Source organism: Loxodonta africana, chromosome X (genome assembly GCF_030014295.1).
Source record: "Loxodonta africana isolate mLoxAfr1 chromosome X, mLoxAfr1.hap2, whole genome shotgun sequence".
Taxonomy (NCBI): domain Eukaryota; kingdom Metazoa; phylum Chordata; class Mammalia; order Proboscidea; family Elephantidae; genus Loxodonta; species Loxodonta africana.
In genome coordinates this window covers 5,290,926-5,363,014 of record NC_087369.1, presented here as the reverse complement: position 1 = coordinate 5,363,014, position 72,089 = coordinate 5,290,926, and the positions used below count along the sequence as shown (strand labels likewise).

Here is a 72,089-nt window from a genome sequence, read left to right as displayed (position 1 = left end):
AGGTGTGGATGGATAAAGGGCATCCCTTCATAGACTGCTCATTCCTGTACATCACTGAATGCTTCTCACGGTTGACTGTCAATGTGCATAACCCCCGGATCTGGTTGAAATGCAAATTTCGATTGAGAAATTCTGGGATGGGACTTGAGTTTTCCACATACTGAACAAGCTCGTGGTTTATGCTGGAAATACTAGTCGAGAAATAATGATGTGAATTAAAATTAGCGAGCTGTATTACAGAAAATAAAAAAAAAGAAGGATAACGTGTAGAGGGGAGACACTGGTGTAAAGATCTTGCAACGGAGAATTCATTGACAGTGAGACCAAGAAATGAAATAGGACTCAAGCTGGAGAGGGAGCAGGGTGAAAAGAAACAGGAAGTGAAGTACGAGACGGGTCCTTCGTGAAAGCATAAAGATTTTCTGATTTATTTGTTGATCTATTTAATACCAGAAAGAGAAAGTGTTCAGGAATCCCCCCAGATTTCTCAAAATCTTAGTGAGTGGTGTTCTCATGGTTTGAAAATGAAGGGGGAAAAAATACGAGACAAGTCAAGGGGCAGAAAGAAATGTTAGTTAATTCCAAAGGAACAGAAAAAATACTGATCAGATATTACAGTGTCATAAGTGAGATGAAAAAGTTTTAGAAAGCCACAGTGGAAGGTTTTTACAGCACATAACTTAAAAATAAATGAACCAGGATGAGTTCATTGTCAATATATGAAAAGTATGTTCTTAAAATTTCATCCATGTTAATGTCAGATAACAGTGACATCTGACACCAGGAACAAAGGTACATAGGTAAGCCCACAACTTGAACATTGAATCCCTAAGTCCCTGGAGGAAATCAGGTTCAAGTTTTGTAGCCTGGCCAGGCCTGGTTGCTTCTCATGCTGTGGGAGAGGTAAATTCCTCCATGTGTGATCTTGTTGCAGAAAGGAGAGGCCTGTGGAGCTTCCTGAAGAATGCGGGTGTGTCCTCTGGGGGCTGGAGCCTGTTCTGCCTTTAGTGTAAAGGCCCTCAGGGTGGAGCATTGCCCTGAGCCTGGGAGGAGGCCAAAGGCCTGTCAGTCCCTGCTTCCTCCACACTGTTTCTTCCCCATCCTTCTTCCATTTCAGACCTCAGGTGTGGTGCAGGGAGGACTAGTCCAGTCCAGGCAGCTGGGGACCTCAGGCGACCATCTGGCACATCCATCAATCACAGGGAAGGATTTCAATTGCTGTCACTGGTGTGTGGACCAAACATTATTCATCTGCCTCCAGACTGCCCAGGCCTCTGCTTCCAGTCCTGTCCCTCTTCCTGGAAGTGGCTTCTTGGGGTCAGAGACGTCATTCCATAGACTCCCAGAAGCTGGAGAAGAAAATGGTGAGTTCTACGCAGAACTGGGTTATCCTTAGCATTATGTGGGTGAGGCTGGATCTGAATTGTTGGGGAAGCAGCCGTGTGCTGCGGGACTGTGGTTTCAGTGAAGAAGACAGTGACAGAGGAGGCTGAGGAACTGAGCCCTAGGAGGCACCCTAATACCTTGCTCCACTGTCTCTGGGCCCTTCATCCTTACATACATGGCATTTGAAGATTTGAATATCTGGTGTCACCTTCCTTATGTGACTCTCAGAGGTAGCATCACACGGTGTTAATATCCCCCCTTCCCCCGTCCCGGTTCTTGGTGTTCTGTGTTGAATGACAGAGTCTTCTGTCCTGAATCTGAAGACAGAGGAGCTCTGGCTGTGGAGGCTGAGCCCCGACCCTCTAGAGCCATCCTTGTCCCATGTCTCTGAACAGTGGTCTTGAGTCCCCCTAGGCACTGGAGCACTTTGAGTCTTTAAAGGATTGAGAGGTATCATACCAGTTTCCTCCACTGCTCAAAAGTGTAAAATTACTCAGCATTTCACTAAGATTAAAAGCCAGATTCTTTTCAGTTGCCAACGAGTTCCCCCGAACATGATAAGCCCACTGACCCCAATCACCCCTCCAGATTCCTAAGACGGTTTTTCCTCTGCATTGCATTCGGCTCCAGCCACGCGGGGCCTTTGGCTCTTCCTAAGACATCCAAGACACCTTCACACCTTCTGACCTGTGCTCTGGCTGTTTCCTCCTTCTAGAACGGTTTCTTCTCAGAGACCTGAATTCTTTTATACAACACATTCCCACATGATAGTTATATATACATGTTTATGTATTTAAATTTACTGTCCCCACTCAAAGAATTTACTATCCATGTTCATCGGGGTGTTCGTTTTGTTCACTGCTGTAGCTGCTTTGCCAATGTGCGGTAGCCTCTGTATCAGTAGGACCTGAATGAATTTTAATGAATAAATGTAGCCACAGTTAAGGGTCTGGAGGGAAGAAGTCTTGTCTGAGACACAGGGCTTTGCCAGGAGAAGTATGTCCTGGTTGTAAGAATTGAATAGAATGTTTACCTTTGTCTCCTCTTCCTATTATCCAAGAGGACTTTAGATCATCTACTGGGTTTGGGTCTTTTTTTTTTTTTTTTTTTTTATGCTGTTATTGGACGGTAACAGCAAAAATAACAACAAAACTGTATGCATATGGACAGAAATGGAGTTGTCAGCAATTTAGACTTTAAAGAGAAATTGACCTGCATTGTGATCCTGGCTCAGCAGAGTTCCATGTGGGAAACACTGAGGATGTGATTAAATGATCGTCTCTAACTTTACTCAGCTATGCCCTGTCTGAAATAATATCTGCTTAGAAGAGTCATGAAAGAAAAATCACAGTTGCTGAGTACATGGGACATTTCATCATTATTCTATAATAAATATCAGGGTTTTTGATGAGTTTAAAATATATAACCTCGCCCACTGCAGTGGAGGAGACCTTTGGCTTTGGGCTCTGGTTCAAAGTTGCTGTCATCCGATCATACCAGGACAGATTAGAGATGTCATAGGCTGCTCACGTCACCATTTCCCTGAGAAGAGGAGTCTTCTTTCTCTAAAATTACTCTGTTTCAGCACTGAAGGCGTCTTTTAGCAGCCTTTTCTCTCCTCTTGACACGAGAAACCCAACGGATTGCTGCTGTTTCAGAAAGGTCACTCTTACAGACCAGGGGCTTCCAGTGGTCAGGGTTCAGGTAGTCATGGTTAGGTGCCTTCCAGGGGCTGCGAATGTGAGAGAATTCTAAAGCACAGCCCCTAGAGGCTGCTGTGTAAGTCTATTTCCTAGGCTCCACGGGCAATTTAACCGGTAAACCATCTGCATTTCAGCTTACTTATAAAATTAATTTTTTTGTAGTAGAAGTTATACCTAACAAAATCTTTGTCAATTCAACAGTGTTTACATGTATAGTTTGGTGACACTGATTACGTTCATCATGTTTTACAGTCATCCCAACCAAAAACCAAACCAAGTGCCATCAAGTTGATTCCGACTCCTAGCGACCATATAGGACAGAGTAGAACTGCCCCATAGATATTCCAAAGAGCGCCTGGCGGATTTGAAGTGCCGAGCCTTTGGTTAGCAGCCGTAGCACTTAACCACTATGCCACCAGGGTTTCCAGATGGAAATGGTAACCTTTTCTCACTGAGCAAACACAAGGGTGTGGTGTTGTTGTTTCTGCAGATGTTTTGCTCCTTGTCATCTTCTAACATTAGACTGTGTTTGTGGACCTATCACATTCCCACCTTGGGCCTTGGTGCTCTCTGTTGAATGAGAGTCTCCTGACCTGAATCAGCCACATGCTTATCTCCAAGAGTTGAAGAAAATATGACCAGCTCAGTGTTTGGGTTGCCAGTGTGTTGATAATTGGTCCCTGGTCCTCCCATGGTTGTGAGAAACAAAAGCAAAACTGCCCTTCTGCAGTGTTTACCAGTTAGTATACATCATCCTGTCTTCACCCTGTCCTTTATGTTTTGTTGAGTGTGTTCTGGTAGGGCTTACGGAAGGAGTGGTAATTGTTTGTTCACAAGGAAGTGAAGATCTGAATGAGAGCATTTCTCTAATGTCTGCTATGTTTTCTAACCATTCCAGACGGTAAAGAGAGAGGAGAATACAAGTGCAATTGGTTGCAGTCGAACTGTAGAGAGATAATTTCAGTGCTGGAAGTCCGTGAGACAGAAAGCAATCAGTGAGGAAGTGAATGTAGTTAGTGAAGGGACGAGGCTGATGGCCATACCCTAGAGTAGACCTTGATAGTACACAGAACCTTGTGTCAAATCCCTAAGAATTCTCTGTTCCCCAGGACTGTCAGCCTCACCCTTCATTCTTGTACACACTGAAGTCCATGGTACCTTGCTGATGCAGAATGTGTCAATGTTTTAGGACTCAGTGGTTGTTGAGGATGTGGCTGTGGTCTTTACCCCGGAAGAGTGGGCTTTGCTGGATCTTACTCAGAGGAAACTCTACAGAGATGTGATGATCGAAACCTTCAGAAACCTGGCCTCAGTAGGTAGGACCAGATTCCTTTTTTTTTTTTCGGTTTTCTATTATTCCTTTAGTGAAGAAAACTATTTTACTCATTAAGTTTACTCCAGAATTTGGGCTGAGGAATGAGAATAAATCATTAAATAAAGGAGGCATGGTCCTTTGGCCCACAGAGCTCATGTATCTTGGCTTTCCGTGAGCACAAAGCAGTATGTATTATACTTAGTTTTCATTTCTCTTGTAATTAAAAGCCTTGAGGCTCTTTAAGTGTTGTAAATGTAAGCACTGGCTTTAGGGGTCACTTTGGGGCACAGAGAGTATTGTATTTGGGGACCGTGTAGAGTATTACTGTGTTGATTACAAGTTTGACATGATTATTTTGCTGCAAATCAACCCACACCTGTCTATCTTCAGAGACCCTGAAGAGCAAAGTATTGCCTCAATGTCAAGGAACTCCTCATTACTCTTCACTGTCTTCCCTCATGATAAGCGTTTCTTCCTGAGCACCATGTCAGCTCTACACATTTGTTTTCCCAGAGACACAACTTCACAGAAACCTGAGCTTCCTTTTCTGACTTTAGCAATCCTTTCACAGCTGCAGTTATTTGGATCCTTTTCCTCTTTTAATGTTACATGTATATCGTGTCCAGTATATTTCTACTTAGCTCTAACTACGCTTGTTCATGTCTCCGTCACTGTCAAAGTTCATAGAAGTATGTCCTAGTAAACTGCTTCTAAACCATTGGTAAAGTGCTGAAACAGTGAAATGTGGCTACGTCTTTATTAACAGTGGTCTTTTTTCCCCAAATAATTTCTTTCCATTTGTTTCATATTGCGAACCTCAACTTGAATTCTTGGGTCAGACTTTGGAAACCTTAAGGATGGAGAAAAGTTACCCAGCAAAGATATAATGGTGGGATACATAAAAAATAACACCTGGTCCTCCATGTTAGGAGAAACCTCTGAATCACACAGTAAGAAAGATGATCATAAAAACCAAGAGAGTCGCTTGAGGTGAGTGTCATTCCAACAAGAGAAAACGGTGCTTCTGGAGAAAATCCTAAGTTGTGATGACGTTCAAATACACATTCATATGTTGATGTGTATATACCAAGGCTTCCAACTGTTTCAGAACAGTTCAGTAATTGCAAACATAAAGAAGGATGGTGTACACATTGCATAGCCTGTTGGATTTTGACCTGAGCAGAGAATAGTTGGCAGTGCCCTGCACAAAGACGATGTCCCACTACACTGCTTTGAATGTGTGTTGCTTGTCACAGTCCTGTTATTGAGTGTTCTGCAGCAGGTTCCTGACACTTTTTCGAATTCATGCAGATCAGATTATTGACAGTACTGTGGGCAGCGATGCACATTGAAAGCTGTGAGATTGGCTGCCATCTTTGTTCAGGGCTCTGTGGTTTGTTCCCAACACAGGTTGAAATCCGATGGGCAACAGATATCCATCGCGAACACTGCCGTTATTTACGTGGGCAATTGTTGAAGCAATACAAACCAGTTTGAAGCCCTGATATGTGCTTATACATATATAAATATATATATATGTGTACGTATATTGTGTATGTATAAACTTTGCTGAAAACTTACGTGTTCAGAGAATTTTCACAACCTTTTCATAAATGTGTGTCAGACATTGAGTATTTGAAACATATTTCACTTAAACACAATGATCAGAAAGCCTCATATTTTAGAAAAGCAGTGACGATTATGGTACTATTTCTGCTAGATGATTTGAAGTATGAAACAGGAGAGAAGTCAAGCGAAAAACTGCATGTTCGCTTTGTTAGGTAATGGTGAAGTGGAAATAATTGATTTCCAACAACATGTTGCCTGTTTTTAACAGAATTCATACAGTAGAACACCTCCGTGAAAAAAATGGAGACAATCCGTGTGGGAAAACCTTCAGGCGGATTCCAAATCTTACCGTGCAGAAAAGAAATCCTCCAGAAGTAAATCCTTTTGAATGCTCTGACTGTGAAAAAGCCATCATGGATCCCTCATCACATAACCACCATGCCTGTCAGTTTATTGCGTGTAGAGAAGCCTGTGGTGGTACCACTCCTATGAGACCTCTTAGTGGCAAGAAACCCCATAAATGTGAGGTATGTGGGAAGGATTTCATTTGTATCTCAACTCTTAAGAATCCTGTGACAACACTCACTAGTGACAATCAGTATAAATGTAATGAGTATGGGAAAGATTTCTATAGTTTCTCGTCCTTTTGGACACATGTGAGAGGTCACAACGGTGAATATAAAGAAAGTTCTTCTAGTGACCCTTTATCCCTCCTTTTCTATAACAGAGATAAGCCCTATGAATGTAGGGAATTTAGGAAAGCCTTTAATTTTTCCTCAGCCCTCACTGCACATTTAGGCACTCACAGTGAAGAGAGGCCTTATGAATGTAAGGAACATGGGAAAGCCTTTGGTTGGCCCTCATACCTCACTACACATATAACAACTCACACTGGAGAGAGGCCTTATGAATGTAATGAATGCGGGAAAGACTTTAGGCAATCCTCAAACCTCATTGTACATAGAAGGATTCAAAGTGGAGAAAGACCTTATGAATGTAAGGAATATGGAAAAGCCTTTAAGTGTTCCTCACATCTCACTAATGATAGAAAAACTCACAGTGGAGACAAGCCATATAAATGTACAGAATGTGCGAAAGCCTTTAGTCAGGCTTCATCCCTTATTACACATATAAGAACTCACAATGGACAGAGGCCTTACGAATGTAAGGAATGTGGGAAAACATTTAGGTATTCTTCTAACTTCACTTCACATATAAGAACTCACAGTGGAGAGAAGCCTTATGAATGTAAGCAATGTGGGAAAGCCTTTAGGCAGTCCTCAGGCCTCATGACACATAGAAGAATTCATACTGGAGAGAGGCCATATGAATGTAAGGAATGTGGGAAAGCCTTTACAGATCCCTCACACCTCACCTCGCATATGCGAACTCACAGTGGAGAGAGGCCTTATGAATGTGAGGAATGTGGGAAAGCCTTTAGTCAGTCAGGAAACCTCACTAAGCATATAAGAACTCACACTGGGCAGAGGCCTTATGAATGTAAGGAATGTGGGAAAGCCTTTAGTCTGCTCTCAACCCTCACTACACATATAAAAATTCACAGTGGAGAGAAGCCTTATGAATGTAAGCAATGTGGAAAAGCCTTTAGCAAGTCCTCAGGCCTCATGACACATAGAAGAATTCATACTGGAGAGCGGCCATATGAATGTAAGGAATGTGGGAAAGCCTTTAGTCACTCAGGAAACCTCACTAACCATATAAGAACTCACAATGGGCAGAGGCCTTATGAATGTAAGGAATGTGGGAAAGCCTATCATCAGCTCTCAAACCTCACTACACATATAAGAACTCACAGTGGAGAGAAGCCTTATGAATGTAAGCAATGTGGGAAAGCCTTTAGGCAGTCCTCAGGCCTCATGACACATAGAAGAATTCATACTGGAGAGAGGCCATATGAATGTAAGGAATGTGGGAAAGCCTTTACAGATCCCTCACACCTCACCTTGCATATGCGAACTCACAGTGGAGAGAGGCCTTATGAATGTGAGGAATGTGGGAAAGCCTTTAGTCACTCAGGAAACCTCACTAACCATATAAGAACTCACAATGGGCAGAGGCCTTATGAATGTAAGGAATGTGGGAAAGCCTTTCGTCAGCTCTCAAACCTCACCACACATATAAAAATTCACAGTGGAGAGAAGCCTTATGAATGTAAGCAATGTGGGAAAACCTTTAGGCAGTCCTCAGGCCTCATGACACATAGAAGAATTCATACTGGAGAGAGGCCATATGAATGTAAAGAATGTGGGAAGGCCTTTCGTACTTCCTCTTCTCTCACAAGACATATAAAAACTCATAGTGGAGGACTTAGGAATGTAAGGAGCGTGAGAAAGCCCTTCCCTGTTCATCACACCTCACATCACATATAACATCTCACTGTGGAGAGACTACTCTGTCAAAAGGGGGGTGTTTCATCCTTAATTCTATAATTTCAAACAGCAAATTTCTGAAAGTCAGTGATAAAAGAACAAAGTTTCTCAGTGTGTAACAAAGCAGTACTACCTCCAAGAAGGGGTCATTCGAATTCCTTTGTGCCTATGAAAGTTTCATTTTCACTATGGGCTTGTCCTCATCGGTGTTTGTTACTTTCTCAGTCCAAGCTAAATTTTACCTTTCGGAAAGTCCTTGACTATAACAAATAAGCCTGTAGGGAATAGCCAGGAGGAAATGTGGTTTTACATTTGTTAATACTTTTATGGATGTTATTTTGTATACAATGAAATACACTCTTCTTGTATTTGGTTTAAGAGTGTTTTTTGAAAAAAATTGTATTCCATGGGAGTTCCACTTTGGAATATAAGCTGACAGTTCCTTCGAAATCTAAACACAGTCCTCCCATTCTGATCTAGCAGTAACACTCCTAGGTATTTACCCACATGAGTTAAAAACATATATCCATATAAAAACCTGCTCACAAATGTTTATAGCAGCTTTCTACATAATTACAATAATTGAAAGCACCCAAAATGTCATTGAATAGGTAAATGGGTAAACAAATAGTGAGACATCCATTCAACGGTGTATTATTCAGTGATGAAAATAATTAAGCTATCAAGGTAGGAAAAGTTATGGAGGAATCTCAAATCCACACTACGTGAAAGAAGCTGGTCTAGAAAAGCTACATCCTGTGTGATCCCAAGCCTATGGCATTCTGGAAAAGTATGAAGTGTAGAGGCAGTACAAAAATCATTGATTGCCACGGGTTTGGGGAGAGGCAGGAGGAACGAATAGGTGGAGCCCAGGGAATTTTTACCACTGTGTAACTATTCTGTAGGAAATGTAATGATGGACTGATGACAGTATGCATTTGTCAAAACCTATAGGAGTATAAACACAAAGAGTGAACCCTGATGAAGTCTATGTATTTTAGTTGCAAACCACGTCTCACTATTGATGTGCCCGTTGTTACAAACGTATCCCACACCACAGGAATGCAACATGTTAACAATAGGAGAAACACTGGGTGTAGGTGGGATGCATGGGGAGTCTGTACTTGATGCACAATTTTTCAGTAAATCCTCATGTCTCTGAAAACAAAGTCAATTTCAAAACTATGAAAACTATGGCATCCCATTTTTGTTTTGTTTTTATAACAGGGGCTGCAGAATCTATTGAAGTTTCTTATATCTTTTTCGTATGAACTAAGTAGACATCATTTGTTTTTGTTTCTTATAAGTGAATTTAAAAACTATTGTAAAATGCATGTAAAAAATAAATTTTGCCATTTTAACCATCTGAAGTGTACAAATGCATTAGTTACATTCACAATGTTGTGCAACCATCAACCCTCTTTCAAAAATTCTTCATCCCATCCCATTTGGAACAAAGGAGAATGAAGAAAACCAAACACACACAGAAAATTTAGCCCAAGGTACTAAACGAGTACATGAACCAGAGACTGCACCAGCCTGAGACCAGAACAGCTAGATGGTGCCTGGCTGCCAGCAATGAGTGTCCTACCAGGGAACACAACACAGAGTCTCAGACAAAATGGGATAAAAATGTAGAACAGAGCTCAGATTCATGTTTGAGCAGATTTCATGGTCTGATAGAGACTGGAGGAGCCCCCGAGACCTTGGCCCCCAGACACACTGCAAACTGCTAACTGAAACCATTCTCCAAGCCCACTCATCAGACAAAGATTAGACAGGAGTGTAAAACCGGAAGTAATAAGCATGAGGAATGTGCTTCTTAGTTCAATTAGATTTATAAGACCAAATAGGTAGCTCCTGCCCAAAAGCAGGATGAGAAGGCAGGAAGGGACAGGGAAATTGGTCAAATGGACACAGGGAACCCAGGGGATTCCAACTAATGCCACAAAACAATATCTATGTAAATTTCTTAATAAGAAACTAACTTAAGGTGTAATGTTTCACCTAAAGAATAAGAAAAGTTTTTTTTCATCACCCCAAAGAGAAACTCTGTACCCAACAAGCAATAAGTCCCCATTTCTACTCCCTCCAGTGCCTGGTAACTAATAATAAACTGTTCTCTCTGCCTTTGCCAGTTCTGGACATTTCACATAAACGGAATTGTATGAAATTCGTCCTTTAGTGTCTGGCTTATTTCACTCCTCGTAATATGTGTTCAAGGTTCATCGATCACCTTGCATATAATACCAGAACTTCATTTCTCTTTGTGGTTGAATAAATATTCAATTTCTTCATCAGTGGCATAAGTTGTTGATGCATAAATTTGAATAATATTTGTATTCACTGTTCTTCCTTGTAGGCATATGGATATTATGGTGTCATTGACAGTGTTGTAATGCAGGATCTTGAAATGTTCTTTTTGATCATGAATGCAATTCCATTCCTCTTCAATTTGTCATTCCTGGCATAGTTGGTCATACGAATGTCTGATGTGTCCCATACCAGTCCATTTCAGCTCAGTAAAACCTAGGATATTGATCTTTATGAGTTCCATTTCATTTCTGATAACTTCCAAAGCTGCAGAATTTCATTAATAATGGTAATGTGGGGCAGCTAACAGGATTGAGAAAATGCTCACCATCACTAGCCATTAAAGAAATGCAAATGAAAACTACTGCGAGGCAGGGAGAGAGGGATATTCACTAACTAGATAGCAGACAAAAATGTAGGCGATGGGAAGTACAACTGAAGAAAAACAAAAGGAATTTCCTCAATACAACCAAAAGCTTCAAAGGCCAGAGTAGTAAGGACAGGTGTCTGGAGACAATGGTTGCAAGGGACGTGTCGGTCAACTGGCATAACAAAATGTATTAAGAAAACAGTCTGCATTCCACTTTGGTGAGAGGCCGCTGGGGTTTTAAATGCTACGAAGCGGCCATGTAAGATGCATCAATTGGTCTGAACCCACATAGAGCAAAGGAGAATGAAGAACACCAAAGACTCAAGAGAAATACGAGCCCAAGAAACAGGGCCACATAAACCAGAGACTCCACCAGCCTGAGACTCAAAGAACTAGATGGTGCCCAGCTGCTGGTGATCATTGCCCTGGGAGAACACAACAGAGAATACCTGATGGAACAGGACAATAGTGGGATGCAGATCTTCAAATCTCATAAAAAGCCCAGGCTTAATGGTCTGCCTGAGACCTAGGGACCCTGACAGCCAAGGTCCCCGAACCTTTGATAGCCCAAGATTGGAACCATTCCCGAAACCAACTCTACACACAGCGATTGGCCTGGGCTATAAGACAATGATGCTGCTGAGGAGTGAACTTCATGGCTCAAGCAGACACATAGGATTATGTGGGCAACTCCTGTGTGGTGGCGAGATGGGAAGGAAGAGGGGGACAGGAGCTCGCTGAATGGACACGGGGAATGCAGGGTGGAGAGGAGGAATGTGCTGTCTCGTTAAGGGGAGCACAGCTAGGACTGCATAGCAAGGTCTGCACAGCTTTTTGTATGAGAGACTGACTTGATGTGTAAACTTTAACCTAAACCACATTAAGTTAAAGAAAACTATGAGCTACCTTCTTACCCCAACATTATTGGCACGTAAGAACAACAACAACAAAAACCCAAAAATCAATGCTGGAGAGGTTGCAGGGATGTCATGGGTTGAATTATGTCCCCCCGGAAATGTATTAACTTGGTTAAGTCATGATTCCCAGTATTCTGTGGTTGTCCTCCATTTTGTGATTGTAGTTTTATGTTAAGGAGGATTAGCGTGGGATGTAACACCCTTACCAGGTCACCTCCCTGATCCAATGAAAAGGGAGTTTCCCTGGGGTGTGGCATGCACCACCTTTCATGAGAGATAAAAGGAAAAAGAAGTGAGCAGAGAGACAGGGGAACCTCATACCGGAAAGCACTGCCGGGAGCAGAGCGTGTCCTTTGGACCCAGGGTCCCTGCTCAGAGAGGCTTCCAAAGCTGGGACAGATTGAGGAGAAGGCTGACAGTAAAAGCCTTTCCCTGGAGCCGACGTCTCAAATTTGGACTTTCAGCCTACTTTACTGTGAAGAAATAAATTTCTCTTTGTTAAAGCCATCCACTTGTGGTATCTCAGTTATAGCAGCACTAGATGACTCAGACAAGGGACAGTGGAACTCTTCCGCACTGCTGGTGAGAATGTAAAGTGGTACAACCATTTTGGAAGACGATTTGGTGCTTCCATAAACAAACTAGAAGTAGAAATACCATAGGATTCAGCAATGCCACTCCTAGGAATATACCCTAGAGAAATAAGAGCCATCACGCAAATAGACATACCCATACGCATGTTCACTGCAGCATTGTCTACAATAGCAAAAAGATGGAAATAACCTAAGTGCCCATCGACAGGTGAATGGATGTCTTAGTCAACTAGTGCTGCTATAAGAGAAATGCCACAAGTGGATGGTTTTAACACAGAGAAATTTTATTCTCTCACAGTCCAGAAGGCTAGAAGTCTGAATTCAAGGCACTGTCATCTCCAAGGGAAGACTTTCTCTCTGTGTTGTCATCAGTCTTGCCTTGGTCTGGGAGCATCCCAGTGCAGGAACCTCAGGTCCAAAGGACACACACTGCTGCTGGCACTGCTTTCTTGGCGATATGAGATCCCCATCTCTCTCTGATGGTTTCTCTCTTTTATATCTCAGAAGAGATCGCCTTAAGACACTACCTAGGCTTGTAGACCTCATCAATATAACTGCTGCTAATTCATCTTATTACATCATAGTGATAGGATTTACACCAGATAGAGAAATCAGAAGATAAAATGGTAGATAATCATACAAGGGAATCATGACCTATTGAAAATGAGAGATATATTGGGGGGGGGGATGCAATTCAATCCATGACAATGGGTAAACAACCTATGGTACCTGAACACAATGGAATACTATGCAAATATAATGAAGAATGATGAATCTGCGGAACATCTCACAACACGGATGAGTTGGGAGGGCATTTTAATGAGTGAAATGGGTCAGTCACAAAAGGACGAATACTGTTCGAGACCACTATTAAAAAACTTAAGAAGTTTTAGACACGGAAACAATCTTTGATGGTTACAATGGAAGAGCGAGGAGGGAAAGAAAAACACTAGTCAATAGTTAAGAGGTAGCTTTGATGAAGGCTAAGGCACTAGGGAATACTGGGGAAGTCAGCAGAACTTGATCAAGCCAAGGTCATGGAAACTTCATAGACAAATCCAAATTCCCTGAGGGACCGAATTACTGGACTGAGGGCTAGGGACCATTGACTCATTAATATTTAGCTCAATTGGCATAACACACTTTAAAACGAAAATGTTCTGCATCCTACTTTGTTGAGTAGCATCTGGGGTCTTAAAAGCTCGTGAGTGGCCATCTAAGATGCTCCACTTTTCTCACCTTGTCTGGAGCAAGGAATAATGAAGAACACCACAGACACAAGGTAAAGATTAGTTCAAAGCACTAATGAATAACTACCACAGCCTCCACCAGATAGTGCAGCACAACCAGATGGTGCCCTGCTTTCAACACCGACTGCTCTGACAGGGATCACAATAGAGGATCCCAGACAGAGCTGGAGGAAAAAGTAGAACAAAATCCAAACTCACAAGAGAAAACCAGACTTACTGGTCTGACAGAGACTGAGAAACCCTGAGAGTATGGCCCCCAGACAGCCTTTTAACTCAGTACTGAAGTCACTCCTCAGGTTCACTCTTCAGCCAAAGATTAGAAAGGCACCATAAAAAAAAAAAAAGGGAAGTGAATTGTAGAAAGTACGAATCTAGGAAAATTGGAAGTCTCCATTCCTGCTACTATTTTAACACAAGTCCAGTCCCTAATCATATTTCCCAAGATTCCCAGATGGGACAAGTATATAGTCCCCATTTATTTCTTTATACCCTTATGAAATGTTTTCTTTCTGTTTTGGAGACACTCCCCCTACATCAGTGCTTCTCAACTGGGGACCATTTGACCTCAGGATATGTGGCAATATCTGGAAACACTGCGACGGAGGCACGTGCTAATACACTCTAGTGTTTTAGAGGCCAAGGAGGCTGCTGAACATCCTACATGCATCCTGGGCTATGGAGCCCTGGTGGAAGCCGTTGCACATGGACAAAAACTGGCCTAACAGTAGGGGACAAAATCCAGGGACACATCAAAACTTCCCTTTTACATAACAATAGCCAACATCTACTTGGAACTTCACGTGGTATTTCTTGTGCTGGTGATTTACCATATTAGCTCATTTAATCCTCATATCAACCACATGTGGCACACTTTGTCATAGCCTCTCTTTCCCAGATGAGGAAACTGAGGCACAGGGGAGCTAAGCATATTTCTCAAAACCACCTTCTATTCAGGTGGCATCAAGATTTTTAAGCCAGGAAAGGAAAACCTAACAGTTCACACTATTAACTGCTCTGTTCCATCACCCATGGACACATGTGTCCAGCACAGGACATTGGCCGTGTCTCTGGCAGGGACTCTCACTAAAGAAACGTCTGCAGGGCTCCCTTTATGCCTTTGTTCACCAAGTTGTAGATGAAGGGCTTTGTCATGGAAGCGACCACCGTGTACAGAACGGCAAACACCCCTGCAGAAGTGACACACAGACATAAGCAGGCAGGCATCGTAGAACAAGGAGACAAACGAGAGGTGAGACCCACAGGAGAAAATGTTTTATACTTCCTGTTACGGATCGAATTTGTATCCCCCCAAAGGATGTGTTATAAACCTTAATCCCTATACTTGTGGATATAGTGCTATTTGGGAGTGGGGTTTCTTGGTTATGTTAATGAGGCAATATCAGTGTAAGGTATGTCTTAAGTCAGTCTCTTTCGAGATGCAAAAAAATTAGATTGAGCAAGCAGGCGAGCAGAGCTGGAGGAAGACAGATGCCACACCACATGAAGATAACCAAGAAACAGAGATCAGAAGCTGAGAAGAGACGAGGACCTTCCCTCAGAGGCCACAGAGAAAGGAAGTCTTCCCTAGAGCTGGTGTCCTGAATTTGAACTTCCAGCTCCCTAAACTGTTGCGAAAATAGCTTTGTTTGTTATGGCCACCCACTTGTGTTATTTCTGTTATATCAACACTAGACAACGAAGAATTTGTTATGGGACAGTGGGATGCTGCTCTAAAAAATATCTAAAATGTGGAAGTGGTTTTCGAATTGGGTAATAGGAAAAGCGTGGAAGAGTTTTAATGTGCATAATAGTCAAAGCCTAGATGGTCTTCAAGAGAAGGTCGGTAGAGCTATGGACATCAGAAGCAATTCTGGTGAGGGCTCAGAAAGAAGTGAGGTGAGCCATAGAAAATTCTCCATCATTTTAGAGAATACATATGGTGCCATCAACAGAATGTTGCTAGACATGTGGACATTAAATGTGCTTCTGCTAGTGCTTTAAAAGGTGAACATGTGATTGGACGATGGAGGAGGACTAATTCTTTTTAGGCAACGTCAAGGAGCTTGCCTGAATTATGTCCAAATGTTCTGTGGGAGGCAGACCTTATAACTAATGACCTGGGATAGAAGGGTGAGGGGATTTCTAAGCAAGGTCTTAAAGATGTCACATGGTTTCTTCTTACTGCTAATAGTAAAATGCAAGAGGAAAGAGATGGACTTAAAAGTGAACTGTGCAACATGAAAACAGAACTTAAAGTTTCGGAAAATTCTGTTGAACAAACTAAGGACACGTGTCCTAGAATGTTTGTCAAGGACGTGGCTGCAAAAGGAAAGCCCTCTGCCTCTTGGAATTCTACAGGCAAGAAAGTGGGCAGAGGAGCTACATCTGTTGTCCTCCAAAAGAAGAATAATCACTGCAGCTGCTCTGAGATCAGCAGAAAAGTTGGAAGGAATAGCAGAACCAGGGCTGACTGATTGTCAAAGGGTGTAGCCAAGAACTCCTGGGTTTCAAAGGGTGCAGACACACCCTCCTAGGTTTCAAAGACTTAAATCTCCAGCATCTCGGTTTTGGCATGTGGGGCTGCCATTCAGTTGTGTCAAGAGGATTGTTCTGCTGCTCAAAGCTGAGGGAGTGGGGTTGCCATGCTCAAGGGGCAGGAGAATGGTGTCTGCCAGGGTCGAGGGGAAATAGTCGCCGCTCAGGTGGACTAGGAGGATAGGGCTACCTAAAGCCAAGGGAGCAGAGTAGCCAACCCAGTGGCCTTGGAAGTTAGGTGTGAAACCCCAAGCCGAGAGACCTCCAACCAGAATCCAGAAAGCATGGCCAACACCCACGCTCTGGAGGGTGGGAACATTGCCCAGATGCTCTCAGGGAACAGAGCATTATTTTCAAGCCTTTAGAAACAATGAAATTTGTTCTGCTGGGTTTTGGACTTGGTTGGTGCCTATTATCCCTTCTTTCCCTCCGATTTCTCCAATCTGTAATGGAAATATTTACCTTATGCCTATTCCACCATTGTACTTTGGAAACAGATGACTTGTAGTCTAGGTTTCACAGGTTTACAGATGCAAAGGAATTTTGACACATCTTTGATTTTCAGGATTCAGAAGATGAGATTTTGGGCTTGGAGTTGATTTAAGACATTTAGGATGGTGTGACGTGAATGTTTTTTGCATGCGGTGAAGACACGCATTTGGGGGGAGTCAAAAGTGAAATGTTATGTATTGAATTGTGTCGCCCAGAAATCTGTGTTGTAAATCCTAAACCCTATCCCTGTGGTTATAATTCAGTCTGCTAGTGGGTTTTCTCATATTAATGAGACAGTGTTAGTGAAGATAGTATGGATCATTTTTGTAATCTCAGAAATCTGTTTTGAGATATAAAAAGAGAAATTTTAAGCAAGCAACCTAACAAACATGCAGAGATCGAGGGAAAGACATGCCAGATCACGTGAAGATCATCAGGGAACAGAGAAACACGACCTGAGACAAGGACTTTCCCCGGAACCCACGGAAAGAGAAAGCATTTCCCTAGAGGCAGCACCCTGAATTTAGGCTTCTAGCCTCCTAAAGTGTGAGAAAATTAATTTGTTAAAGCCAGCCACTTCTGGTATTTCTGTTACAGCAGCTCTAGGTAACAAAGTCACTTCCCTTCCTTTCTTCAGATGCTCAGTATATAATACTCAGTTTCTGCATATCTGAAAAGGATCTGAGCAAGAGGAAGAAAAACCATGACGTCTGTCACAATATATAACACAAGGTTATTGATGAAGGTGTTGGAGTAGGCAAGCTTGAGGACTTTGGTGAGCTCACAGAAATAGCGGGGGATTTCACTGCACAGAAAGTACCAGCACAGTCAAAGGGTCAGGAAGAGCACCCAGCATGCTGACAAGCCAAGGGTTTTGAATGACTGTAGTGCTGAGACAGAAAGGTCCACATAAACCAGAGGGTCCATCACCCTGAGACCAGAAGAACTAGATGGTGCACAGCTACCACCAATGACTGCCCTAACAGGGAACACAATAGGGACCACTGACAGAGCAGGAGAAAAGCACCGTGGAGAACTCAAATTCTAGTAAAAAACCAGACTTAGTGGTCTGACTGAGACTGGAGGAACCCCCGAAAACATGACCCCCGGATTCTCTGTTCACCCAAAAGTAAAACCATTCCCGAAGCCAACTCTTCAGACGTAGAATAGACTGCACTATAACGCATAAAATGATACTCATGAAGAGTGTGCTTCTTAGTTCAAGCAGATACACAAGACTAAATGGGCAGCTCCTGTCCAGAGGCGAGATGAGACAGCGAAAGGGATAGGAGCTAGTTGAATGGACACGGAAAATCTGGGGTGGAAGGGAGAAATGTGTGGTCACATTACACGGATAGCAACTAGGGTCACATAACAATGTGTGTATAAACTTTTGTATTAGAAACTAACTTGAGCTGTAAATTTTCAACTAAAGCACACATACAAAAAAGAACAGGGCTTGTTGGGTTTGAGGTGGTGGGGCTGCCAGAGGGATTTCAAGAATGGGGCCGCCCAAGGCAAGGGAGCAGTGTTGCCATCTCAGTGGGCTTCAAAGGCCAAGATCAAGCTCAGGATTCAGGGGCTTACACCCAGAATCCGAAGATCATGGTCAACACCTAGACTCTGGAATGCAGGGTTATTGCCTGGATGTTCTCAGAGACCAGAGGATTATTTTGAAGCCTTGAGTGATAATATATGTTGGGGTGCTGGGTTTTGGACTTACTTGGTGCCCCTTATCCCTTCTTTCCCTCTAATTTGCCCCTCTTGTGATAGAAATGTCAACATTGTTTCTGTTCTACTATTGTACTTTGGAAACAGATAATTTGTAACCTAGATTTCACAGGTTCACAGATGAAGAGGAATTTTGTCCGAGGATGGAATATGCCTAAAGTTTCACCCGTATTTGATTTAGATGACTTGGAAGATGAGATTTTGAACTTAGAATTGATTTAAGACTTTTGGAATGATGTGATGGGGTGAATGGGTTTTGCATGTGGCAGATATATTCAATTTGGCGGCCAAAATGTGGAATGTTACAGACTGAATTGTGTCTCCCAAAAGTATTGTCATAAATCCTGCCCTATATATCTGTGGTCATATTCCCATTTGGGAATGGGTTGCCTGTGTTATGCTAATGAGACAGGATTAGTGCTGGCTGTGTCTGGAGTCAATGTCTTTTGAGATATAAAAGAGACCCAACAAGTAAGCCAGAGAAGCTGAGATGGAGGAAGAGAGTTGACAAGCCACATGAAGAACACTCGGGAGCACCTCGGGAAGAGATAAGGACCTTCTCCGAATTGTATTTATTTTGTTGTTGTTGAGAATATACACAGCAAAACATACAGCAATTCAACAGTTTCTACATGTACCATTTAGTGATATTGATTGCATTCTTCAAGTTGTGTAACCCTTCTCCTCCTCCTTTTCTGAGTTCTTCTTCCCCCATTAACATAAATTCATTGCTCCCTAAGTTTCTTATCTAATCTTTCCTGCTGCTGTTGTCAGTTTGATCCCACATAGATAGTTCCTGAAAGGGCCCGATGCTCAAGGTAGGCATTTTTGACGAGTTAAACAACTGTTTAGGTTTTAGAAGACTTCAGGGGATATTTTTGGTTTAAGGTTTAATGTTTATCTCAGGGCAATATTTTCAGGGGTTCATTCAACCTTCATGGATTCAGGAAGTTGGAGTCCATGAGAATTTGAAATTCTTATCTATATTTTATCCCTTTTTATGAGGATTCTTCTACAGAGCCTTTGATCAAAATGTTCAGTAATGGTACTCAGGTACCACCCAGTTCTTCTGGTCTCATGGTATTGGAAGCAGTTTTTCATGGAGACAATTATCTACACTTTCCATATGTTCTTTATATTCCTGACTCAAGTTTTTCCTCTGTTGCTGCCGGTGAATACAGACCGACTGTTATGTCTTTCATGGCTCCTTGTAAGTGTTTAAGACCCCAGGCACTACACAACTAACTAGAAGGTATAAGTACTAAACATGTGATTAGGCCACTTAATCAGAATATCCCATGAAACCATGATCCTAAACCTCCAAACCGAGTAAACAAATCTGAACAGATTTAAGCTGATTCAGCATCTACTTCATTTTTTAACGTTGTAAATATCTCTCACAAACCACTTCCTTCTTCATCATTTTTTATTTTTATTGCACTTTACGTAAAAAAATTTTTTTTTTAAGTTTACAAATCAGATAAGTCGCTCATACAAAAATTTATATAACCTTGCTATGTTGACATCTGAAGGGCCTATGCATCTGCATTCTACCCCTCACCCACCTGGATAAGAGACTAGGCTGGATGTGGGGTCTTTACATCTCTAAAATCCCAAATTCCAAGAATCGCCAAGACGTGAGGGTGGGTGGGCGTGTCCAAGTCAGAAAAGTCCTTTGGATAGAACTGCTGATCCGCTGGGAGTTAAAAAATTAACAGGCAAAAGAAGGGATGTGCAACACAGAGGTTTAGTCAGAGAATTCTCCTTTCTTCCATCTACAACAGTTCATCAACTGTTTTCCTTATCATGGGAGTTGGCTCTCGAATCATGAAAAGATACACATTCTGTAGTTTGCCACCTCTCATTTTTAAATAACCAAGTTGTTTATGTCAGGAAGCCTCTAAATTGTAGTTTCGGTGGAGTAGAATTTGACCCAAGGATATCTAAATGTGTTTATTTTCTTCTTTTCAGTAATGAAAAAGGAGCCCTGTTAGCACAGTGGCTACGTGTTCAGCTCCTAACGAAAGATAGGCGTTTGAAACCCACCAGCTACTCTGCGGAAGAAAGATGTGGCAGTCTGCTTCTGTAAAAACTATAGCCTTGGAAACCCTATGGGGCAATCCTACTCTGTCCTATAGAGTCCTTATGAGTTGCAATCCACTCGACGTCCACAGATCGGTAATCCAATTCTCTGTGCCATGATAGACACGTAATCTAACAATGTGGATACTTCTTTGATTTTCCTTTCCCTCTGTGTAAGAGCTTTCAAAATAGAAGCGTTCGGTGTATCTAAAAAGGCTAGCTCGAGCCTCGGCCTCATGATTCCATTTTGTTATTTCCACTTTTACCAGACAACAGTTAATTTTCCGACAGGCTTAATCTGGTATCTAAAGAAATGTTTCTCTTTGTAACCACGCTAAGAAAGAATGTTGTCAGCTTTTCCCCAGGGTCCCTGGATACAAACAGTGTACCTAACCTGTACATTCTCAGAAAAAATTGTCTTGCAAACCTGTGCAGAGAAATTCCTTAACCAGGGGAAGACTGATGACAAGGACTTTCCGCAAGAGCTAAAAGAGAGAAAGCCTTCCCCTGGAGATGGCACCCTTAATTTGGACTTGCAGTATTCTAGACAGTGAGAGAACAAATTTCTGTTTATTAAAGCCATCCACCTGTGGTATTCCTGTTATAGCAGCACTAGGTAACTAAGAATTTGGCAGTAGCAGTGGGGTGGTGGCGTGCTGCTTTGACAGATACCTAATATGTGGAAGCTGTTTTTCAACTGGGAATGGATAGAGGCTGGACGAGTTTTAAAGTGCCTAAGAGTAGAAGCGTAGATTGCCTTGAAGAGAGTGTTGGTGGAATTCTGGACATCAAAGACAATTGTGATGAGCACTCAGAAGAAAGTGAAAAGAGCTGTTAAAGCCATCCACTTGGGGAATTTCCAATATAACAGCACTAGATGAGTAAGACAACAGGTGAGCCTGGGGCTCCCTCTACTGGGACACTGGTTTGGGGTTCATGTTCCAAAACGCTATAAGCTGACTTTAGTAGAATTTCGGAATTTCAGTGATCACTTTGGGAAAATGAGTTCCCATTTGCATTGTCTATTTTCCTCTGTGGGGCACTTTTTTGGTGATCAGCTTTTGTCAGAGGGTCTGATATACCTCCATGTGAGACTCTGGCAAGTTAATCAGTTTTATCTAAAACCTGTGTTTTTGTGGAATTGACTTGATCTTACCAAAGAAATGCTGTATACCTTTTAAGAAACTGGAATCCCTATTTGTTTTCTCTTATGTTGTTTAAGGGTAGAAGCTTGATTTGTGAGCTGGCCTCACAGACTAGTAAGTTTATGATGTTCTTCTGTCCTTTTTGTTGTGAAGCTTGACTCTGATCTAGTAAGTGTAATCACAGTAATCTTTTAGTCCACTCAGTCCTATGTAGTTAATTTCAGTTCCACAGGATCCTGGGTCAGGAACAGTCTGTATACCCATCAACTTCTACACGAGAGTTCTGGAAATCTTCATTCAGCCTAGTGTATTCCATCTTCAAAATATCACACCTTTTTTCATAAGTCCAATGTAGTCCATCTTTTGTAGGACTATTTTGATCAAGGATTTTCAGTGAGGCAGCAAAATAAAAACTTATATGCAAATGACAAAACTTTCAAACGCCATGGTTAACTTATAATAATTCATATAAGTGGAAGATCTGATGGAAACTAATTACAAAAGTAATGCAAAGTCAAATGAAGTAAATTGAAAAAAATTTCTAAACAATAACTAACCTTATCTTCAAAGAACTTTGGATACAACACATAGTAATCTTGAGATGTAATACTATATAGTCAGGGTACCATATTTTTACACAAACAATATGTACCTTCTATTTTTGTTTTGCAGCCGTGCCTTTTCCCATGAAGTATTTTGTTAAGCGCTGTATGCTAGTTTTTATTACAGCAACATGAAAAAAATTGGTATAGCGGCACTTATGAAAATGCCTTCTGGGGGGAAGGTGCAGTTGGCAACGAAAAACAGGAGGCCCTCGTTATTTGTGTAAAAATACAGGATACCCCAAATATAACAAGATCATCAAGTTTTTGGAGCCCTGGTGGCACAGTTATTATCAGCTCTGCTGCTAAACCAAAGGTTAGTGATTCAAATCCACCAGCAACTCCTTGGAATCCCTATGGGGTAGTTCTACTCAAATTGACTAGACAGCAACAGATTTGGTTTCGGTGTTTTGGATTAAGTCTCTAAACATCTGAACAGTAATTAAAAAAAAACTCCATAGGTAAATGATGGGAATGCCCCATTAAGAACATTGCCTCAGATGATGCTAGATTCAAAAGAAATAATGACTAATTAAAAAATAAAATTATGACAGTATCATGTGCTTCTTGTCTAGTATCAGGCACGCTGACACATAAATTTTTAACCCAAAGAAAATGACACTTCTGATTTGACAACACATTTCATGTAACTGATAACACATTCAATAAATCTTTTAAACAGTCTTTGTTATATATCTTTTGTTGAATCTAAAATTTTTTTTCTAAATTTTTTGTTTTTGTTGAGAATATGCACAGCAAACCACACACCAATCCAACAGTTTCCAAATGTACAATTTAGTGACAGATGATATTCTTCAAGGTGTGCAACCATTCTCGTCATCCTTTTCTAAGCTGTTCTTCCCCTATTAACATAAATTCACTGACTCCTGAGATTCCTGTCAAATCTTTGGAGTTGTTGCTGTCAATTTGATACCTTACAGTTTTTAAAAGTTTATAATGATCAATGCAGACATTTTTCAGTAGTTAAGCTAAACATCGTTTGGTTTTAAGAAGACTTCAGGGAATTCTTACTGGTTTAAGGTTTAAAGATTATCTCAGGGGAAGAGTTTCAGGGGTTTATCCAACGTTCCTGGCTCCAGGAAGTCTGGAGTCCATGAATTTTAAAAAATTCTGTCCTGCATTTTCCCCCTTTTCATCAGGATTCTTTTATAAAATCTTTGATCAAAACGTTCAGTAGTTGTAGCCAGGCACAATCCAGTTCTTTTGATCACATGGCAAAGAAGGCAGTTGTTCATGGAGCCAATTAGCTACGTATTCCATATCTTCCTCCTATTCTTGACTCTCCTTCTTCTGTTGCTCCAGGTGAACAGAGTCCACCTGTGTACCTTGGATGGCAGCTTGTAAGCTTTTAAGACACCTGGCACTACACAACAAACTAGAAGGTAGAACAGAAGCACCAAACGTGTCATTAGGCCAATTAACTGGGATGTCTCATGAATCCATGGTCATAAACCTCCAAATCTCATGAGATTTAAGCAGCCTCAGCAAGAACTTTTGTTGTTGTTGTTAATGTTGTGAATATATTACACAAATTTTGCTAATTCAACTTTTTACAGGTTCCAACTTACCGGTAGTTATTAGAATAATCGGCCATGCAACACTGCCCTTAATCAATGTGGTATTTCTATCACCTTTAACCCCATCTCATTTTCGTTTTCCTTTCCCTCTCACCTCAATAACCACTAATGAAATTTCTTCTCCACACATTTGCTTTTCTTGTCTTTTTACGGAGCCCTGGTATCGGAGTGGTTAAGCACTCGACTGCTAATTGAAAGGTTGGCGGTTTGAACTCACCAGTCACTCCACAGGAGAAAGATGTAACGGTCTGCTTCCGTAAATATTACAGCTTTAGAGCCCTATAGGGCGGTTCTATTCCGTCCTATAGGATTGCCCATGAGTCAGAATCGACTGGATGGCGGTGGACTTGGGTTTGCATTTTTACATCAGTCAAGTCGTACAGTATTTGTCCTTCTGCGATTGACTTATTTCACTCAGCAGAATGTCTTCCAGCTCCATCCGTATTGTAGCATGTGTACTGATAGTTCGTTTCTTCTACACTTTGTTTATCCATTCAAATGTAGATGGGCATTTATGTTGCTTCTACTTTTTGGCTATTGTGAACAGTGCTGCAATGAACATGGATGTACAAGTCTCTGAGCCTCTGCTTGCAAGTCTTTTGGTTATGTAAGTATGAGTGGAGTTGCTTGGTCACATGGAAGTTCTATTTTTAGTTTTTGAGGAACCACTACAGTTTTGCTGGAGGGCTTTACCATTTTGCATTCCGACTAGCAATAGGTGTTTCCAATTTCCCTACATCCTAACTTGTTTTTTTTTCCTGATTTTTTTAATTTGGCTATCCTAACTAGAAAAAAAAAAAAAAAAAGTGGAAATGAAATGGTATGTCTATGGTATTGATTTGCCCCTCTGTAATTGCTACTAAAGAGCATCCTCCTATTGAGTTTCTTAGAGCTATTTTTTAGAGAAACTTTTACCCATGGAAGCAGCAGTCAAGAAATCAAATGATGAATTGGGCAAAACTATTGTAAAAGACCAGTTTAAACTGTTAAAAGCAGAAATATCACTTTGAGAAATAAGGTGCACCTGACCCAACCAATAGTATTTTCACTCACCTCATATGCATACAAAAGGTGGAAATGAATAAGGAAGACTCAGGAACTGATGCCTTTGAATTGCGGTGTTGGTGAAGAATATTGAATATACTGTGGACTGCCAGAAAAACGAAGGAATCTGTCTTGGAAGAAGTACAACCAGAATGCTACTTAGAAGCGAGGATGGCGAGAATTCGTCTGACGTACTTTGACTATTATCAGGAGGGAGAAGTCCCTGGAGAAGCGCATCATGCTTGTTAAAGTAGACGAAAGAGAGGAAGACCTTAAATGAGGTGGATTGACACAGTGGCTGCAATGATGGGATCAAGAACAGCAATGGTTGTGAAGATGGTGCAGGACTGGACAGTGTTTGGTTCTGTCGTACGTATGGTGACTATGAGTTGGAACCTACCTGATTGTACCTAAGATCAGCTGTGATTTTATATGCTTATTTTTTTCCTACTCGTGTGTGCTCTGTTAGACAAATAAATTGCAAATATGCAATGCTCAATGCTTCCTTGGTTTGAATGCTACCTGGCCATATCACCTGCTTTCCTTGATAAATTCATGAATATTTTCATTGCTATTTTGTTTTACTTTTTCCCATATATCCAATGAATGAGATGAATCACTGGTTTCTGTGTTCCTGTTGGAGTCCTGCTGCTTCTCCTGCTCACCAGAAGCGGAAGTGTGCCTCCTTGGTCGGCGTCCGACCGGCTCCTCCGGTGTGTGGCAGCAACTGCTTCCTGGAGGCCTGTGTGTGTCGGTGCGTGGACAGGTGAGGTGGTGGGAGCCGCGCAGACCTGAGCTGCTAAGGAAACGCGGAGACATGCAGAGTCCCGGGCCTCCTGGGGTCTTGGGTCGCTCCCGCCGTCTGAATGGCGCATACCCACGTGTTGTGGAGACACAGGTGCGCGGTTACCTTGAGCTGCTCCTCAGCCCTCAGTCACTGCTGGCCCCTGCGTATATTTACCGTTTACTGAGCTGTTTCTGGAGGGCTGGGCACGGGGTCGAGGACTTCATCTAAGGGACCTTCTCTGAGCCTCCAAACACCACTGCCAGGGAGCGACGGTTTGTAACGTTTTACAGAAGTCTAATAATCTCGGAGAAATTTAATACCTCGCGCGTAGACAAATATCTACTCAGTGGCAGTGTCTGAACTCAAATGCAAATCTGTTGTTACTTCAAGGGGCATAGTGATCACAATCTCCCTGCCTGAAACGGCTCCTCTTTCTTTTCTGTGCTTCATCAGGCAGGACTTTTGTTGATTATTAGTGGTCCTGGGGAAATGAAGATTGTGGCGAGGATTATAACCTCCTCCTTTAATGGGTATATGTATTTAGGACTGATGAACAATCAACAAACATGACTTGGAAATAGTACGTACGTTTAGGAGCATGTTTATCCCAGTTTCAGGAGGAAAACATTTAATACAGGTAGCTTTCGAGGAATTTCTTGGGCGTTAAGGCAGAAATTTTCATCACGATTGTGTGAGAAACCATACAGCCAGTCGTAGTTGGTCCGATATAAAATGTGATGTTGCTGAACAGTGTTAATGTAGGCGACGAACGATTTATAGAGATCACACACCCTGGGTGTGTAGTCTGTGCTAGATTGGGTACTGGGAATTGAACTGTAACCTAACCACTCGGGTTCTGGTCCTGTCTTATTAAAAAAAACTGAAATAAGATGGACACTGATTGCAAGGGTAACAGAAAGTGGCAAGTTTACTGTCTGCATATACGAGGAGCACCTGGGGTCTAGTGACCTTATGGCCAGGTGCTGGCTGACTAGGGGAGCTGGGGAGCTTTTGGTTTCCAGTGGCCTCAGGGGTTGGGTTTGGTACCTGGAGTCTTCTGCCTTTAGCCCTCCCCTGCCTATATTGGGGTGGGGAGAGGGTCAGGTGAAGCATGTGATCTCAATCTGTGCATGCTTCAAGGCATGACTAGGGCTAGTCAATGGACCCAGCCAGTACCTGCTGCGACTTCCTGCTCAAAACAAGCTTGTGGTTAGCAAGACAAAGGGGGGATGGGGGAGGGGTGTTGACTGGGGTTTTCAGTATGGCTGACAGCCTGTTTCAGAACCACAGTTTCTGCTACCAAAGAAGCACAGTCCTTAAAAGGTCGACGGCTTCTTGGAGCACAAACCCTGCATATTCCTAGAGTCAGAGCGGCGAAAATTAGGAATGAAGGGAAGATGGGAGGCCCGTGTAATGCCACTAACCCATATACTTCAGATCTTAGAGGGTCAGCGACACTGCAGTGTTGAAAAGGTCCCTTATCTTGTATAATAATTACTTTACACAGTGAAAGAGTGAAGTAGGGCGGCCCTGGGTAGCTGAAAAGGTTCAGATTATTAGCGGAAAGGTTGGTGGATTGAACTCACCCAGATGAGCCTTGAAAGACAGGCCTGTCTATCTGCTCCTGAAAGGTCACAGCGCTGAAAACCCTATGGAGCAAATTTCAAGTGTCTGTATTTCAGTGTCCTGTTGGAGAAATTATTGAGAGTGCCAGTGCTTAATCTTTTTTAAAGTTGCTATGAATTATAGTTCGTGTTTTGTGTGTACATATATATTTATATATTGGTATGGAAGGAGTCTTTTTTTCACGTATTAACACGGTGATCTAGATCTAATTACGTTAAAAAACCAATTCTTTACGCACTGCAGTTCTTGAAATATGATTTTATTTCTTTAGATTAGTACAGCCTAAGGTTGGTGTGAAATCTTAGAAATACCAGTTTTCCTCTCAATATCCTCACAGCATCTAAAGCTCCCTCCTTTCACTTATACATTCTAACCAAGAAATTAAATTTCTTTCTTCTTAATACTGTCATTTCATGGTATCTGTGTGTGTTAAAATATATATAACAAGTCTTTTTCCTTTTTCAACCATTTTTACATGCAGAATTCAACGTTAATTGCTTTCACCATGTAGTGCAACTATCACCTCTATCAACTTCCAAGATTTTCCATCACCATTAGAAGAAAGTCAGTGTCGCTTAAGCATTAACTCCCGTCCTCTCTCCCAGCTCCCCCTAGTAACGATTTGGTCTCTATATACTTGCCTATTACAGATACTTAAGTGGGACTGTACAAGATTTATACTTTTGTCTCTGACTTGTTTAACTTAGCATAGTGTTTTCAAGGTTCATCCATGGCGTAACATTTATAAGAACTTAATCTCTTTTTGTGACCGAATAATATTCTATTTTTTTAATCCATGCGTCTGTTGATGGACATTTGGGTTTTTTTTTTTTACACTTTTTTGCTATTTTGAATAGTGGTGTTTGAACATTGGTGTAAAAATAGCTGTTTGCATCCCTACTTTCAAGACTTTTGTGTATCTACTTGTTAGGTATCATTGAGGTAATTTTAGACTCATGGTGAGACCACGTGACAGAGTAGAGCTGTAGCGTAGGGTTTTTTTCCTGTAATTTTAACGAAAGCAAATGATGGCATCTTTGCCACAGAGGTGCTGGGGTGGGTGGAAACTGCCAACTTTTGTTTTCTTTAATTACATAATTTTATACTTTTGTTGTGGAGAATATACACAGCAAAACATACACCAATTCAACATTTTCTACAGGTACCGTTTACTGACATTGATTACGTTCTTCCAGTCACACAACCATTCTCACTGAACTTTTCTCAGTTGTTCTCCCCTTAACATAAACTCAGTGCTCCCTAGGGTTCCTGTCAGCTCTTCTGAGTTGCTGTTGTCAGTTTGATCCCACATAGACAGTTTTCTAAAGAGCAGAATGCTCAAGGCTCATTGTTTACTACTTAAGCTAAACTATTGTTCGATTTTAAGAAGACTCTAACGGATATTTTTGGTTTAAGGTTTAAAGATGATCGCAGGACAATAGCTTCAGGGGTTCATCCAACCTTCATGGCTCCAGGAAGCCTGGAGTCCATAAGAATTTGAAATTCTGTTGTGCATTTTCCCTCTTTAGATCAGGATTCTGCTCTAGAAGTTTCGATGAAGATATTCCGTAATGGCAGCCAGGCACTCTCCTGTTCTTCTACTCTCATGGCCAATGAGGCAGCTGTTCATGGAGGCAGTTACCACACATTCCTTATCCTCCTCCTTTTCCTGCCTTAACTTTTTCCTCGGTTGTTCCAGGTGAATACAGACCGACTTTTGTGCCTTGGATGGCAGCTTGTAAGACCCCAGGCACCACACAGTGAACTAGGAGGTTAAATCACTCAACACGTTATTAGGCCAGTTAACTGCGATGTCCCATGAAAGCGTAACGCTCAACCTCCAAAGCAAGAAACCACGTCCCATGAGGTATATGGTTGTTCATCAGCAGCCTCAACATCTGCTCTTTTTGTTGTTATTCATACCGTCAGTCTTTTGGTTAGCAAGCGGGTACTTAACCATTTGCACCATCTGCGCTCCTATAAATGGAAATTTCTGGGTCATAGGCTATTTGTACGTTTAACATTTTGAAAAACAGGCACACTTTTCCACAGAGGCTGAACCATTTTACAACCCACCGGCAATTTCTTCATATTCTCCCCAACTCTTGTTGTTTCTGATAGTAGCCATCCTCCTAGGGATGAGGTGGTGTGTCTTGTGGTTTGGGTTTGCATTTCCCTAATGACAGGGGCATTCATCATCTTTTCATGTGTTTATTGACCATTTGCTTATCATCTTTGGTGAAATGTCTCCTTCAGTTTTTTGCCCAATTTTACAATTGTTGCTGACACTTAGGAGGTCTTTCTCTGTCCTGGATACTAAACCCTTATGGCATGTATCATTCCCAAATGCAGTGAAACCTGTGAAAGCTGGAACCTCTAAGGTGGAAACCTGTCAGAGTAGGAAAACTCAAATATTTTCCATTAAAGAAGTGACCAAAAAATGGCAAGGCTGCGCTGTGTAAAAGGCAGAAAAATTGCAAGACCCAGAAAAAGAAGGCAATCCTGTCAAATTCCAGCTCTCACAGATTTCAGTGTACTTTCTCCCATTGTGTAGATTGTCTCTTCCCTTTGTTGAGAGTCTTAATTGATCTGTTTTGTCTTTTATTCCTTGAGCTTTTTGCTATTGTAGCTCAGAATCCATTGTTGAAAGCTAGTGTGTGGAGAAAATAAACGTGCTTTTTTTTTTAAACTGTAAAAATATTGTATGAGTCAAAAACTTTAAAAATGCGTACAATAAAACCAGTCATTAAACACCACTCTTAATCTCAACATAGTGTTGAATAATGTAGTGCCTTCTATTTTCCTTCTCTAGACATAGATATTCTAGAAGTACTCCCATTCTGGATGGGACTTTCCTTTGGAGACATGACTGTTGTCATATTACTTCCTGTCGAATTCAAGCCTTCATTCAAAACTACTGAATTTTCCTAGGTGAGAATCTAAGAAATGCTCCTCAGATACCATGACATTATCAGTTTTGTTTTTTTTTTCAGCCAAGAAAGCTTTTTAATTTTATTTGGTTCTTTTCCCTCTTTTTCTCTCTCTCTGTAACACACACACGGTAGTCATTTAATTTCTTCTTGAACAAGACAGGTTAAACCACATGAAGTTCCATGTTGGCGTTTTTCAAAGTTACCAAAAAGGCAGGTTCACATGCTTCCTCCAAACACGCCTGGGTGTTTACAAAGATCTAAAGAATTCACTGTAACGTGTACAACTATAAGCAGTGGTTCAGTTAAAATAAGGGATGTCTTCACTCAGGAGAAGTCTTCACACAGCCTTGAAAGTCAAGCAGAAAAAAAGAAGCTCTTCATCCAGAAGTTGACTGTAATTAGCAGCCCGTGGTCTGCATCGAGCTCGTCCAGTCCCTTAGTACAGAAACCAAATGTCTGCTGTCAGACGTTACAATCTGTGCCAGGAGCCATTAATTATTTGCTAAAGGCCTCATCCATGCCAACACTCTGCTCTTCTTCTCCTTTAGCTTGCAGCTTCAGAAGTGGGAATGCAGCCTGTTTCAGAGGACACAGTGTGATTGTTCGTGGCCAGCAGAAGACGGCCCACAGGATGAGATTCAGGCTCTTGGGTACCAATGGACTCAGACACCAAGTCCTTCCCATAGCCCACCTGGAACACTAAGGACTGTAACGCTCTGAAACCTAACATGTCCAAAATCTCACCTGAACAAATCTACTTCTCACCTGGCTTTCCCAGCCGGTAAGCTGCACCAGCCTTCATTCATTCACTGCATTCAGGGAAACAGTCCAAGCTACCGTGAGAGGGGAGCTCCCTTAGGAAGGCAGCTCTGAACTTTCTTCTCCTATTTCTCTTTTCAGAGGAAGGTACAGCCTCCACCCAGCAGCAAGAGGCAGATATCAACAATGTAAACCAAGCCAACTCTCAATCACATCCAGAAAAAATCCACATATTTTACCCTCTCTGGCAAGACCCTCCACATCTGACTTAAATTGAGAACACCCTCATATTTCATAGGCTCTTGACATCTTTTTAGAAAAATCTTTTTCGGACATGTCAACATTTTCCCTGCCTTTGGGCCTTCGCACCAAGTATTTCTGCTGATTAGAGGAAAACTTTGAAACTCTAGGAACTCAATAATTCCTATAATTCTTGTCTCACTTCAAATGTCACCTCTGCAGAAAGTGCCCCTCCTGTCTCCTCTGTTATTCCCACTCATTTCTATGTTTAAATGTCATTGAGGTTTTCAGAATGAGGTAAATCCAATTGAGGTTGACATTAACCTTCATCATGCAAGTAAAAACAAACTGAGTGCAATGTTCCATTTCCCTATGTGACAGACTTTTAGCAAGCCCAAAACTGTGAAGCTCTGCATTGTGCTGCTGGCAGCTTTCATGCCCTCTCTGCCCTGTTGGTTGCTTAAGGGTCTGGTGAGTCTACTTGAGCTGTGATGCCCACTAGCCAGGTGCTGCTATTTCAATTAAAAGTAATTAAAACTAAAAGTAGAGTTCCTTCATTCCACTAGTCATATATTCTGTGGTGAATAGGCACATAGGGCTAGTGACTACCATATTGGGCTGTACAGACACAGAACATGTCTATCTTCACATAAAGTACTCTTGGATAGTGCTGCTGAAGACTATATATAACAGGTAATAATCTGTGTGTGTCCTCAATGATCAGTGTCACAGGCCAGAAGGAACAAGAAGACAAAATACAGAGTGTCTGCCCATAGATTTATAGTCTAGCTTGGGAGACAGTTTTAAAGAAATAATGAAAAACTAAGGATATGTGTTATCTGTATTAAAAAGACCTAACCCGAGAGTGAGGTTCAACTGCTTGAAAAGGGAAATTATTTCAGTGAAGATTCAGAAAATTGTTTTTTTTTAGCTACATGCAGTGCTGTGTAGAGCTGATATCATTTTGTATGGGTGGGAGTGGAAAGAGTATTTCAGTTGGGAAAAATAAATGTGTAAATCCCTGAGGCAGCAGAGAACCCAGTATTATCCATTCATTGATGGAAGACAGAGATGATTAAAGCAGAGAAAACAACAAGTGAGTGGTGAGGTTTGTGTGACGGATTGGAACAGGTCGTTTAGAACCGTGCTGAAAACTCTGGGCTTTTGGAAGGCCCATGGACAGCCACTGATGGGCACTGAGCATTTCCTATGCCGCAGATAGATTTTGGAAGTGACAACGATGATTGAATGATGTCAGGCAGGAGGTTGTTATGAACAAATTAGGGAAGACTGTGAGGAGGCCTAGACGTGGAGATTGATTCTGAATCAGGAAGATAGCCAGTGATACAATAGAGGTGTGGATGGATGAAAGGGCATCCCTTCATAGACTGCTCATTCCTGTACATCACTGAATGCTTCTCACCTTTGAGTGTCAATGTGGATAACCCCCGGATCTGGTTGAAATGCAAATTTCGATTGAGAAATTCTGGGATGGGACTTGAGATTTCCACATAGTGAACAAGCTCCTGATTTATGCTGGGAATACTAGTCAAGAAATAATGATGTGAATTAAAATTAGCGAGCTGTATTACAGAAAATAAAAAAAAAGAAGGATAACGTGTAGAGGGGACCCACTCGTGTAAAGATCTTGCAACGGAGAATTCATTGACAGTGAGACCAAGAAATGAAATAGGACTCAAGTTGGAAAGGGCGCAGGGAGAAAAGAAATAGGAAGTGAGGCACGAGACGGGTCCTTAGTGAAAGCATAAAGATTTTCTGATTTATTTGTTGATCTATTTAATACCAGAAAGAGAAAGTGTTCAGAAATCCCCCCAGATTTCTCAAAATCTTAGTGAGTGGTGTTCTCATGGTTTGAAAATGAAGGGGGAAAAAATACGAGACAAGTCAAGGGGCAGAAAGAAATGTTAGTTAATTCCAAAGGAACAGAAAAAATACTGATCAGATATTACAGTGTCATAAGTGAGATGAAAAAGTTTTAGAAAGCCACAGTGGAAGGTTTTTACAGCACATAACTTAAAAATAAATGAACCAGGATGAGTTCATTGTCAATATATGAAAAGTATGTTCTTAAAATTTCATCCATGTTAATGTCAGATAACAGTGACATCTGACACCAGGAACAAAGGTACATAGGTAAGCCCACAACTTGAACATTGAATCCCTAAGTCCCTGGAGGAAATCAGGTTCAAGTTTTGTAGCCTGGCCAGGCCTGGTTGCTTCTCATGCTGTGGGAGAGGTAAATTCCTCCATGTGTGATCTTGTTGCAGAAAGGAGAGGCCTGTGGAGCTTCCTGAAGAATGCAGGTGTGTCCTGTGGGGGCTGGAGCCTGTTCTGCCTTTAGTGTAAAGGCCCTCAGGGTGGAGCATTGCCCTGAGCCTGGGAGGAGGCCAAAGGCCTGTCACTCCCTGCTTCCTCCACACTGTTTCTTCCCCATCCTTCTTCCATTTCAGACCTCAGGTGTGGTGCAGGGAGAACTAGTCCAGTCCAGGCAGCGGGGGACCTCAGGCGACCATCTGGCACATCCATCAATCACAGGGAAGGATTTGAATTGCTGTCACTGGTGTGTGGACCAAACATTATTCATCTGCCTCCAGACTGCCCAGGCCTCTGCTTCCAGTCCTGTCCCTCTTCCTGGAAGTGGCTTCTTGGGGTCAGAGACGTCATTCCATAGACGCCCAGAAGCTGGAGAAGAAAATGGTGAGTTCTACGCAGAACTGGGTTATCCTTAGCATTATGTGGGTGAGGCTGGATCTGAATTGTTGGGGAAGCAGCCGTGTGCTGCGGGACTGTGGTTTCAGTGAAGAAGACAGTGACAGAGGAGGCTGAGGAACTGAGCCCTAGGAGGCACCCTAATACCTTGATCCACTGTCTCTGGGTCCTTCATCCCCACATACATGGCATTTGAAGATTTGAATACCTGGTGTCACCTTCCTTATGTGACTCTCAGAGGTAGCATCACACGGTGTTAATATCCCCCCTTCCCCCGTCCCGGTTCCTGGTGTTCTGTGTTGAATGACAGAGTCTTCTGTCCTGAATCTGAAGACAGAGGAGCTCTGGCTGTGGAGGCTGAGCCCCGACCCTCTAGAGCCATCCTTGCCCCATGTCTCTGAACAGTGTTCTTGAGTCCCCCTAGGCACTGGAGCACTTTGAGTCTTTAAAGGATTGAGAGGTATCATACCAGTTTCCTCCACTGCTCAAAAGTGTAAAATTACTCAGCATTTCACTAAGATTAAAAGCCAGATTCTTTTCAGTTGCCAACGAGTTCCCCCGAACATGATAAGCCCACTGACCCCAATCACCCCTCCAGATTCCTAAGACGGTTTTTCATCTGCATTGCATTCGGCTCCAGCCACGCGGGGCCTTTGGCTCTTCCTAAGACATCCAAGACACCTTCACACCTTCTGACCTGTGCTCTGGCTGTTTCCTCCTTCTAGAACGGTTTCTTCTCAAAGACCTGAATTCTTTTATAGAACGCATTGCCATATGATAGTTATATATACATGTTTATGTATTTAAATTTACTGTCCCCACTCAAAGAATTTACTATGCATGTTCATCGGGGTGTTCGTTTTGTTCACTCCTGTAGCTGCTTTGCCAATGTGCAGTAGCCTCTGTATCAGTAGGACCTGAATCAATTTTAATGAATGAATGTAGCCACAATTAAGGGTCTGGAGGGAAGAAGTCTTGTCTGAGACACAGGGCTTTGCCAGGAGAAGTATGTCCTGGTTGTATGAATTGAATAGAATGTTTACCTTTGTCTCCTCTTCCTATTATCCAAGAGGACTTTAGATCATCTACTGGGTTTGGGTTTTTTTTTTTTTTTTTTGCTGTTATTGGACGGTAACAGCAAAAATAACAACAAAACTGTATGCATATGGACAGAAATGGAGTTGTCAGCAATTTAGACTTTAAAGAGAAATTGACCTGCATTGTGATCCTGGCTCAGCAGAGTTCCATGTGGGAATCACTGAGGATGTGATTAAATGAACATCTCTAACTTTACTCAGCTATGACCTGTCTGAAATAATATCTGCTTAGAAGAGTCATGAAAGAAAAATCACAGTTGCTCAGTACATGGGACATTTCATCATTATTCTATAATAAATATCAGGGTTTTTGGTGAGTTTAAAATATATAACCTCGCCCACTGCAGTGGAGGAGACCTTTGGCTTTGGGCTCTGGTTCAAAGTTGCTGTCATCCGATCATACCAGGACAGATTAGAGATGTCATAGGCTGCTCACGACACCATTTCCCTGACAAGAGGAGTCTTCTTTCTCTAAAATTACTCTGTTTTAGCACTGAAGGCGTCTTTTAGCAGCCTTTTCTCTCCTCTTGACACGAGGAACCCAACGGATTCCTGCTGTTTCAGAAAGGTCACTCTTACAGACCAGGGGCTTCCAGTGGTCAGGGTTCAGGTAGTCATGTTTAGGTGCCTTCCAGGGGCTGCAAATGTGAGAGAATTCTGAAGCACAGCCCCTAGAGGGCTGGTGTGTAAGTCTATTTTCTAGGCTCCATGGGCAATTTAACCGGTAAACCACCTGCATTTCAGCTTACTTATAAAATTAATTTTTTTGTGGTAGAAGTTATACCTAACAAAATCTTTGTCAATTCAACAGCGTTTACATGTATAGTTTGGTGACACTGATTACGTTCATCATGTTTTACAGTCATCCCAACCAAAAACCAAACCAAGTGCCATCAAGTTGATTCCGACTCCTAGCGACCGTATAGGACAGAGTAGAACTGCCCCATAGACATTCCAAAGAGCGCCTGGCGGATTTGAAGTGCCGAGCCTTTGGTTAGCAGCCGTAGCACTTAACCACTATGCCACCAGGGTTTCCAGATGGAAATGGTAACCTTTTCTCACTGAGCAAACACAAGGGTGTGGTGTTGTTTCTGCAGATGTTTTGCTCCTTGTCCTCTTCTAACATTAGACTGTGTTTGTGGACCTATCACATTCCCACCTTGGGCCTTGGTGCTCTCTGTTGAATGAGAGTCTCCTGACCTGAATCAGCCACATGCTTATCTCCAAGAGTTGAAGAAAATATGACCAGCTCAGTGTTTGGGTTGCCAGTGTGTTGATATTGGCCCCTGGTCCTCTCATGGTTGTGAGAAACAAAAGCAAAACTGCCCTTCTGCAGTGTTTACCAGTTACTATACATCATCCTGTCTTCACCCTGTCCTTTATGTTTTGTTGAGTGTGTTCTGGTAGGGCTTACGGAAGGAGTGGTAATTGTTTGTTCACAAGGAAGTGAAGATCTGAATGAGAGCATTTCTCTAATGTCTGCTATGTTTTCTAACCATTCCAGACGGTAAAGAGAGAGGAGAATACGACTGCAATTGGTCACAGTCGAACTGTAGAGAGAGAATTTCAGTGCTGGAAGTCCGTGAGACAGAAAGCAATCAGTGAGGAAGTGAATGTAGTTAGTGAAGGGACGAGGCTAATGGCCATACCGTAGAGTAGACCTTGATAGTACACAGAACCTTGTGTCAAATCCCTAAGAATCCTCTGTTCCCCAGGACTGTCAGCCTCACCCTTCATTCTTGTACACACTGAAGTCCATGGTACCTTGCTGATGCAGAATGTGTCAATGTTTTAGGACTCAGTGGTTGTTGAGGATGTGGCTGTGGTCTTTACCCCGGAAGAGTGGGCTTTGCTGGATCTTACTCAGAGGAAACTCTACAGAGATGTGATGATCGAAACCTTCAGAAACCTGGCCTCAATAGGTAAGAGCAGATTCCTTTTTTTTTTTTCGGTTTTCTATTATTCCTTTAGTGAAGAAAACTATTTTACTCATTAAGTTTACTCCAGAATTTGGGCTGAGGAATGAGAATAAATCATTAAATAAAGGAGGCATGGTCCTTTGGCCCACAGAGCTCATGTATCTTGGCTTTCCGTGAGCACAAAGCAGTATGTATTATACTTAGTTTTCATTTCTCTTGTAATTAAAAGCCTTGAGGCTCTTTAAGTGTTGTAAATGTAAGCACTGGCTTTAGGGGTCACTTTGGGGCACAGAGAGTATTGTATTTGGGGACCGTGTAGAGTATTACTGTGTTGATTACAAGTTTGACATGATTATTTTGCTGCAAATCAACCCACACCTGTCTATCTTCAGAGACCCTGAAGAGCAAAGTATTACCTCAATGTCAAGGAACTCCTCATTACTCTTCACTGTCTTCCCTCATGATAAGCGTTTCTTCCTGAGCACCATGTCAGCTCTACACATTTGTTTTCCCAGAGAGACAACTTCACAGAAACCTGAGCTTCCTTTTCTGACTTTAGCAATCCTTTCACAGCTGCAGTTATTCGGATCCTTTTCCTCTTTTAATGTTACATGTATATCGTGTCCAGTATATTTCTACTTAGCTCTAACTACGCTTGTTCATGTCTCCGTCACTGTCAAAGTTCATAGAAGTATGTCCTAGTAAACTGCTTCTAAACCATTGGTAAAGTGCTGAAACAGTGTAATGTGGCTACGTCTTTATTAACAGTGGTCTTTTTTCCCCAAATAATTTCTTTCCATTTGTTTCATATTGCGAACCTCAACTTGAATTATTGGGTCAGACTTTGGAAACCTTAAGGATGGAGAAAAGTTACCCAGCAAAGATATAATGGTGGGATACATAAAAAATAACACCTGGTCCTCCATGTTAGGAGAATCCTCTGAATCACACAGTAAGAAAGATGATCATAAAAACCAAGAGAGTCGCTTGAGGTGAGTGTCATTCCAACAAGAGAAAACGGTGCTTCTGGAGAAAATCCTAAGTTGTGATGACGTTCAAATACACATTCATATGTTGATGTGTATATACCAAGGCTTCCAACTGTTTCAGAACAGTTCAGTAATTGCAAACATAAAGAAGGATGGTGTACACATTGCATAGCCTGTTGGATTTTGACGTGAGCAGAGAATAGTTGGCAGTGCCCTGCACAAAGACGATGTCCCACTACACTGCTTTGAATGTGTGTTGCTTGTCACAGTCCTGTTATTGAGTGTTCTGCAGCAGGTTCCTGACACTTTTTCGAATTCATGCAGATCAGATTATTGACAGTACTGTGGGCAGCGACGCACATTGAAAGCTGTGAGATTGGCTGCCATCTTTGTTCAGGGCTCTGTGGTTTGTTCCCAACACAGGTTGAAATCCGATGGGCAACAGATATCCAACGCGAACACTGCCGTTATTTACGTGGGCAATTGTTGAAGCAATACAAACCAGTTTGAAGCCCTGATATGTGCTTATACATATATAAATATATATATATGTGTACGTATATTGTGTATGTATATACCTTGCTGAAAACTTACGTGTTCAGAGAATTTTCACAACCTTTTCATAAATGTGTGTCAGACATTGAGTATTTGAAACATATTTCACTTAAACACAATGATCAGAAAGCCTCATATTTTAGAAAAGCAGTGACGATTATGGTACTATTTCTGCTAGATGATTTGAAGTATGAAACAGGAGAGAAGTCAAGCGAAAAACTGCATGTTCGCTTTGTTAGGTAATGGTGAAGTGGAAATAATTGATTTCCAACAACATGTTGCCTGTTTTTAACAGAATTCATACAGTAGAAAACCTCCGTGAAAAAAATGGAGACAATCCGTGTGGGAAAACCTTCAGGCGGATTCCAAATCTTACCGTGCAGAAAAGAAATCCTCCAGAAGTAAATCCTTTTGAATGCTCTGACTGTGAAAAAGCCATCATGGATCCCTCATCACATAACCACCATGCCTGTCAGTTTATTGCGTGTAGAGAAGCCTGTGGTGGTACCACTCCTATGAGACCTCTTAGTGGCAAGAAACCCCATAAGTGTGAGGTATGTGGCAAGGATTTCATTTGTATCTCAACTCTTAAGAATCCTGTGACAACACTCACTAGTGACAATCAGTATAAATGTAATGAGTATGGGAAAGATTTCTGTAGTTTCTCGTCCTTTTGGACACATGTGAGAGGTCACAACGGTGAATGTAAAGAAAGTTCTTCTAGTGACCCTTTATCCCTCCTTTTCTATAACAGAGATAAGCCCTATGAATGTAGGGAATTTAGGAAAGCCTTTAATTTTTCCTCAGCCCTCACTGCACATTTAGGCACTCACAGTGAAGAGAGGCCTTATGAATGTAAGGAACATGGGAAAGCCTTTGGTTTGCCCTCATACCTCACTACACATATAACAACTCACACTGGAGAGAGGCCTTATGAATGTAATGAATGCGGGAAAGACTTTAGGCAATCCTCAAACCTCATTGTACATAGAAGGATATTGTACATAAAGACCTTATGAATGTAAGGAATATGGAAAAGCCTTTAAGTGTTCCTCACATCTCACTAATGATAGAAAAACTCACAGTGGAGACAAGCCATATAAATGTACAGAATGTGCGAAAGCCTTTAGTCAGGCTTCATCCCTTATTACACATATAAGCACTCACAATGGACAGAGGCCTTACGAATGTAAGGAATGTGGGAAAACATTTAGGTATTCTTCTAACTTCACTTCACATATAAGAACTCACAGTGGAGAGAAGCCTTATGAATGTAAGCAATGTGGGAAAGCCTTTAGGCAGTCCTCAGGCCTCATGACACATAGAAGAATTCATACTGGAGAGAGGCCATATGAATGTAAGGAATGTGGGAAAGCCTTTACAGATCCCTCACACCTCACCTCGCATATGCGAACTCACAGTGGAGAGAGACCTTATGAATGTGAGGAATGTGGGAAAGCCTTTAGTCAGTCAGGAAACCTCACTAAGCATATAAGAACTCACACTGGGCAGAGGCCTTATGAATGTAAGGAATGTGGGAAAGCCTTTAGTCTGCTCTCAACCCTCACTACACATATAAAAATTCACAGTGGAGAGAAGCCTTATGAATGTAAGCAATGTGGAAAAGCCTTTAGCAAGTCCTCAGGCCTCATGACACATAGAAGAATTCATACTGGAGAGCGGCCATATGAATGTAAGGAATGTGGGAAAGCCTTTAGTCACTCAGGAAACCTCACTAACCATATAAGAACTCACAATGGGCAGAGGCCTTATGAATGTAAGGAATGTGGGAAAGCCTATCGTCAGCTCTCAAACCTCACTACACATATAAGAACTCACAGTGGAGAGAAGCCTTATGAATGTAAGCAATGTGGGAAAGCCTTTAGGCAGTCCTCAGGCCTCATGACACATAGAAGAATTCATACTGGAGAGAGGCCATATGAATGTAAGGAATGTGGGAAAGCCTTTACAGATCCCTCACACCTCACCTTGCATATGCGAACTCACAGTGGAGAGAGGCCTTATGAATGTGAGGAATGTGGGAAAGCCTTTAGTCACTCAGGAAACCTCACTAACCATATAAGAACTCACAATGGGCAGAGGCCTTATGAATGTAAGGAATGTGGGAAAGCCTTTCGTCAGCTCTCAAACCTCACCACACATATAACAATTCACAGTGGAGAGAAGCCTTATGAATGTAAGCAATGTGGGAAAACCTTTAGGCAGTCCTCAGGCCTCATGACACATAGAAGAATTCATACTGGAGAGAGGCCATATGAATGTGAAGAATGTGGGAAGGCCTTTCTAACTTGCTCTTCTCTCACAAGACATATAAAAACTCATAGTGGAGGACTTAGGAATGTAAGGAGCGTGAGAAAGCCTTTCCCTGTTCATCACACCTCACATCACATATAAGATCTCACTGTGGAGAGACTACTCTGTCAAAAAGGGGGTGTTTCATCCTTAATTCTATAATTTCAAACAGCAAATTTCTGAAAGTCAGTGATAAAAGAGCAAAGTTTCTCAGTGTGTAACAAAGCAGTACTACCTCCAAGAAGGGGTCATTCGAATTCCTTTGTGCCTATGAAAGTTTCATTTTCACTATGGGCTTGTCCTCGTCGGTGTTTGTTACTTTCTCAGTCCAAGCTAAATTTTACCTTTCGGAAAGTCCTTGACTATAACAAATAAGCCTGTAGGGAATAGCCAGGAGGAAATGTGGTTTTACATTTGTTAATACTTTTATGGATGTTATTTTGTATACAATGAAATACACTCTTCTTGTATTTGGTTTAAGAGTGTTTTTTGAAAAAAATTGTATTCCATGGGAATTCCACTTTGGAATATAAGCTGACAGTTCCTTCAAAATCTAAACACAGTCCTCCCATTCTGATCTAGCAGTAACACTCCTAGGTATTTACCCACATGAGTTAAAAACATATATCCATATAAAAACCTGCTCACAAATGTTTATAGCAGCTTTCTACATAATTACAATAATTAAAAGCACCCAAAATGTCCTTGAATAGGTAAATGGGTAAACAAATAGTGAGACATCCATTCAATGGTGTATTATTCAGTGATGAAAATAATTAAGCTATCAAGGTAGGAAAAGTTATGGAAGAATCTCAAATCCACACTACGTGAAAGAAGCCGGTCTAGAAAAGCTACATCCTGTGTGATCCCAAGCCTATGGCATTCTGGAAAAATATGAAGTGTAGAGGCAGTACAAAGATCATTGATTGCCACGGGTTTGGGGAGAGGGAGGAGGAACGAATAGGTGGAGCCCAGGGAATTTTTACAACTGTGTAACTATTCTGTAGGAAATGTAATGATGGACTGATGACAGTATGCATTTGTCAAAACCTTTAGGAGTATAAACACAAAGAGTGAACCCTGATGAAGTCTATGTATTTTAGTTGAAAACCACGTCTCACTATTGATGTGCCCGTTGTTACAAACGTATCCCACACCACAGGAATGCAACATGTTAACAATAGGAGAAACACTGGGTGTAGGTGGGATGCATGGGGAGTCTGTACTTGATGCACAATTTTTCAGTAAATCCTCATGTCTCTGAAAACAAAGTCAATTTCAAAACTATGAAAAATATGGCATCCCATTTTTGTTTTGTTTTTATAACAGGGGCTGCAGAATCTATTGAAGTTTCTTATATCTTTTTCGTATGAACTAAGTAGACATCATTTGTTTTTGTTTCTTATAAGTGAATTTAAAAACTATTGTAAAATGCATGTAAAAAATAAATTTTGCCATTTTAACCATCTGAAGTGTACAAATGCATTAGTTACATTCACAATGTTGTGCAACCATCAACCCTCATTCAAAACTTCTTCATCCCATCCCATTTGGAACAAAGGAGAATGAAGAAAACCAAACACACAGAGAAAATATTAGCCCAAGGTACTGAAGGAGTACATGAACCAGAGACTGCACCAGCCTGAGACCAGAACAGCTAGATGGTGCCTGGCTGCCAGCAATGAGTGTCCTACCAGGGAACACAACACAGAGTCTCGGACAAAATGGGATAAAAATGTAGAACAGAGCTCAGATTCATGTTTGAGCAGATTTCATGGTCTGATAGAGACTGGAGGAGCCCCCGAGACCTTGGCCCCCAGACACACTGCAAACTGCTAACTGAAACCATTCTCCAAGCCCACTCATCAGACAAAGATTAGACAGGAGTGTAAAACCGGAAGTAATAAGCATGAGGAATGTGCTTCTTAGTTCAATTAGATTTATAAGACCAAATAGGTAGCTCCTGCCCAAAAGCAGGATGAGAAGGCAGGAAGGGACAGGGAAATTGGTCAAATGGACACAGGGAACCCAGGGGATTCCAACTAATGCCACAAAACAATATCTATGTAAATTTCTTAATAAGAAACTAACTTAAGGTGTAATGTTTCACCTAAAGAATAAGAAAAGTTTTTTTTCATCACCCCAAAGAGAAACTCTGTACCCAACAAGCAATAAGTCCCCATTTCTACTCCCTCCAGCGCCTGGTAACTAAGAATAAACTGTTCTCTCTGCCTTTGCCAGTTCTGGACATTTCACATAAACGGAATTGTATGAAATTCGTCCTTTAGTGTCTGGCTTATTTCACTCCTCGTAATATGTGTTCAAGGTTCATCGATCACCTTGCATATAATACCAGAACTTCATTTCTCTTTGTGGTTGAATAAATATTCAATTTCTTCATCAGTGGCATAAGTTGTTGATGCATAAATTTGAATAATATTTGTATTAACTGTTCTTCCTTGTAGGCATATGGATATTATGGTGTCATTGACAGTGTTGTAATTCAGGATCTTCAAATGTTCTTTTTGATCATGAATGCAATTCCATTCCTCTTCAATTTGTCATTCCTGGCATAGTTGGTAATACGAATGTCTGATGTGTCCCATACCAGTCCATTTCAGCTCAGTAAAACCTAGGATATTGATCTTTACGAGTTCCATTTCATTTCTGATAACTTCCAAAGCTGCAGAATTTCATTAATAACGGTAATGTGGGGCAGCTAACAGAGGATTGAGAAAATGCTCACTCACCATCAGTAGCCATTAAAGAAATGCAAATGAAAACTACAGCGAGGCAGGGAGAGAGGGATATTCACTAACTAGATAGCAGACAAAAATGTAGACGACGGGAAGTACAACTGAAGTAAAGCAAAAGGAATTTCCTCAATACAACCAAAAGCTTCAAAGGCCAGAGTAGTAAGGACAGGTGTCTGGAGACAATGGTTGCAAGGGACATGTCGGTCAACTGGCATAACAAAATGTATTAAGAAACCAGTCTGCATTCCACTTTGGTGAGAGGCCGCTGGGGTTTTAAACGCTAGGAAGCGGCCATCTAAGATGCATCAATTGGTCTGAACCCACCTGGAGCAAAGGAGAATGAAGAACACCAAAGACTCAAGAGAAATACGAGCCCAAGAAACGGGGCCACATAAACCAGAGACTCCACCAGCCTGAGACTCAAAGAACTAGATGGTGCCCAGCTGCTGGTGATCATTGCCCTGGGAGAACACAACAGAGAATACCTGATGGAACAGGACAATAGTGGGATGCAGATCTTCAAATCTCATAAAAAGCCCAGGCTTAATGGTCTGCCTGAGACCGAGCGACCCTGACAGCCAAGGTCCCCGAACCCTTGATAGCCCAAGATTGGAACCATTCAAGAAACCAACTCTACACACAGCGATTGGCCTGGACTATAAGACAATGATGCTGCTGAGGAGTGAACTTCATGGCTCAAGCAGACACATAGGATTATGTGGGCAACTCCTGTGTGGTGGCGAGATGAGAAGGAAGAGGGGGACAGGAGCTGGCTGAATGGACACGGGGAATGCAGGGTGGAGAGGAGGAATGTGCTGTCTCGTTAAGGGGAGCACAGCTAGGACTGCATAGCAAGGTCTGCACAGCTTTTTGTATGAGAGACTGACTTGATGTGTAAACTTTCACCTAAACCACATTAAGTTAAGGAAAACTATGAGCTACCTTCTCACCCCAACATTATTGGCACGTAAGAACAACAACAACAAAAACCCAAAAATCAATGCTGGAGAGGTTGCAGGGATGTCATGGGTTGAATTATGTCCCCCCGGAAATGTATTAACTTGGTTAAGTCATGATTCCCAGTATTCTGTGGTTGTCCTCCATTTTGTGATTGTAGTTTTATGTTAAAGAGGATTAGCGTGGGATGTAACACCCTTACCAGGTCACCTCCCTGATCCAGTGAAAAGGGAGTTTCCCTGGGGTGTGGCATGCACCACCTTTCATGAGAGATAAAAGGAAAAAGAAGTGAGCAGAGAGACAGGGGAACCTCATACCGGAAAGCACTGCCGGGAGCAGAGCGTGTCCTTTGGACCCAGGGTCCCTGCTCAGAGAGGCTTCCAAAGCTGGGACAGATTGAGGAGAAGGCTGACAGTAAAAGCCTTTCCCTGGAGCCGACGTCTCAAATTTGGACTTTCAGCCTACTTTACTGTGAAGAAATAAATTTCTCTTTGTTAAAGCCATCCACTTGTGGTATCTCTGTTATAGCAGCACTGGATGACTAAGACAAGGGAGATTCGAACTCTTATGCACTGCTGGTGAGAATGTAAAGGGGTACAACCATTTTGGAAAACGATTTGGTGCTTCCATAAAAAGCTAGAAATAGAAATGCCGTAGGATTCAGCAATACCACTCCTAGGAATATACCCTAGAGAAATAAGAGCCATCACACAAATAGACATACCCATACCCATGTTCACTGCAGCATTGTCTACAATAGCAAAAAGATGGAAATAACCTAAGTGCCCATCGACAGGTGAATGGATGTCTTAGTCATCTAGTGCTGCTATAAGAGAAATGCCACAAGTGGATGGTTTTAACACAGAGAAATTTTATTCTCTCACAGTCCAGAAGGCTAGAAGTCTGAATTCAAGGCACTGTCATCTCCAAGGGAAGACTTTCTCTCTGTGTTGTCATCAGTCTTGCCTTGGTCTGGGAGCATCCCAGTGCAGGAACCTCAGGTCCAAAGGACACACACTGCTGCTGGCACTGCTTTCTTGGCGATATGAGATCCCCATCTCTCTCTGATGGTTTCTCTCTTTTATATCTCAGAAGAGATCGCCTTAAGACACTACCTAGGCTTGTAGACCTCATCAATGTAACTGCCGCTAATTCAGCTTCATACATCATAGTGATAGGATTTACAACACCTAGAGAAATCAGAAGATAAAATGGTAGACAATCATACAAGGGAATGATGACCTATCGAAATTGAGAGATATTTCGGGGGGGGATGCAATTCAACCCATGACAATGGGTAAACAACCTATGGTACCTGAACACAATGGAATACTATGCAAAAATAATGAAGAATGATGAATCTGCGAAACATGTCACAATACGGATGAGTTGGGAGGGCATTATAATGAGTGAAATGGGTCAATCACAAAAGGATGAATACTGTACAAGACCACTATTACAAAAACTCATAGGAAGTTTTAAACACAGAAACGATCTCTGATGGTTACAAGGAAAGGGCGAGGAAGGAGAGAAAAACACTAGTGAATAGTTAAGAGGTAGCTTTGATGAAGGCTAAGGCACTAGGGAATACTGGGGAAGTCAGCAGAACTTGATCAAGCCAAGGTCATGGAAACTTCATAGACAAATCCAAATTCCCTGAGGGACCGAATTACCGGACTGAGGGCTAGGGACCACAGACTCATTAATATTTAGCTCAATTGGCATAACACACTTTAAAACGAAAATGTTCTGCATCCTACTTTGTTGAGTAGCATCTGGGGTCTTAAAACCTCGTGAGTGGCCATCTAAGATGCTCCACTTTTCTCACCTTGTCTGGAGCAAAGAATAATGAAGAACACCACAGACACAAGGTAAAGATTAGTTCAAAGCACTAATGAATAACTACCACAGCCTCCACCAGATAGTCCAGCACAACCAGATGGTGCCCTGCTTTCAACACCGACTGCTCTGACAGGGATCACAATAGAGGATCCCAGACAGAACTGGAGGAAAAAGTAGAACAAAATCCAAACTCACAAGAGAAAACCAGACTTACTGGTCTGACAGAGACTGAGAAACCCTGAGAGTATGGCCCCCAGACAGCCTTTTAACTCAGTACTGAAGTCACTCCTCAGGTTCACTCTTCAGCCAAAGATTAGAAAGGCACCATAAAAAAAAAAAAAGGGAAGTGAATTGTAGAAAGTACGAATCTAGGAAAATTGGAAGTCTCCATTCCTGCTACTATTTTAACACAAGTCCAGTCCCTAATCATATTTCCCAAGATTCCCAGATGGGACAAGTATATAGTCCCCATTTATTTCTTTATAGCCTTATGAAATGTTTTCTTTCTGTTTTGGAGACACTCCCCCTACACCAGTGATTCTCAACTGGGGATCATTTTCCACCTCAGGATATGTGGCAATATCTGGAAACACTGCGAGGGAGGCACGTGCTAATACACTCTAGTGTTTTAGAGGCCAAGGAGGCTGCTGAACATCCTACATGCATCCTGGGGTATGCAGCCCTGGTGGAAGCCGTTGCACGTGGCCAAAAACTGGCCTAACAGTATGGGACAAAATCCAGGGACACATCAAACCTTCCTTTTACATAACAATAGCCAACATCTACTTGGAACTTCACGTGGTATTTCTTGTGCTGGTGATTTACCATATTAGCTCATTTAATCCTCATATCAACCACATGTGGCACACTTTGTCATAGCCTCTCTTTCCCAGATGAGGAAACTGAGGCACAGGGAAGCTAAGCATATTTCTCAAAACCACCTTCTATTAAGGTGGCATCAAGATTTTTAAGCCAGGAAAGGAAAACCTAACAGTTCACACTATTAACTGCTCTGTTCCATCACCCATGGACACATGTGTCCAGCACAGGACATTGGCCGTGTCTCTGGCAGGAACTCTCACTGTAGAGAAATGTCTGCAGGGCTCCCTTTACGCCTTTGTTCACCAAGTTGTAGATGAAGGGCTTTGTCATGGAAGCGACCACTGTGTACAGAACGGCAAACACCCCTGCAGAAGTGACACACAGACATAAGCAGGCAGGCTTCGTAGAACAAGGAGACACACGAGAGGTGAGACCCACAGGAGAAAATGTTTTATACTTCCTGTTACGGATCGAATTTGTATCCCCCCAAAAGGATGTGTTATAAACCTTAATCCCTATACTTGTGGATATACTGCTATTTGGGAGTGGGGTTTCTTGGTTATGTTAATGAGGCAATATCAGTGTAAGGTATGTCTTAAGTCAGTCTCTTTCGAGATGCAAAATAATTAGATTGAGCAAGCAGGCGAGCAGAGCTGGGGGAAGACAGATGCCACACCACATGAAGATAACCAAGAAACAGAGATCAGAAGCTGAGAAGAGACAAGGACCTTCCCTCAGAGGCCACAGAGAAAGGAAGTCTTCCCTAGAGCTGGTGTCCTGAATTTGAACTTCCAGCTCCCTAAACTGTTGCAAAAATAGCTTTGTTTGTTACGGCCACCCACTTGTGTTATTTCTGTTATATCAACACTAGACAACTAAGAATTTGTTATGGGACAGTGGGATGCTGCTCTAAAAAAATATCTAAAATGCGGAAGTGGTTTTCGAATTGGGTAATAGGAAAAGCCTGGAAGAGTTTTAATGTGCGTAATAGTCAAAGCCTAGATGGTCTTCAAGCGAAGGTCGGTAGAGCTATGGACATCAGAAGCAATTCTGGTGAGGGCTCAGAAAGAAGTGAGGTGAGCCATAGAAAATTCTCCATCATTTTAGAGAATACATATGGTGCCATCAACAGAATGTTGCTAGACATGTGGACATTAAATGTGCTTCTGCTAGTGCTTTAAAAGGTGAACATGTGATTGGACGATGGAGGAGGACTAATTCTTTTTAGGCAACGTCAAGGAGCTTGCCTGAATTATGTCCAAATGTTCTGTGGGAGGCAGACCTTGTAACTGATGACCTGGGATAGAAGGGTGAGGGGATTTCTAAGCAAGGTCTTAAAGAGGTCACATGGTTTCTTCTTACTGCTAATAGTAAAATGCAAGAGGAAAGAGATGGACTTAAAAGTGAACTGTGCAACATGAAAACAGAACTTAAAGGTTTGGAAAATTCTGTTGAACAAACTAAGGACACGTGTCCTAGAATGTTTGTCAAGGATGTGGCTGCAAAAGGAAAGCCCTCTGCCTCTTGGAATTCTACAGGCAAGAAAGTGGGCAGAGGAGCTACATCTGTTGTCCTCCAAAAGAAGAATAATCCCTGCAGCTGCTCTGAGATCAGCAGAAAAGTTGGAAGGAATAGCAGAACCAGGGCTGACTGATTGTCAAAGGGTGGAGCCAAGAACTCCTGGGTTTCAAAGGGTGCAGACACACCCTCCTAGGTTTCAAAGACTTAAATCTCCAGCATCTCGGTTTTGACGTGTGGGGCTGCCATTCAGTTGTGTCAAGAGGATTGGTCTGCTGCTCAAAGCTGAGGGAGTGGGGTTGCCATGCTCAAGGGGCAGGAGAATGGTGTCTGCCAGGGTCGAGGGGAAATAGTCGCCGCTCAGGTGGACTAGGAGGATAGGGCTACCTAAAGCCAAGGGAGCAGAGTAGCCAACCCAGTGGCCTTGGAAGTTAGGTGTGAAACCCCAAGCCGAGAGACCTCCAACCAGAATCCAGAAAGCATGGCCAACACCCACGCTCTGGAGGGTGGGAACATTGCCCAGATGCTCTCAGGGAACAGAGCATTATTTTCAAGCCTTTAGAAATAATGAAATTTGTTCTGCTGGGTTTTGGACTTGGTTGGTGCCTATTATCCCTTCTTTCCCTCCGATTTCTCCAATCTGTAATGGAAATATTTACCTTGTGCCTATTCCACCATTGTACTTTGGAAACAGATGACTTGTAGTCTAGGTTTCACAGGTTTACAGATGCAAAGGAATTTTGACACATCTTTGATTTTCAGGATTCAGAAGATGAGATTTTGGGCTTGGAGTTGATTTAAGACATTGAGGATGGTGTGACGTGAATGTTTTTTGCATGCGGTGAAGACACGCATTTGGAGGGATCAAAAGTGAAATGTTATGTATTGAATTGTGTCGCCCAGAAATCTGTGTTGTAAATCCTAAACCCTATCCCTGTGGTTATAATTCAGTCTGGGAGTGGGTTTTCTCATATTAATGAGACAGTGTTAGTGAAGATATTATGGATCATTTTTGTAATCTCAGAAATCTGTTTTGAGATATAAAAAGAGAAATTTTAAGCAAGCAACCTAACAAACATGCAGAGATCGAGGGAAAGACATGCCAGATCACGTGAAGATCATCAGGGAACAGAGAAACACGACCTGAGACACGGACTTTCCCCGGAACCCACGGAAAGAGAAACTATTTCCCTAGAGGCAGCACCCTGAATTTAGGCTTCTAGCCTCCTAAACTGTGAGAAAATTAATTTGTTAAAGCCAGCCACTTCTGGTATTTCTGTTACAGCAGCTCTAGGTAACTAAGGCACTTCCCTTCCTTTCTTGAGATGCTCAGTATATAATACGCAGTTTCTGCATATATGAAAAGGATCCGAGCAAGAGGAAGAAAAACCATGACGTCTGTCACAATATATAACACAAGTTTGCTGATGAAGGTGTTGGAGTAGGCAAGCTTGAGGACTTTGGTGAGCTCACAGAAATAGCGTGGGATTTCAATGACTGCACAGAAAGTACCAGCACAGTCAAAGGGTCAGGAAGAGCACCCAGCATGCTGACAAGCCAAGGGTTTTGAATGACTGTGTAGTGCTGAGACAGAAAGGTCCACATAAACCAGAGGGTCCATCACCCTGAGACCAGAAGAACTAGATGGTGCACAGCTACCACCAATGACTGCCCTAACAGGGAACACAATAGGGACCACTGACAGAGCAGGAGAAAAGCGCGGTGCAGAACTCAAATTCTAGTAAAAAACCAGACTTAGTGGTCTGACTGAGACTGGAGGAACCCCCGAAAACATGACCCCCGGACTCTCTGTTCACCCAGAACTAAAACCATTCCCAAAGCCAACTCTTGAGACATAGAATAGACTGCACTATAACACATAAAATGATACTCATGAAGAGTGTGCTTCTTAGTTCAAGCAGATACTCAAGACTAAATGGGCAGCTCCTGTCCAGAGGCGAGATGAGACAGCAAAAGGGATAGGAGCTAGTTGAATGGACACGGAAAATCTGGGGTGGAAGGGAGAAATGTGTGGTCACATTACAGGGATAGCAACTAGGGTCACATAAAAATATGTGTATAAACTTTTGTATTAGAAACTAACTTGAGCTGTAAATTTTCAACTAAAGCACGCATACAAAAAAGAACAGGGCTTGTTGGGTTTGAGGTGGTGGGGCTGCCAGAGGGATTAGAAGAATGGGGCCGCCCAAGGCAAGGGAGCAGTGTTGCCATCTCAGTGGGCTTCAAAGGCCAAGATCAAGCTCAGGATTCAGGGGCTTACACCCAGAATCCGAAGATCATGGTCAACACCTAGACTCTGGAATGCAGGGTTATTGCCTGGATGTTCTCAGAGACCAGAGGATTATTTTGAAGCCTTGAGTGATAATATATGTTGGGGTGCTGGGTTTTGGACTTACTTGGTGCCCCTTATCCCTTCTTTCCCTCTAATTTGCCCCTCTTGTGATAGAAATGTCAACATTGTTTCTGTTCTACTATTGTACTTTGGAAACAGATAATTTGTAACCTAGATTTCACAGGTTCACAGATGAAGAGGAATTTTGTCCGAGGATGGAATATGCCTAAAGTCTCACCTGTATTTGATTTAGATGACTTGGAAGATGAGATTTTGAACTTAGAATTGATTTAAGACTTTTGGAATGATGTGATGGGGTGAATGGGTTTTGCATGTGGCAGATATATTCAATTTGGCGGCCAAAACGTGGAATGTTACAGACTGAATTGTGTCTCCCAAAAGTATTGTCATAAATCCTGCCCTATATATCTGTGGTCATATTCCCATTTGGGAATGGGTTGCCTGTGTTATGCTAATGAGACAGGATTAGTGCTGGCTGTGTCTGGAGTCAATGTCTTTTGAGATATAAAAGAGACCCAACAAGTAAGCCAGAGAAACTGAGATGGAGGAAGAGAGTTGACAAGCCACATGAAGAACACTCGGGAGCACCTCGGGAAGAGATAAGGACCTTCTCCGAATTGTATTTATTTTGTTGTTGTTGAGAATATACACAGCAAAACATACAGCAATTCAACAGTTTCTACATGTACCATTTAGTGATATTGATTGCATTCTTCAAGTTGTGTCACCCTTCTCGTCCTCCTTTTCTGAGTTCTTCTTCCCCCATTAACATAAATTCATTGCTCCCTAAGTTTCTTATCTAATCTTTCCTGCTGCTGTTGTCAGTTTGATCCCACATAGATAGTTCCTGAAAGGGCCCGATGCTCAAGGCAGGCATTTTTGACGAGTTAAACAATTGTTTAGGTTTAAGAAGACTTCAGGGGATATTTTTGGTTTAAGGTTTAATGTTTATCTCAGGGCAATATTTTCAGGGGTTCATTCAACCTTCATGGATTCAGGAAGTTGGAGTCCATGAGAATTTGAAATTCTTATCTATATTTTATCCCTTTTTATGAGGATTCTTCTACAGAGCCTTTGATCAAAATGTTCAGTAATGGTACTCAGGTACCACCCAGTTCTTCTGGTCTCATGGTATTGGAAGCAGTTTTTCATGGAGACAATTATCTACACTTTCCATATGTTCTTTATATTCCTGACTCAAGTTTTTCCTCTGTTGCTGCCGGTGAATACAGACCGACTGTTATGTCTTTCATGGCTCCTTGTAAGTGTTTAAGACCCCAGGCACTACACAACTAACTAGAAGGTATAAGTACTAAACATGTGATTAGGCCACTTAATCAGAATATCCCATGAAACCATGATCCTAAACCTCCAAACCGAGTAAACAAATCTGAACAGATTTAAGCTGATTCAGCATCTACTTCATTTTTTAACGTTGTAAATATCTCTCACAAACCACTTCCTTCTTCATCATTTTTTATTTTTATTGCGCTTTACGTAAAAAAAATTTTTTTTTTAAGTTTACAAATCAGATAAGTCGCTCATACAAAAATTTACATAACCTTGCTATGTTGACATCTGAAGGGCCTATGAATCTGCATTCTACCCCTCACCCACCTGGATAAGAGACTAGGCTGGATGTGGGGTCTTTACATCTCTAAAATCCCAAATTCCAAGAATCGCCAAGACGTGAGGGTGGGTGGGCATGTCCAAGTCAGAAAAGTCCTTGGATAGAACTGTTGATTCGCTGGGAGTTAAAAAATTAACAGGCAAAAGAAGGGATGTGCAACACAGAGGTTTAGTCAGAGAATTCTCCTTTCTTCCATCTACAACAGTTCATCAACTGTTTTCCTTATCATGTGAGTTGGCTCTCTAATCATGAAAAGATACACATTCTGTAGTTTGCCACCTCTCATTTTTAAATAACCAAGTTGTTTATGTCAGGAAGCCTCTAAATTGTAGTTTCGGTGGAGTAGAATTTGACCCAAGGATATCTAAATGTGTTTATTTTCATCTTTTCAATAATGAAAAAGGAGCCCTGTTAGCACAGTGGCTACGTGTTCAGCTCCTAACGAAAGATAGGCGTTTGAAACCCACCAGCTGCTCTGCGGAAGGAAGATGTGGCAGTCTGCTTCTGTAAAAACTATAGCCTTGGAAACCCTATGGGGCAATCCTACTCTGTCCTATAGAGTCCTTATGAGTTGCAATCCACTCGACGTCCACAGATCAGTAATCCAATTCTCTGTGCCATGATAGACACGTAATCTAACAATGTGGATACTTCTTTGATTTTCCTTTCCCTCTGTGTAAGAGCTTTCAAAATAGAAGCGTTCGGTGTATCTAAAAAGGCTAGCTCGAGCCTCGGCCTCATGATTCCATTTTGTTATTTCCACTTTTACCAGACAACAGTTAATTTTCCGACAGGCTTAATCTGGTATCTAAAGAAATGTTTCTCTTTGTAACCAAGCTAAGAAAGAATGTTGTCAGCTTTTCCCCAGGGTCCCTGGATACAAACAGTGTACCTAACCTGTACATTCTCAGAAAAAATTGTCTTGCAAACCTGTGCAGAGAAATTCCTTAACCAGGGGAAGACTGTAGACAAGGACTTTCCCCAAGAGCTAAAAGAGAGAAAGCCTTCCCCTGGAGATGGCACCCTTAATTTGGACTTGCAGTATTCTAGACAGTGAGAGAACAAATTTCTGTTTATTAAAGCCATCCACCTGTGGTATTCCTGTTATAGCAGCACTAGGTAACTAAGAATTTGACAGTAGCAGTGGGGTGGTGGCGTGCTGCTTTGACAGATACCTAATATGTGGAAGCTGTTTTTCAACTGGGAATGGATAGAGGCTGGACGAGTTTTAAAGTGCCTAAGAGTAGAAGCGTAGATTGCCTTGAAGAGAGTGTTGGTGGAATTCTGGACATCAAAGACAATTGTGGTGAGGACTCAGAAGAAAGTGAAAAGAGCTGTTAAAGCCATCCACTTGGGGAATTTCTGATATAACAGCACTAGATGAGTAAGACAACAGGTGAGCCTGGGGCTCCCTCTACTGGGCACTGGTTTGGGGTTCATGTTCCAAAACGCTATAATTTCGGAATTTCAGTGATCACTTTGGGAAAATGAGTTCCCATTTGCATTGTCTATTTTCCTCTGTGGGGCACTTTTTTGGTGATCAGTTTTTGTCAGAGGGTCTGATATACCTCCATGTGAGACTCTGGCAAGTTAATCAGTTTTATCTAAAACCTGTGTTTTTGTGGAATTGACTTGATCTTACCAAAGAAATGCTGTATACCTTTTAAGAAACTGGAATCCCTATTTGTTTTCTCTTATGTTGTTTAAGGGTAGAAGCTTGATTTGTGAGCTGGCCTCACAGACTAGTAAGTTTATGATGTTCTTCTGCCCTCTTTTGTTGTGAAGCTTGACTCTGATCTAGTAAGTGTAATCATAGTAATCTTTTAGTCCACTCAGTCCTATGTAGTTAATTTCAGTTCCACAGGATCCTGGGTCAGGAACAGTCTGTATACCCATCAACTTCTACATGAGAGTTCTGGAAATCTTCATTCAGCCTAGTGTATTCCATCTTCAAAATATCACACCTTTTTTCATAAGTCCAATGTAGTCCATCTTTTGTAGGACTATTTTGATCAAGGATTTTCAGTGAGGCAGCAAAATAAAAACTTATATGCAAATGACAAAACTTTCAAACGCCACGGTTAACTTATAATAATTCATAAAAGTGGAAGATCTGATGGAAACTAATTACAAAAGTAATGCAAAGTCAAATGAAGTAAATTGAAAAAAATTTCTAAACAATAACTAACCTTATCTTCAAAGAACTTTGGATACAACACATAGTAATCTTGAGATGTAATACTATATAGTCAGGGTACCATATTTTTACACAAACAATATGTACCTTCTATTTTTGTTTTGCAGCCGTGCCTTTTCCCATGAAGTATTTTGTTAAGCGCTGTATGCTAGTTTTTATTACAGCAACATGAAAAAAATTGGTATAGCGGCACTTATGAAAATGCCTTGTGGGGGGAAGGTGCAGTTGGCAACGAAAAACAGGAGCCCCTCGTTATTTGTGTAAGAATACAGGATACCCCAAATATAACAAGATCATCAAGTTTTTGGAGCCCTGGTGGCACAGTTGTTATCAGCTCTGCTGCTAAACCAAAGGTTGGTGATTCAAATCCACCAGCAACTCCTTGGAATCCCTATGGGGTAGTTCTACTCAAATTGACTAGACAGCAACAGATTTGGTTTTGGTGTTTTGGGTTAAGTCTCTAAACATCTGAACAGTAATTAAAAAAAAACTCCATAGGTAAATGATGGGAATGCCCCATTAAAAACATTGCCTCAGATGATGCTAGATTCAAAAGAAATAATGACTAATTAAAAAATAAAATTATGACAGTATCATGTGCTTGTTGTCTAGTATCAGGCACGCTGACACATAAATTTTTAACCCAAAGAAAATTTGACACTTCTGATTTGACAACACATTTCATGTAACTGATAACACATTCAATAAATCTTTTAAACAGTCTTTCTTATATATCTTTTGTTGAATCTAAAATTTTTTTTCTAAATTTTTTGTTTTTGTTGAGAATATGCACAGCAAACCATACACCAATCCAACAGTTTCCATATGTACAATTTAGTGACAGATGATATTCTTCAAGGTGTGCAACCATTCTCATCATCCTTTTCTAAGCTGTTCTTCCCCTATTAACATAAATTCACTGACTCCTGAGATTCCTGTCAAATCTTTGGAGTTGTTGCTGTCAATTTGATACCTTACAGTTTTTAAAAGTTTATAATGTTCAATGCAGACATTTTTCAGTAGTTAAGCTAAACATCGTTTGGTTTTAAGAAGACTTCAGGGAATTCTTACTGGTTTAAGGTTTAAAGATTATCTCAGGGGAAGAGTTTCAGGGGTTTATCCAACGTTCCTGGCTCCAGAAAGTCTGGAGTCCATGAATTTTAAAAAATTCTGTGCTGCATTTTCCCCCTTTTCATCAGGATTCTTTTATAAAATCTTTGATCAAAACGTTCAGTAATTGTAGCCAGGCACAATCCAGTTCTTTTGATCACATGGCAAAGAAGGCAGTTGTTCATGGAGCCAAGTAGCCACGTATTCCATATCTTCCTCCTATTCTTGACTCTCCTTCTTCTGTTGCTCCAGGTGAACAGAGTCCACCTGTGTATCTTGGATGGCAGCTTGTAAGCTTTTAAGACACCTGGCACTACACAACAAACTAGAAGGTAGAACAGAAGCACCAAACGTGTCATTAGGCCAATTAACTGGGATGTCTCATGAATCCATGGTCATAAACCTCTAAATCTCATGAGATTTAAGCAGCCTCAGCAAGAACTTTTGTTGTTGTTGTTAGTGTTGTGAATATATTACACAAATTTTGCTAATTCAACTTTTTACAGGTTCCAACTTACCGGTAGTTATTAGAATAATCGGCCATGCAACACTGCCCTTAATCAATGTGGTATTTCTATCACCTTTAACCCCATCTCATTTTCGTTTTCCTTTCCCTCTCACCTCAATAACCACTAATGAAATTTCTTCTCCACACATTTGCTTTTCTTGTCTTTTTACGGAGCCCTGGTATCGGAGTGGTTAAGCACTCGACTGCTAATTGAAAGGTTGGCGGTTTGAACTCACCAGTCACTCCACAGGAGAAAGATGTAACGGTCTGCTTCCGTAAATATTACAGCTTTAGAGCCCTATAGGGCAGTTCTATTCTGTCCTATAGGATTGCCCATGAGTCAGAATCGACTGGATGGCGGTGGATTTGGGTTTGCATTTTTACATCAGTCAAGTCGTACAGTATTTGTCCTTCTGCGATTGACTTATTTCACTCAGCAGAATGTCTCCCAGCTCCATCTGTATTGTAGCATGTGTACTGATAGTTCATTTCTTCTACATTTTGTTTATCCGTTCAAATGTAGATGGGCATTTATGTTGCTTCTACTTTTTGGCTATTGTGAACAGTGCTGCAATGAACATGGATGTACAAGTCTCTGAGCCTCTGCTTGCAAGTCTTTTGGTTATGTAAGTAGGAGTGGAGTTGCTTGGTCACATGGAAGTTCTATTTTTAGTTTTGAGGAACCACTACAGTTTTGCTGGAGGGCTTTACCATTTTGCATTCCGACTAGCAATAGGTGTTTCCAATTTCCCTACATCCTAACTTGTTTTTTTTTCCTGATTTTTTAAATTTAGCTATCCTAGTGGAAGTGAAATGGTATGTCTATGGTATTGATTTGCCCCTCTGTAATTGCTACTAAAGAGCATCCTCCTATTGAGTTTCTTAGAGCTATTTTTTACAGAAACTTTTACCCATGGAAGCAGCAGTCAAGAAATCAAATGATGAATTGGGCAAAACTATTGCAAAAGACCAGTTTAAACTGTTAAAAGCAGAAATATCACTTTGAGAAATAAGGTGCACCTGACCCAACCAATAGTATTTTCACTCACCTCATATGCATACAAAAGCTGGAAATGAATAAGGAAGACTCAAGAACTGATGCCTTTGAATTGCGGTGTTGGTGAAGAATATTGAATATACTGTGGACTGCCAGAAAAACGAAGGAATGTGTCTTGGAAGAAGTACAACCAGAATGCTACTTAGAAGCGAGGATGGCGAGAATTCGTCTGACGTACTTTGACTATTATCAGGAGGGAGAAGTCCCTGGAGAAGCGCATCATGCTTGTTAAAGTAGACGAAAGAGAGGAAGACCTTAAATGAGGTGGATTGACACAGTGGCTGCAATGATGGGATCAAGAGTAGCAATGGTTGTGAAGATGGTGCAGGACAGGACAGTGTTTGGTTCTGTCGTACGTATGGTGACTATGAGTTGGAACCTACCTGATTGTACCTAAGATCAGCTGTGATTTTATATGCTTATTTTTTTCCTACTCGTGTGTGCTCTGTTAGACAAATAAATTGCAAATATTCAATGCTCAATGCTTCCTTGGTTTGAATGCTACCTGGCCATATCACCTGCTTTCCTTGATAAATTCATGAATATTTTCATTGCTATTTTGTTTTACTTTTTCCCATATATCCAATGAATGAGATGAATCACTAGTTTCTGTGTTCCTGTTGGAGTCCTGCTGCTTCTCCTGCTCACCGGAAGCGGAAGTGTGCCTCCTTGGTCGGCGTCCGACCGGCTCCTCCGGTGTGTGGCAGCAACTGCTTCCTGGAGGCCTTTGTGTGTCGGTGCGTGGACAGGTGAGGTGGTGGGAGCCGCCCAGACCTGTGCTGCTAAGGAAACGCGGAGACATGTAGGGTCCCGGGCCTCCTAGGGGTTCGGGTCGCTCCCGGCGTCTGAATGGCGCGTCCCCACGTGTTGTGGAGACACAGGTGCGCGGTTACCTTGAGCTGCTCCTCAGCCCTCAGTCACTGCTGGCCCCTGCGTATATTTACCGTTTACTGAGCTGTTTCTGGAGGGCTGGGCACGGGGTCGAGGACTTCGTCTAAGGGACCTTCTCTGAGCCTCCAAACACCACTGCCAGGGAGCGACGATTTGTAACGTTTTACACAAGTCTAATAATCTCGGAGAAATTTAATACCTCGCGCGTAGACAAATATCTACTAAGTAGCAGTGTCTGAACTCAAATGCAAATCTGTTGTTACTTCAAGGGGCATAGTGATCACAGTCTCCCTGCCTGAAACGGCTCCTCTTTCTTTTCTGTGCTTCATCAGGCAGGACTTTTGTTGATTATTAGTGGTCCTGGGGAAATGAAGATTGTGGCGAGGAATATAACCTCCTCCTTTAATGGGTATATGTATTTAGGACTGATGAACAATCAACAAACATGACTTGGAAATAGTACGTACGTTTAGGAGCATGTTTACCCAGTTTCAGGAGGAAAACATTTAATACAGGTAGCTTTCGAGGAATTTCTTGGGCGTTAAGGCAGAAATTTTCATCACGATTGTGTGAGAAACCATACAGCCAGTCGTAGTTGGTGCGATATAAAATGTGATGTTGCTGAACAGTCTTAATGCAGGCGACGAACGATTTATTGAGATGACACACCCTGGGTGTGTAGTCTGTGCTAGATTGGGTACTGGGAATTGAACTGTAACCTAACCACTCGGGTTCTGGTCCTGTCTTATTAGCTGATTGAAATAAGATGGACACTGATTGCAAGGGTAACAGAAAGTGGCAAGTTTACTGTCTGCATATACGAGGAGCACCTGGGGTCTAGTGACCTTATGGCCACGTGCTGGCTGACTAGGGGAGCTGGGGAGCTTTTGGTTTCCAGTGGCCTCAGGGGTTGGGTTTGGTACCTGGAGTCTTCTGCCTTTAGCCCTCCCCTGCCTATATTGGGGTGGGGAGAGGGTCAGGTGAAGCATGTGATCTCAATCTCTGCATGCTTCAAGGCATGACTAGGGCTAGTCAATGGACCCAGCCAGTACCTGCTGCGACTTCCTGCTCAAAACAAGCTTGTGGTTAGCAAGACAAAGGGGGGGGGAGGGGTGTTGACTGGGGTTTTCAGTATGGCTGACAGCCTGTTTCAGAACCACAGTTTCTGCTGCCAGGGAAGCACAGTCCTTAAAAGGTCGACGGCTTCTTGGAGCACAAACCCTGCATATTCCTAGAGTCAGAGCGGCGAAAATTAGGAATGAAGGGAAGATGGGAGGCCCGTGTAATGCCACTAACCCATATACTTCAGATCTTAGAGGGTCAGCGACACTGCAGTGTTGAAAAGGTCCCTTATCTTGTATAATAATTACTTTACACAGTGAAAGAGTGAAGTAGGGCGGCCCTGGGTAGCTGAAAAGGTTCAGATTATTAGCGGAAAGGTTGGTGGATTGAACTCACCCAGATGAGCCTTGAAAGACAGGCCTGTCTATCTGCTCCTGAAAGGTCACAGCGCTGAAAACCCTATGGAGCAAATTTCAAGTGTCTGTATTTCAGTGTCCTGTTGGAGAAATTATTGAGAGTGCCAGTGCTTAATCTTTTTTAAAGTTGCTATGAATTATAGTTCGTGTTTTGTGTGTACATATATATTTATATATTGGTATGGAAGAAGCCTTTTTTTCACATATTAACAAGGTGATCTAGATCTAATTACATTAAAAAACCAATTCTTTACGCACTGCAGTTCTTGAAATATGATTTTATTTCTTTTAAGGTTGGTGTGAAATCTTAGAAATACCAGTTTTCCTCTCAATATCCTCACAGCATCTAAAGCTCCCTCCTTTCACTTATACATTCTAACCAAGAAATTAAATTTCTTTCTTCTTAATACTGTCATTTCATGGTATCTGTGTGTGTTAAAATATACATAACAAGTCTTTTTCCTTTTTCAACCATTTTTACATGCAGAATTCAATGTTAATTGCTTTCACCATGTAGTGCAACTATCACCTCTATCAACTTCCAAGATTTTCCATCACCATTAGAAGAAAGTCAGTGTCGCTTAAGCATTAACTCCCGTCCTCTCTCCCAGCTCCCCCTAGTAACGATTTGGTCTCTATATACTTGCCCATTACAGATACTTAAGTGAGATTGTACAAGATTTATACTTTTGTGTCTGACTTGTTTAACTTAGCATAGAGTTTTCAAGGTTCATCCATAGCGTAACATTTATGAGAACTTAATCTCTTTTTATGGCCGAATAATATTCTATTTTTTTTAATCCATGCATCTGTTGGTTCTTTTCCCTCTCTCTCTCTCTCTCTCTCTCACACACACGGTAGTCATTTAATTTCTTCTTGAACAAGACAGGTTAAACCACATGAAGTTCCATGTTGGCGTTTTTCAAAGTTACCAAAAAGGCAGGTTCACATGCTTCCTCCAAATACGCCTGAGTGTTTACAAAGATCTAAAGAATTCACTGTAACGTGTACAACTATAAGCAGTGGTTCAGTTAAAATAAGGGATGTCTTCACTCAGGAGAAGTCTTCACAGAGCCTTGAAAGTCAAGCAGAAAAAAAGAAGCTTTTCATCCAGAAGTTGACTGTAATTATCAGCCCCTGGTCTGCATCGAGCTCGTCTAGTCCCTTAGTACAGTAACCAAATGTCTGCTGGCAGACGTTGGAATCTGTGCCAGGAACCATTAATTATTTGCTAAAGGCCTCATCCGTGCCAACACTCTGCTCTTCCTCTCCTTTAGCTTGCAGCTTCAGAAGTGGGAATGCAGCCTGTTTCAGAGGACACAGTGTGATTGTTCGTGGCCAGCAGAAGACGGCCCACAGGATGAGATTCAGGCTCCTGGGTCCCAATGGACTCAGACACCAAGTCCTTCCCATAGCCCACCTGGAACACTAAGGACTGTAACGCTCTGAAACCTAACGTGTCCAAGACAGAGCTTTTAAAATCTCACCTGAACAAATCTACTTCTCACCTGGCTTTCCCAGCCGGTAAGCTGCACCAGCCTTCATTCATTCACTGCATTCAGGGAAACAGTCCAAGCTACCGTGAGAGGGGAGCTCCCTTAGGAAGGCAGCTCTGAACTTTGTTCTCCTATTTCTCTTTTCAGAGGAAGGTACAGTCTCCACCCAGCAGCAAGAGGCAGATATCAACAATGTAAACCAAGCCAACTCTCAATCACATCCAGAAAAAATCCACATATTTTACCCTCTCTGACAAGACCCTCCACATCTGAGTTAAATTTAGAACACCCTCATATTTCATAGGCTCTTGACATCTTTTTAGAAAAAAACCTTTTCAGACATGTCATCATTTTCCCTGCCTTTCAGCCTTCGCACCAAGTATTTCTGCTGATTAGAGGAAAACTTTTAAACTCTAGGAACTCAATAATTCCTATAATTCTTGTCTCACTTCAAATGTCACCTCTGCAGAAAGTGTCCCTCCTGTCCCCTCAGTTATTCCCACTCATTTCTATGTTTAAATGTCATTGAGGTTTTCAGAATGAGGTAAATCCAATTCAGGTTGACATTAACCTTCATCATGCAAGTAAAAGCAAACTGAGTGCAATGTTCCATTTCCCTATGTGACAGACTTTTAGCAAGCCCAAAACTGTGAAGCTCTGCATTGTGCTGCTGGCAGCTTTCATGCCCTCTCTGCCCTGTTGGTTGCTTAAGGGTCTGGTGAGTCCACTTGAGCTGTGATGCCCACTAGCCAGGTGCTGCTATTTCAATTAAAAGTAATTAAAACTAAAAGTAGAGTTCCTTCATTGCACTAGTCATATATTCTGTGGTGAATAGGCACATAGGGCTAGTGACTACCATATTGGGCTGTACAAAAACAGAACATGTCTATCTTCACATAAAGTACTCTTGGATAGTGCTGCTGAAGACTATATATAACAGGTAATAATCTGTGTGTGTCCTCAGTGATCAGTGTCACAGGCCAGAAGAAACAAGAAGACAAAATACAGAGTGTCTGCCCATAGATTTATAGTCTAGCTTGGGAGACAGTTTTAAAGAAATAATGAAAAACTAAGGATATGTGATATCTATATTAAAAAGACCTAACCCGAGAGTGAGGTTCACCTGCTTGAAAAGGGATATTATTTCAGTGAAGATTCAGAAAATTTTTTTTTTTTTTAGCTACATGCAGTGTTGTGTAGAGCTGATACCATTTTGTATGGGTGGGTGTGGAAAGAGTATTTCAGTTGGGAAAAATAAATGTGTAAATCCCTGAGGCAGCAGAGAACCCAGTATTATCCACTCATTGATGGAAGACAGAGATGATTAAAGCAGAGAAAACAACAAGTGAGTGGTGAGGTTTGTGTGAGCTGGATTGGAACAGGTCGTTTAGAACCGTGCTGAAAACTCTGGGCTTTTGGAAGGCCCATGGACAGCCACTGATGGGCACTGAGCATTTCCTATGCCGCAGATAGATTTTGGAAGTGACAACGATGATTGAATGATGTCAGGCAGGAGCTTGTTATGAACAAATTAGGGAAGAGTGTGAGGAGGCCTAGACGTCGAGATTGATTGTGAATCAGGAAGATAGCCAGTGATATAATAGAGGTGTGGATGGATGAAAGGGCATCCCTTCATAGACTGCTCATTCCTGTACATCACTGAATGCTTCTCACCTTTGAATGTCAATGTGGATAACCCCCGGATCTGGTTGAAATGCAAATTTCGATTGAGAAATTCTGGGATGGGACTTGAGATTTCCACATAGTGAACAAGCTCCTGATTTATGCTGGGAATACTAGTCGAGAAATAATGATGTGAATTAAAATTACAGAGCTGTATTACAGAAAATAAAAAAAAAGAAGGATAACGTGTAGAGGGGAGACACTGGTGTAAAGATCTTGCAACAGAGAATTCATTGACAGTGAGACCAAGAAATGAAATAGGACTCAAGCTGGAGAGGGAGCAGGGTGAAAAGAAATAGGAAGTGAGGCACGAGACGGGTCCTTAGTGAAAGCATAAAGATTTTCTGATTTATTTGTTGATCTATTTAATACCAGAAAGAGAAAGTGTTCAGGAATCCCCCCAGATTTCTCAAAATCTTAGTGAGTGGTGTTCTCATGGTTTGAAAATGAAGGGGGAAAAAATACCAGAAAAGTCAAGGGGCAGAAAGAAATGTTAGTTAATTCCAAAGGAACAGAAAAATACTGATCAGATATTAGTGTCATAAATAAGATGAAAAAGTTTTAGAAAAGCACAGTGAAAGGTTTTTTACAGCACATAACTTAAAAATAAATGAACCATGATGAGTTCATTGTCAATATATGAAAAGTATGTTCTTTCTTAAAAATTCATCCATGTAAATGTCAGATACCACTGAGATTTGATACTAGGAACAAAGATACATAGGTAAGCCCACAACTTGAACATTGGATCCCTAAGTCCCTGGAGGAAATCAGGTTCAAGTTTGGCAGCCTGGCCAGGCCTGGTTGCTCCTCATGCTGTGGGAGAGGTAAATTCCTCCATGTGTGATCTTGTTGCAGAAAGGAGAGGCCTGTGGAGCTTCCTGAAGAATGCAGGTGTGTGCTGTGGGGGCTGGAGCCTGTTCTGCCTTTAGTGTAAAGGCCCTCAGGGTGGAGCATTGCCCTGAGCCTGGGAGGAGGCCAAAGGCCTGTCACTCCCTGCTTCCTCCACACTGTTTCTTCCCCATCCTTCTTCCATTTCAGGCCTCAGGTGTGGTGCAGGGAGAACTAGTCCAGTCCAGGCAGCTGGGGACCTCAGGCGACCCTCTGGCACATCCATCAATCACAGGGAAGGATTTCAATTGCTGTCACTGGTGTGTGGACCAAACATTATTCATCTGCCTCCAGACTGCCCAGGCCTCTGCTTCCAGTCCTGTCCCTCTTCCTGGAAGTGGCTTCTTGGGGTCAGACAGGTCATTCCATAGACGCCCAGAAGCTGGAGAAGAAAATGGTGAGTTCTACGCAGAACTGGGTTATCCTTAGCATTATGTGGGTGAGGCTGGATCTGAATTGTTGGGAAGCAGCCGTGTGCTGCGGGACTGTGGTTTCAGTGAAGAAGACAGTGACAGAGGAGGCTGAGGAACTGAGCCCTAGGAGGCACCCTAATACCTTGCTCCACTGTCTCTGGGCCCTTCATCCCTACATACATGGCATTTGAAGATTTGAATACCTGGTGTTACCTTCCTTATGTGACTCTCAGAGGTAGCATCACGCGGTGTTAATATCCCCACCCTACCCCCCGGTTCTTGGTGTTCTGTGTTGAATGACAGAGTGTTCTGTCCTGAATCTGAAGACGGAGCAGCTCTGGCTGTGGAGGCTGAGCCCCGACCCTCTAGAGCCATCCTTGTCCCATGTCTCTGAACAGTGTTCTTGAGTCCCCCTAGGCACTGGAGCACTTTGAGTCTTTAAAGGATTGAGAGGTATCATTCCAGTTTCCTCCACTGCTCAAAAGTGTAAAATTACTCAGCATTTCACTAAGATTAAAAGCTAGATTCTTTTCAGTTGCCAACGAGCTCCCCCGAACATGATAAGCCCACTGACCCCAATCACCCGTCCAGATTCCTAATCCGGTTTTTCCTCTGCATTGCATTCTGCTCCAGCCACGTGGGCCTTTGGCTCTTCCTAAGACATCCAAGACACCTTCACACCTTCTGACCTGTGCTCTGGCTGTTTCCTCCTTCTAGAACGGTTTCTTCTCAAAGACCTGAATTCTTTTATAGAACACATTGCCACATGATAGTTATATATACATGTTTATGTATTTAAGTTTACTGTCCCCACTCAAAGAATTTACTATCCATGTTCATCTGGGTGTTTGTTTTGTTGACTGCTGTATCTGCTTTGCCAATGTGCAGTAGCCTCTGTATCAGTAGCACCTGAATCAATTTTAATGAATGAATGTAGCCACTTAAGGGTCTGGAGAGAAGAAGTCTTGTCTGAGACACAGGGCTTTGCCAGGAGAAGTATGTCCTGGTTGTATGAATTGAATAGAGTGTTTACCTTTTTCTCCTCTTCCTATTATCCACGAGGACTTCAGATCATCGACTGGGTTTGGGTTTTTGTTTTATTTTTTTTGTGGTGTTATTGGACGGTAACAGCAAAAATAACAACAAAACTGTATGCATATGGACAGAAATGGAGTTGTCAGGAATTTAGACTTCAAAGAGAAATTGACCTGCATTGTGATCCTGGCTCAGCAGTGTTCCATGTGGGAAGCACTGAGGATGTGATTAAATGCTCGTCTCTAACTTTACTCAGCTATGCCCTGTCTGAAATAATATCTGCTTAGAAGAGTCATGAAAGAAAAATCACAGTTGCTCAGTACATGGAACATTTCATCATTATTCTATAATAAATATCAGGGTTTTTGGTGAGTTCAAAATATATAAGCTCGCCCACTGCAGTGGAGGAGACCTTTGGCTTTGGGCTCTGGTTCAAAGTTGCTGTCATGCGATCATACCAGAATGGATTAGAGATGACATAGGCTGCTCACGTCACCATTTCCCTGAGAAGAGGAGTCTTCTTTCTCCAAAATTACTCTGTTTCAGCACTGAAGGCGTCTTTTATCAGCCTTTTCTCTCCTCTTGACACGAGAAACCCAACGGATTGCTGCTGTTTCAGAAAGGTCACTCTTACAGACCAGGGGATTCCAGTGGTCAGGGTTCAGGTAGTCATGGTTAGGTGCCTTCCAGGGACTGCGAATGTGAGAGAATTCTAAAGCACAGCCCCTAGAGGGCTGGTGTGTAAGTCTATTTCCTAGGCTTCATAGGCAATTTAACCGGTAAACTCTCTGCATTTCAGCTCTACTTATAATATTAATTTTTTTGTAGTAGAAGTTATACCTAACAAAATGTTTGTCAATTCAACAGCGTTTACATGTATAGTTTGGTGACATTGATTACGTTTATCATGTTTTACAGTCATTCCAACGAAAAACCAAACCAAGTACCATCAAGTTGATTCCGACTCACAGCGACCGTATAGGACAGAGTAGAACTGCCCACATAGACTTTCCAAGGAGTGCCTGGCGGATTTGAACTGCTGGCCCTTTGGTTAGCAGCCGTAGCACTTAACCACTATGCCACCAGGGTTTCCAAATGGAAATGGTAACCTTTTGTCACTGAGGAAACACAAGGGCGTGCTGTCCTTGTTTCTGCAGAGGTTGTGCTCCTTGTCGTCTTCTAACATTAGACTGTGTTTGTGGACCTGTGACATCCCCAGTTTGGGCCTTGGTGCTCTCTGTTGAATGAGAGTCTACTGACTTGAATCAGCCACATGCTGATCTCCAAGAGTTGAAGAAAATATGACCAGCTCAGTGTTTGGGTTGCCAGTGTGTTGATATTGGCCCCTGGTCCTCCCATGGTTGTGAGAAACAAAAGCAAAACTGCCCTTCTGCAGTGTGTACCAGTTACTATACATCATCCTGTCTCCACCCGGTGCTTTATGTTTTGTTGAGTGTGTTCTGGTAGGGCTTACGGAAGGAGGGGTAATTGTTTGTTCACAAGGAAGTGAAGATCTGAATGAGAGCATTTCTCTAATGTCTGCTATGTTTTCTAACCATTCCAGACGGTAAAGAGAGAGGAGAATACAACTGCAATTGGTTGCAGTCGAACTGTAGAGAGATAATTTCAGTGCTGGACGTCTGTGAGACAGAAAGCAATCAGTGAGGAAGTGAATGTAGTTAGTGAAGGGACGAGGCTGATGGCCATACCGTAGAGTAGACCTTGATAGTACACAGAACCTTGTGTCAAATCCCTAAGAATTCTCTGTTCCCCAGGACTGTCAGGCTCACCCTTCATTCTTGTACACACTGAAGTCCATGGTACCTTGCTGATGCAGAATGTGTCAATGTTTTAGGACTCAGTGGTTGTTGAGGATGTGGCTGTGGTCTTTACCCCGGAAGAGTGGGCTTTGCTGGATCTTACTCAGAGAAAACTCTACAGAGATGTGATGATCGAAACCTTCAGAAACCTGGCCTCAGTAGGTAAGAACAGATTCCTTTTTTTTTCTTCTTTTTTCTGTTATTCCTTTAGTGAACAAACCTCTTTTACTCATTAACTTTACTCCAGAATTTGGGCTGAGCAATGAGAATGAATCATTACATAAAGCAGGCATGGTCCTTTGGTCTATAGAGCTCATGTATCTTGGCTTCTCCGTGAACACAAAGCACTATGTATTACACTTAGCTTTCACTTCTCTTGTGATTAAAAGCCTTGAGGCTCTTTAAGTGTTGTAAATGTAAGCATTGGCTTTAGGGGTCACTTTGGGGTACAGACTGTATTGTATTTTGGGACCGCGTAGAGTATTACTGTGTTGATTACAAGTTTGACATGATTATTTTGCTGCAAATCAACCCACACCTGTCTATCTTCAGAGACCCTGAAGAGCAAAGTATTGGCTCAATATCAAGGAACTCCTCATTACTCTTCACTGCCTTCCCTCATGATAAGCGTTTCTTCACGAGCACCATGTCAGCTCTACACATTTGTTTTCCCAGAGACACAACTTCACGGAAACCTGAGCTTCCTTTTCTGACTTTAGTGATCCTTTCACAGCTGCGGTCATGCGGATCCTTTTTCTCATTTAATGTTACATGTATATCGTGTCCAATATCTTTCTACTTAGCTCTAATTACGCTTATTCATGTCACCATTACTCTCAAGGTTCGTAAAAGTATGTCCTAGTAAATTGCTTCTAAACCATTGGTAAAGTGCTGAAACCGTGAAATGTGGCTACGTCTTTATTAACAGTGGTCCTTTTTCCCCTAATAATTTCTTTCTGTTTGTTTCATATCGCGAACCTCAACTTGAATTATTGGGTCAGACTTTGGAAACCTTAAGGATGGAGAAAAGTTACCCAGGAAACATATAATGATGCGATACATAAAAAATAACATCTGGTCGTCCACGTTAGGAGAAATCTCTGAATTACATAGTAATAAAGATGATCATAAAAACCAAGAGAGACGTTTGAGGTGAGTGTCATTCAAACAAGAGAAAGTGGTGCTTCAAGAGAAAATCCTGAGTTGTGATGACCTTAAAATACACATTCGTATGTTCATGTGTGTATACCAAGGTTTCCAACTGTTTCACAACAGTTCAGTAATTGTAAACATAAAGAAGGTAGGTGTACGCATTGCATAGCCTCCAAACCTATTGCCTGTTGGATTTTGACCTGAGCAGAGAACAGTTGGCGGTGCCCTGCACAAACACGGTGTCCCACTACACTGCTTTGAATGTGTGTTTCTCGTCATACTCCTGCTATTCAGGATTCTGCAGCAGGTTCCTGAAACTTTTTTGGAATCCATGCAGGTGGGATTATTCACAGTACTGTGCGGAGCGACACGCGTTGAAACCTATGAGATTGCCTGCCATCTTTGTTCAGGGCCCTGTGGTGTTTCCAACACAGGTTTAAATCCGATGGGCAGCAGATATTCAACGCAAACACTGCCCTTATTTACGTTGGCAATTTTTGAAGTAATACGAACCAGTTCGAAGCCCTGATATGTACTCATACATATATGAATATATATGTGTATGTATATTTGTATATGTATAAACTTTGCTGTAAACTTACGTGTTCAGGGAATTTTCACAACTTTTTCATAAATGTGTGTCAGACATTGAGTATTTGAAACATATTTCACTTACACACAATGATCAGAAAGCCTCATATTTTAGAAAAACAGTGACAATTATGGTAGTATTTCTGCTAGATGATTTAAGCTATGAAACAGGAGAGAAGTCAAGCCAAAAACTGCGTGTTCACTTTGTTTGGTAATGATGAAGTGGAAATAATTGATTTCCAACATGTTACCTGTTTTTAACAGAATTCATACAGTAGAAAACCTCTGTGAAAGTAACGAAGGCAATCCGTGTGGGAAAACCTTCAGCCGGGTTCCAAATCTTACCGTGCAGAAAAGAAATCCTCCAGAAGTAAATCCTTTTGAATGCTCTGACTGTGAAAAAGCCATCATGGATCCCTCATCACATAACCACCATGCCTGTCAGTTTATTGCGTGTAGAGAAGCCTGTGGTGGTACCACTCCTATGAGACCTCTTAGTGGCAAGAAACCCCATAAGTGTGAGGTATGTGGCAAGGATTTCATTTGTATCTCAACTCTTAAGAATCCTGTGACAACACTCACTAGTGACAATCAGTATAAATGTAATGAGTATGGGAAAGATTTCTGTAGTTTCTCGTCCTTTTGGACACATGTGAGAGGTCACAACGGTGAATGTAAAGAAAGTTCTTCTAGTGACCCTTTATCCCTCCTTTTCTATAACAGAGATAAGCCCTATGAATGTAGGGAATATAGGAAAGCCTTTAATTTTTCCTCAGCCCTCACTGCACATTTAGGAACTCACAGTGAAGAGAGGCCTTACGAATGTAATGAATGTGGGAAAGCCTTTAGATGGCCCTCATACCTCACTAAGCATATGCGAACTCACAGTGGAGAGAGGCCTTATGAATGTAAGGAATGTGGGAAAGGCTTTAGTCAGTCAGGACACCTCACTACCCATATAAGAACTCACACTGGGCAGAGGCCTTATGAATGTAAGGAATGTGGGAAAGCCTTTAGTCGGGTCTCAACCCTCACTACACATATAACAACTCACAGTGGAGAGAAGCCTTATGAATGTAAGCAATGTGGAAAAGCTTTTAGGCAGTTCTCAGGCCTCATATCACATAGAAGGATTCATACTGGAGAAAGGCCATATCAATGTAAGGAATGTGGGAAAGCCTTTAGGTATTCTTCAGCCATCGCTTTGCATAGGAGAATTCATAGCGCTGTCAGGCCTTATGAATGTAAGGAATGTGGGAAATCATTTAAGTATTCTTCTACCTTCACTTCACATATAAGAATTCACAGTGGAGAGAGGCCTTATGAATGTAAGGAATGTGGGAAAGTCTTTAGGCAATCCTCAAACCTCACTGTACATAGAAGGATTCACAGTGGAGAAAGGCCTTACGAATGTAAGGAATGTGGAAAAGCCTTTAATTGTTCCTCACATCTCAGTAATCATAGAAGAACTCACAGTGGAGACAAGGCATATAAACGTACACAATGTGGGAAAGCCTTTAGTCAGGTCTCATTCCTCACTAAACATATAAGAATTCACAGTGGAGAGAAGCCTTATGAATGTAAACAATGTGGGAAAGCCTTTAGCCAGTCCTCAGACCTCGTGACACATAGAAGAGTTCATACTGGAGAGAGGCCATATCAATGTAAGGAATGTGGGAAGGCCTTCGTGATTTCTCGTCCTTCAGAAGACATATAAAAACTCATCGTGGAGGACTTAGGAATGTAAGGAGTGTGAGAAAGCCTTTCCTTGTTCATCACACCTCATATCACATATAAGATCTCACTGTGGAGAGACTACTCTGTCAAAAGGGGGGGTGTTTCATTCTTAATTCTGTAATTTCAAACAGTAAATTTCTGAAAGTCAGTGATAAAAGAACAAAGTTTCTCAGTGTGTAACAAAGCAGTACTACCTCCAAGAAGGGGTCATTCGAATTCCTTTGTGCCTATGAAAGTTTCATTTTCACTATGGCGTTGTCTTCATCAGTGTTTCTTACTTTCTCAGTCCAAGCCAAATTTTACCTTTCGGAAAGTCCTTGACTATAACAAATAAGCCTGTAGGGACTAGCCAGGAGCAAATGTGGTTTTATATTTGTTAATATTTTTATGGATGTTATTTTGTATACAATGAAATGCACTCTTCTTCTACTTAGTTTAAGAGTGTTTTTTGAAAAAAATTGTATTCCATGGGAATTCCACTTTGGAATACAAGCTGACAGTTCCTTCGAAATCTAAACACAGGCCTCCCATTCTGATCCAGCAGTAACACTCCTAGGTATTTACCCACATGAGTTAAAAACATATATCCATATAAAAACCTGCTCACAAATGTTTATAGCAGCTTTCTTCATAATTACAATAATTGAAAGCACCCAAAATGTCATTGAATAGGTAAATGTGTAAACAAATAGTGAGACATCCATGCAATGGTGTATTATTCAGCGATGAAAATAATTAAGCTATCAAGGTAGGAAAAGTTATGGAAGAATCTCAAATCCACACTAAATGAAAGAAGCTGGTCTAGAAAAGCTACATCCTGTGTGATCCCAAGCCGATGACGTTCTGGAAAAGTATGAAGTGTAGAGGCAGTACAAAGATCATTGATTGCCAGGGGTTTGGGGAGAGGGAGGAGGAACGAATAGGTGGAGCCCAGGGAATTTTTACAACTGCGTAACTATTCTGTAGGATATGTAATAATGGACTCATGACATTATGCATTTATCAAAACCTAACACAAAGAGTGAACCCTGATGAAGTCTATGTATTTTAGTTAAAAACCACGTCTCACTATTGATGTGCCAGTTGTTACAAACGTACCCCACACCACAGGAATGCAAGATGTTAATAGGAGAAACACTGGGTGTAGG

The 72,089-nt window shown here is 41.8% G+C and overlaps 2 protein-coding genes across 2 annotated transcripts; both read left to right on the top strand.

Moving 5' to 3' along the window:
- Nucleotides 1-6,221: 6,221 nt before the first annotated feature.
- Nucleotides 6,222-8,365, top strand: LOC135228879 (zinc finger protein 883-like). The gene has a single exon (XM_064278030.1). It carries the CDS (start codon nucleotides 6,222-6,224, stop codon nucleotides 8,361-8,363), a length of 2,142 nt encoding a protein of 713 aa, XP_064134100.1. The 3' UTR covers nucleotides 8,364-8,365.
- Nucleotides 8,366-14,941: 6,576 nt separating this feature from the next.
- LOC111749412 (zinc finger protein 420-like) lies at nucleotides 14,942-70,921 on the top strand. Its single transcript, XM_064278029.1, has 10 exons — nucleotides 14,942-15,055; nucleotides 25,704-25,801; nucleotides 30,930-31,089; nucleotides 31,762-31,851; nucleotides 37,003-37,129; nucleotides 38,849-38,909; nucleotides 39,425-39,670; nucleotides 39,744-41,031; nucleotides 58,409-58,503; nucleotides 69,469-70,921. The coding sequence occupies exons 1-10, from the start codon at nucleotides 14,942-14,944 to the stop codon at nucleotides 70,919-70,921; spliced, it is 3,732 nt and encodes a 1,243-aa protein (XP_064134099.1).
- The last annotated feature ends 1,168 nt before the right edge of the window (nucleotides 70,922-72,089 follow it).

Bases quoted from the DNA above. Each gene is read 5' to 3' on its own strand.
- LOC135228879 (XM_064278030.1), top strand. From the start codon at position 6,222: ATGTTGCCTGTTTTTAACAGAATTCATACAGTAGAACACCTCCGTGAA.
- LOC111749412 (XM_064278029.1), top strand. From the start codon at position 14,942: ATGAAGGGCTTTGTCATGGAAGCGACCACCGTGTACAGAACGGCAAAC. The intron at 37,130-38,848 runs GTAAGAGCAGAT...TATTTCTGCTAG, and splicing joins CAGAAACCTGGCCTCAATAG to ATGATTTGAAGTATGAAACA. The intron at 41,032-58,408 runs GTAAGGAGCGTG...GCTCACCGGAAG, and splicing joins ATAGTGGAGGACTTAGGAAT to CGGAAGTGTGCCTCCTTGGT.